Source organism: Trichoplusia ni, chromosome 5 (assembly GCF_003590095.1).
Source record: "Trichoplusia ni isolate ovarian cell line Hi5 chromosome 5, tn1, whole genome shotgun sequence".
NCBI lineage: Eukaryota > Metazoa > Arthropoda > Insecta > Lepidoptera > Noctuidae > Trichoplusia > Trichoplusia ni.
The window spans coordinates 693,158-759,622 of NC_039482.1; the positions used below are offsets into that span (position 1 = coordinate 693,158).

At 35.2% G+C, this 66,465-nt stretch overlaps 7 protein-coding genes across 10 annotated transcripts; all 7 read right to left on the reverse strand.

The window, feature by feature from the left end:
• Positions 1-6,964: 6,964 nt before the first annotated feature.
• LOC113493853 (tissue factor pathway inhibitor-like) lies at positions 6,965-10,851 on the reverse strand. The gene is made up of 5 exons (XM_026871885.1): positions 10,710-10,851; positions 9,855-9,942; positions 7,977-8,086; positions 7,337-7,430; positions 6,965-7,222 (listed from the first exon to the last, which is right to left on the reverse strand). Exons 1-5 carry the CDS (start codon positions 10,798-10,800, stop codon positions 7,066-7,068), a joined length of 540 nt encoding a protein of 179 aa, XP_026727686.1. The 5' UTR covers positions 10,801-10,851; the 3' UTR covers positions 6,965-7,065.
• Positions 10,852-11,018: 167 nt separating this feature from the next.
• LOC113493861 (ATP synthase subunit b, mitochondrial-like) lies at positions 11,019-11,879 on the reverse strand. The gene has a single exon (XM_026871892.1). It carries the CDS (start codon positions 11,877-11,879, stop codon positions 11,019-11,021), a length of 861 nt encoding a protein of 286 aa, XP_026727693.1.
• Positions 11,880-12,386: 507 nt separating this feature from the next.
• LOC113493893 (kunitz-type U19-barytoxin-Tl1a-like) lies at positions 12,387-15,524 on the reverse strand. Its single transcript, XM_026871924.1, has 5 exons — positions 14,894-15,524; positions 14,417-14,504; positions 14,052-14,161; positions 13,405-13,498; positions 12,387-12,746 (listed from the first exon to the last, which is right to left on the reverse strand). Exons 1-5 carry the CDS (start codon positions 15,057-15,059, stop codon positions 12,590-12,592), a joined length of 615 nt encoding a protein of 204 aa, XP_026727725.1. The 5' UTR covers positions 15,060-15,524; the 3' UTR covers positions 12,387-12,589.
• A 642-nt stretch (positions 15,525-16,166) lies between these two features.
• LOC113493945 (boophilin-H2-like) lies at positions 16,167-20,019 on the reverse strand. The gene is made up of 5 exons (XM_026871993.1): positions 19,589-20,019; positions 18,579-18,668; positions 17,565-17,674; positions 17,075-17,168; positions 16,167-16,343 (listed from the first exon to the last, which is right to left on the reverse strand). The coding sequence occupies exons 1-5, from the start codon at positions 19,675-19,677 to the stop codon at positions 16,187-16,189; spliced, it is 540 nt and encodes a 179-aa protein (XP_026727794.1). The 5' UTR covers positions 19,678-20,019; the 3' UTR covers positions 16,167-16,186.
• A 208-nt stretch (positions 20,020-20,227) lies between these two features.
• Positions 20,228-34,519, reverse strand: LOC113493944 (chitinase-like protein EN03). Of its 4 annotated transcripts, none has more exons than XM_026871990.1 (10): positions 34,343-34,519; positions 25,675-25,925; positions 24,765-24,897; positions 24,424-24,594; positions 23,704-23,872; positions 23,136-23,266; positions 22,255-22,380; positions 21,931-21,969; positions 20,869-20,968; positions 20,228-20,538 (listed from the first exon to the last, which is right to left on the reverse strand). In XM_026871990.1, exons 1-10 carry the CDS (start codon positions 34,449-34,451, stop codon positions 20,427-20,429), a joined length of 1,341 nt encoding a protein of 446 aa, XP_026727791.1. In that variant the 5' UTR covers positions 34,452-34,519; the 3' UTR covers positions 20,228-20,426. The 4 variants fall into 4 exon arrangements, with proteins under 4 accessions (XP_026727791.1, XP_026727790.1, XP_026727793.1 ...); XM_026871989.1 differs by having other exon boundaries at positions 25,675-25,946; XM_026871992.1 differs by lacking the exon at positions 21,931-21,969.
• A 12,214-nt stretch (positions 34,520-46,733) lies between these two features.
• On the reverse strand, positions 46,734-49,980 carry LOC113493946. Its single transcript, XM_026871994.1, has 2 exons — positions 49,620-49,980; positions 46,734-47,923 (listed from the first exon to the last, which is right to left on the reverse strand). The coding sequence occupies exons 1-2, from the start codon at positions 49,780-49,782 to the stop codon at positions 47,457-47,459; spliced, it is 630 nt and encodes a 209-aa protein (XP_026727795.1). The 5' UTR covers positions 49,783-49,980; the 3' UTR covers positions 46,734-47,456.
• A 6,075-nt stretch (positions 49,981-56,055) lies between these two features.
• LOC113494081 lies at positions 56,056-58,043 on the reverse strand. The gene is made up of 3 exons (XM_026872228.1): positions 57,626-58,043; positions 56,544-56,972; positions 56,056-56,462 (listed from the first exon to the last, which is right to left on the reverse strand). Exons 1-3 carry the CDS (start codon positions 57,801-57,803, stop codon positions 56,437-56,439), a joined length of 633 nt encoding a protein of 210 aa, XP_026728029.1. The 5' UTR covers positions 57,804-58,043; the 3' UTR covers positions 56,056-56,436.
• Positions 58,044-66,465: the final 8,422 nt, after the last annotated feature.

Genomic DNA, 66,465 nt, shown 5'->3' on the forward strand with positions numbered 1-66,465 from the left:
AAGTTTCATTCAAATCCATTCAGTAGTTTTTACGTGAAAGAGTAACAAACATCCATACATCCATACTTACAAACTTTCGCACTTATAATAGTAGTAGGATAATTTTAATTATTAATTCAAGTTGTTATCAATTTAAATCGAGAATGTGAGTCACTTTACGACGATAAGCTAGCTTACCCTTAAAATGATGAGTATGGGTAGTAACTTCCAGTGCTGGAGGCGGAACTATTCCAGCAGATATATTCGCTATAGTTCGCATCACCCATAAAACAATCAAACTAAAGAATGCGTTCCGATGAAAATGCGAGAACATCTTCGTTAGTATTTAAAAATAATATGCTTGCTAATCGCCTATGTGTAGTAGTCAATATATACGTATTTTCAATACATATTTATTTTATGAGTTATAAAAATTTATTATGTTCAATAAATCAAAATATTTCGCAAAGAACAATGGGTTTTTTTTATAGGATCTGCCACCACCAAGTATTTTGGACTCCTCTTAATGTAATTATAATACATATATACTTATTAGACTGTCCCACCTATGTTTAAATGAGGCAACCAATTAACCAACTGATCATATGAAATGAAATTATTTATTCTGCAAATAGGATATTATATCACTTTTACATGTCTTTTTGAGAACGATGGAGCCGACATTTCCTAGCTGACTACCCTAAGAAGAAATGTCGAAACAAACTCAGGGGTCGCAGTCTCTTACCCTTAAATGGATAATGTTGTTTTTTAACAACATACTAAACATCACAGATAAAATTGACGTTCTATTAATGTTTTGTTATTTTTGACAACTAGTTCTTATTTCTGAACGAATTTTGTACTTTTTTTAATGTTGGCACTATCCAATACTTTTATGCATCTTAAAAAAAGGTAATATCAAATGTCACTTTGAAGAAAAGTTTTCTAGTGGCGCGAAGCTAAGTTTTGTAGCTGTGTTCGGACTTTGATAAAATATAATGTAAGAATAAAACATATTTTTATTTGCTTGATTATATCTTCAATTGCATGTTTATGTTGTAAAACATTGAAAATAACTTGATGCTACTGTTGAATAAGGCGAAATATGGTATGTTGTAGACCCTCCTATTTTGGAAGCCGAAGAAGCAGCACCCCAGAGTAGATCACAAGGGATTTCTAAACGACCTCTGGTTTGGCGAAAACGGAATCTTGTTACTGCTGAAGACCATTTTTAGGGGAGAAACTCAGATACCGGAAGCTTTGATGTCTTGTAACACGCCGTATGATCTTTTTCATTTTATTTTACATCAGATCAAAAAAAGCAAATTGTAGAACAAAGTATCTTATACGCAGTCCAGAAACAAATCTCCAATCCTGAAGTTATAAATTAAAATATCCTAAATAAATTCCTAGGCATTCTGATTTACACTTCAGTTATAAAATTTCCAAACAAATTTGGTTATGATCACGTAAAAAATACTATGCCGCTAACGAAAGTTTGAAAAAATAAGATTTACTCTCCATTTTGCCGACGATACGCTATGCTTGCCCAAAGATCATCCAGACTATGACAGGCTATGTAAAATAAGACCTCTTGAGGAAACGCTCAACTGCCAGTTTGGGAAGGTTCCTTTAGACCAAAGGCTTTCCATAGACGAGCAGATGTGTGCAACCAAAATGAGCCATTACATAAAGCAATACATGCCCAATAAACCCCACAAGTGGGAGTTTAAATTATATCTCATCTGCAGTCTAGAAAGATATGCTCATAGATTTGCTGTTTACAGTGGAGGGGGCTCCAAAAACAACATCTTACCTGGTGAGCCAGATTTGGGAGAGTCTGGCAAACGCAATGTGAATCACATTATAATAATATACTTCGATAGCTGAGGAAGGAATTTTCTCACTGGGAACAGTAAGAGTAAACCGATTGAGAAACTGCAAATTGCCTGAAAAAACACTATAATGAAAAAGAACGTACCCAGAGGATTCTATGAGGAAAACGTGGCGACTGTGGATGATATTGACGTAAGTGCTGTTGTGTGGAAAGATAACAAGTTAACCTAATTAACCGTTAACCTTCTTTCCACTTACGTAGGAGCAGAACCAGCAACCACAGTCACACGCTTTGATAAATCGAAGAAAGAGAGAGTTGCTATTCCATGCCCCAAAGTAATCAAGGAGTACAATGCCCACATGGGAGGCGTGGACTTATTAGACTCATTTATAGGTCGTTATCACATCACAATGAAGAGCCGCAAGTGGACGATGCGCTTATTTTATCATTTCCTGGACCTCGCAGTTATAAATTCATGGGTTATGTTCAAGAAGGTAAATAATATGAAAGGAAATGATCAACTTCTCAATTTGGGTACATTAAGGCTAGAACTTGCTGAAACCCTCTGCAAATTGGGTCTACCTGCAAATGGCGCTAAACGTGGTCGACCTAGTGGGAGCACAATACAAAGAGAACTTGTAATGAAGAAATTCCGTGGACCAGCTCAAGCAATTCCTTTGAAAGACGTCAGATTAGATCAGACAAGTCATTGGGCAGTTTGGCTGGATAAGCAGCAGAGGTGCAAATTCCCGAAATGTTCAGGCTTTACATTTAAAATGTGCCAAAAATGTCGTGTATCTTTATGTGATACGAAATAAGCAATTGTTTTTATAAATATCATAATGAAGAATAAATAAATACATTTCAAAAACAATATCCACTCTTATTTTATCCATACTTGCAAAACATCAATGAATGCGCAATGTAGTTTATAAACAACACTCACATTATTGCCAAAAAAGTATAGTAAATTCATGTCTAGATTTTTTTACTCATTTTTCCTAGATAGTAATACACGTCTTTTACACAAATATATATTTTTAAAACGTGAATAAAAATATCATCCATTTAAGGGTAGTCCAGACAATTTTATAATTGAAGTTAAGTGTATAAACGAATGCAGAGTATTTCAATAAATTGATAATATACCTGCATAAGGTTTATACTTACAAAAAAAATGTATGGAAAAAGATTTAAAAAAAATAACGCAAGTGAGTTACATATTATTAAATTAAATAATAATTAATATTAGCAAAACTAAATTCATGCAAAAGCACAAAAAAAAATCACTTTTACACATTTAACGAGGAATACATGAAAGTTATGACGGAAGCCGTCGTTTGTCTAACGTCAACTTCTTACTATGTACACTTGTTTGTTTTTGATAGGAATATCATAATAATATAGTGAAACTCTCCATTATATGTTATCAAAGTGTTTCAAAAGTGGCTCCATATGAACTTGAATTGGCTGGACACGCTACCAAGTGTCTAAATAAGATAAACCTGCCTTAAGACCTACGTTATTTTACAAAACCAATTTTGAAAGGGTTTTTTTCCCAAAGTTACAAAATACGAATGTCCATCCGTCAGTCTGTCATCAGTCTCTAACTCAGGAACCGGGTTAGTTAGACATTTGTAATTATTTACACTTCTACTTAAATTACCTACTATGTATTTATTGTATTCATTGTTTCTTCGTTTAAAATAACAACGACTTCCACTCTACAGTTTAATCCCCATGTCGTGGTGGGTTGCGCAAACATTCGATACCCTTTGTGCTCATGCACCCAGAGTCAGGACAAGTATTCTTCGATCACACAAACACTTGTCTTTCGCGGAGATCGAACCTGCGATACGTCGTGCACAGTGTCTTTGGCGTGGTGAACTTTGCTATCTGCGCAGTACTTGACGAACCAGTTATGAAACATTGAACAAGTAACATACTAGCCTACCGTGTTGAAATTATCAAATACCTTTTAATTTTGTATGGTTGGTGTACAACCTGGTGTTATCTTGAGGCTAATTGTGCTAGTTTCTTAACGGTGTTATCCTGTCATACTCTCATGAATTGGAAAAGACATTGGTGCGTACCAAGATTTGAACCTACATACTACCTTCCTGTCCAACGGTCATACTACTAAGCTGTCATCGCTGTGTACATTCCATGGCAATGTTGTTTTTATCGAGGTAAAATCTTAGTTCTTTTTAATGATAGTTTGAAATTAAGCTTGTTACAAACCAGATGTAATAAAACCACATCCGAAATTATTGCAGTAGTGTACAAGGCACGCAATATAACAATTTCTATACAATCTTTTAATTACGTCGGTTTCCAGTCTAAACAGTTACAGCTAAGTACCAGTACTTTACAAGGAGCAACTGCCTATTTGACCTCCCTGACCCAGTTACCCTGGCAACATGATAGCCCGTAGTCAGACTGGTTGTCCGCCTTTCTTGCTTCTTAACCCTTAACAACTATCAAAGATGTTGTAAATCTCATGAAAATCATAAATGTGACATGAAAGCCAAGTTCAATATTATCATCTATGCCTTAGTAGTTGACTTCAACGTATGACATGTTTATGTGAAATATTTTTTGTGTTGTGAGGGGGTCAAAAGTGTCTCTAAATGGTGCAACATGGTGCTGCCCACCACCTGTTACATGAACTTGATTTTGATTGATTGATTATTTAATATTATTTAGATACTCAATTGATTTTGTATTTTAGACACGAGGTCCTCAACAAACAAAGGTGAAATAAATAAAAATGCAGTTAATAGGAATATTATAGACCCTCCAAAGCCCGAATTACATCATTACATCTGGCTGCACACATTTGTGCGGTTGGGAATCTGTTGTTGTTTCCTCCGCAACCACTGTAGGAGAAACCTTTGCACTGGAAGTCTGTTAGGTCAAAGTAATACCTGTGATAAAAAAAAATAACTGGTCATCAATATTGTTAAAAGTTAACTACTTGTATGTATTTCTATAGTACGACTAGCGACTCACAGCCGCGTCAGGCGCGTCAACTCATGATTAAGAGTTCCCTAAATCATGAGCTGACGCGGTGATTAAGGACTCCAAATGGTTCCAGAACTAGTTAAGCGATCCCGATAAATACCTATGAGTAAACCTTTGTGCCATATAAGTTGTTAGATTTAAAAGGCAATTAAATTATTCAAAGATTTAAAGTCAACTCACATCGGATGGTACGAATTACACATTCCAAATTCAGGTTGTAAAAGACAGAAAATGTTTTCTGTTAAGTTTCTTGGAAGTGGCTTGTGTATTTCACCTGTAATAGAATAGTGTTATGAGGATATTAAAATACAAATTTAAAAATACTGTTTGCGAAATAAAATTAAATAGTTTGCTAGTTCTTGGGGTTACTTTTCTTAACTTTAAATTCTTGAACTAACCTCAAATAGAAAAAATGTCTTTGTTTATAACAGTTTAAACAAACTGTTTTGAATTAAATTTCGATTTGTTATGATATCATTATATTTGTTGTAAGGACTTACAGACGCCAAAATCTCGCTTAAGTATAATAATATATTGTATTAGTATTCTTACTCTCGCACCGCTGAATGCAATCTCGTCTATCGTCAAACATATTGTAACTGTCTTTACAATTGCCATAAACAAAAGTGTCGCATGAGTTGAGCTGTACATCGAAGTACCATCTAAAATAAACCATGTGGTTATCATAACAGAATTGTCACATAATCTAAAATAATTACGTAAATTTGTAATTAATGAGAATTTTATTATTTCAACAAACTTTTTCTTGGTTCCTCCATAACGTGAACATACGTAACCGTTCGCTTGAAGCCTACAATAAACGTCCCAAGACAAACTTTTTAATTTCGCTGAAACAAAATGTAAACTTAATTTAATAATTTACATTAATCAATTCATGGTCACAACTTCACGAATATTCAATACTAGTAATAACTGACTAGGAAGGAAAGTCTCAAACGGATCACCAAAACTCGAAACGGATCACAAAATCCTAATTGAAACATATTAATTAGCCTCTACTTTAGAAACTGAGTATTTATTTATATTATATTAGCTTACTCAAAACACGTGGTGGTGTGGTCGCAACAGTACTTGAACTAGTGTGTATTCCATTTACTGTTTGTACCAAACATGAAATACATAACGTTAATAAAGCATTGTAATGATGATCCATATTATAATGTTTTCTGATTCCTTTAAAAACCTCCGATAGTTGGCAGACTAACCAGAAGGAGAAATAAGTATTTGCATATTTTTATCAATTACTTATTTTATGTGCAATAAAAATTTATGATGTCGTCGATGTCGACATAATACGAAATGAAAAGCAAATACATGAAGAAAAACTGCTCTAAAAATAAATAATAGTCGAAAGGTGTTATTCTTCTTTAAAATGGAACCCCAGTTACAGGGGCCTATAAACACCTCATGATGGAGGATAAAGGACTGAAGCAGTTGTGAAAACGGCGCACGAGTTCTGCACGGCAGCAAGGGTTTCGTGAAATGGAAGAAAAGTTAATGATAGCGTGACGAATGACAAGACAAAACCTCCAAATAAAACGTGAAAAGCACAGAAAGGAAGGAAAATCAGCCCTTTCGCAAAGGACCAAAAATTTTCATCAAATGTCGAGAAAAATTTTAGGGGCTCATAACGATTTCCTGAAACATTTTTCATTCTATCGCTAAATTGCCCGGTTTAGAAAATATGAAATTATTGATGATACTGATTTATTAATATGAGATTGTTTAATAAGATGTTTAAAGAAGGCTAGCAACAATAACCTGTCTCTGGACTGTGCTATACTCGCCCAGGTTACGCTGATGCTTAATTCAGCCCGTCGAGCTTGCTATTCTTAATACAATATGTTTAATACCAACCTATAAATGTCCTATTGCAACAGGCTTCTTCCCATGTCAAGAACGTTCAAAATTGATCACCACGCTTGCTTATTGTGGGTTGGCTATTTCAGATTCTAACATTTGTTTTTTTAGAATAGAACAACAATAAAGGCACGTGAGTGCATATATCGGCACCTGCCAGCCCTCTTGCGCAGATAACTAGTCCACCGTGCCTGAGAATCTATTACCGATACAAACCCTACGATGATGATGCCTTCCCTGAATTACATAAGTTGCCCCCTCTAGTCTATTTGTGGTATAAAGATTAAATGCGGGTATGGGTAAGAAAACAACGAGTTAAATAAATTTTAATTATATGAATCATGTTAAAACTCCGTCATGAAAAGATAATGTTTGGGGTGCTTTACAGCGCCACTGCAAACTGCTTTGCACAAACGTGCGCTCGAAAACTTGTTCCTATTCCCTCCACAGCCGCTGTACGAGAAACCTTTGCACCTGCGCTCAGATATGTCGAAGTAAAACCTGTCAATTAAGTAAATTATTAATAACGTTATTAGACAACTTCTAATAAAAAATATCCCTTCATTAAAAAATTGTGATAGAGTCTACTTCGTGTGAAAGTTTTTAAAAGCTTACATTGGATAATAAGAATTACAGTCTCCAAACTCAGGTTGATAACGACAGTATATATTTGCTGTGTAGTTTCTAAATATGCTTCTACTGTAACTCTCTGCAAATAAACATTAAAAGCACGTATAGACATTAGCGGTACAGATTACCGTGAGTGGGCCACAAAAACCAGGGCCCCAATCTGCTCTTTACAACAAAATTTACTTAAATTGCCACTTTTCGTATTATTCTAAGCATTTTTTCAACACAATAATTCAGCACGGGGAAATTCACTCACGGTCAAAACAATGAATTTCCTAACACTGTGTTGGCAAAATGCTTAAGAGATTAAGAAAAGTTTCAAATATAATCCAATTGCTATTCATTCATCAGCGATTGTAAATTGCTGAATCAGGGGCCATGACATCACAGCTTTGTTTTAGAATATGCTAAAATATTTCAATTGACAAGTCTCAGCATATTGTACATTACCAATGAGAAAGAATAGTAATTGTTTCGTTACTTCTACTTTTGCAGTAGGGCATTTACATGCTACTTCAATTTAATTTTTTTAGTCATATGTAATACCGAAATAGGTAGCATATTTACATGTCTAAATAATTATTCATTATTTTAAACCTAAACAAAAAACCGGAGTGTTACTTACCATGGCAAAAACTATTACACTCTGATAATGATATGAATCTGTTATAACTCGGTACGCAATCACTGTACTCAAAAGTCATGCACTCTTTCATTGTTATGTCAAAGTAGAACCTGTAAAAAGAGAGTAAATCTATATATTTTTCAAGGACCAGGGACTAATTATTTTTATATAATTTTGAACATAATAACATATGAATGAAAAAAAAGTAGTGGTGGAAGTGAAACTTCTTTGTCGGCGTTGGAGAAAGCTCTATCGTTATGCGTCACTTTTTTTTTAATCTTACTAACCTGATGAAAAGTTTGAATATGAGCAGAGTTCTTCTCGTTATATTGTTTGTTTTAAGGATAAGATTCTAATAAAGTTGGAAGACCTGATAAAACATGTAGGTAAAAATGTAGTCGTAAAAATAGTAATGTAGATATTTTAAACAATTTATATCCTCAAGGGCTAAATTTTGAAAATGGACATCTAGAGATATGAGTTGAGCATGGCATACGCGCGCACAAACACACGCTCACAAGTAGGTACGCAGGCATATTTTACACACAATCACACAATTTAACTATTATTCATTAATTATAATTTAAGTTTCACATTTTAGCCTAAATAGCACACTTAATTTATCACAGTACCCAATATCGGGATGAGTTGGTGACGAAATTATTTTCATTTATATTTTGGAAAAGCCTAACACAGTACGTACTTAACGTAGTTGTGTTTCCTTTTCAGATAACTATTAAGACAAAGTATACAAACAGAAAAATAAGTGTGTTTGTTTTAGGGATGTTTGTAATTCGCAAAAAATGGAAATCTACTTGTCCATATCACAGTTACTATATGGGTTATCAGCTACGTTCAGTTCATATTCATTCAATGGGGGTCAATGGGTGAACATTAATGCACTATGTATATGTTTAGTAGTTGCCTCGTGGCGGAAACGAAATATCGACACGAAATTGTAGTATATTTCAACTATACATGCTTTTTTTATTATATCAACGAATACGGGATACCTATCAGTTTCACAAAATACTACTAACCGAAGTCTATTTTTCATCAATTGTTTGGCATATTTTTGGGTTGTCGAAGTATTCAGGTTTCAGTGCAATTTTATCTGGCAAAATAAAATAAGGCAGAATGAAATTGCGCTGTATAGTTTTCTCCTATATTTTTATCAAACGTAATTATGTGTTATTGTTCACAAATATGATGCAGCTAAACATTGTTGTATTTTCAGTATTTTATCTATACTAACAGTATAAAGGGGAAAGATTTGTATGTATGTTTGTAACGAATAAACATAAAAACTACTGGACTGATTCCGAAAATTCTTTCAGGATTAATGCTGAATTATCCCAGATTAACATAGGCCGAAATCAGGTGGAGTATACAAAACCAATATGATACTAAATTAGTAAAAGTTTTCAGCCCTTGTTAGTCCCGCAAGTGCTCCAGCCAATGAAAGTTCGGGCCAAAAAGACAAAGCGGGAGGCTTTGTCGGTCGACTAAAATGTCGCCGACATACGACACCGAGAGATTCTTCTTCTAAACCTATTGCCACACGCTACAGCACCAAAAAGAGCGCGTAACCAACACATGCGATGGAACTTAAATTTATTTTGTATTGTACAATGGCAATTCATTCATATTACTATGGAATTTTATTCTTTCAAACATTTTGTTCGTTTTGCTTCGAAACGATTTATTGACAAAACCAAAAAACCGGTTGGTAAAGAAACGTGACGCCATATTGCCGTGTAATAACCTCTAGTAGCGCTTAAAGAAGTTTTACTTCAAACATGCATGTATATACCTATCTTTGGGTAAATTGAAGGGGGTCTGTATGTATAGCCTTAACGGTAATTGATTATCTAGTACCTTGCCTCGGCGGATTCGTTAAAGGAACAGTCGGCACTCTGCGGTTGAAATCTGCAGAGCACTGGCCACCCTAGCCGTAATAGATCGCCTAAAACAGAAAGTGAATGTGCCAAATAAATTAAGATACAGATAATGTTAAAAAAATCACTTGGGGCCGACTTACAATTGATAACGAGACCAAGTATTCGATGGATTGCAAGATAATTATTTTTAAAATTCAAATAATATTTAAATTTCAAGCAGTCTCTCTAACGAAGATTTGCTGCTTTGACAGCCGGCTTCAGTTTTATCTTCCTGTTAACAACGACAAAAAGGGGTGAAATGTTTACATTTTTTCCTTTTATAATATATATCATGTACATCATAGAGAAGTCTGAAACATTTCCTGTATAGTAATGATCTGACTGATGATATGAGACTGGAACTTGAGTGGACCCGAAACCAGCAAGCCATCTCGTTTATTTTAGTTCAAGTATTTTGTGTAGTCTATAGTACTTATCAAAGGAGTGTGCAGTTCTTAATATTATTATTTTAAAGAGTCCAGAGGTAACAATTTAGCGGCACGATAAATTGTGGGTCCCGTCTGTTATTTATACATCTTTGATAGTAGTTATGGGTAGTCAGAAGCTAGAAAGTCCGACAACCAATCTAACTTAGGGGTATGATGTTGCCCAGTAAGAGTTGAGAAGGTCAGATAGGCAGTAACTCCTTGTAAAACACTGGTACTTAGCTAAATCCGCTAAATAGCTGTAGAGTATTTAAACTACTTCAAATTACTCGTACTCATAGATCATAAAATTTTTCTACGAGGCACCTCTAATAAGCATTAAATACTAATTAGTAATAACATCTTACCTTTTTTTGCTCTTCTGTCATGAGGTAAAACGTTGTTCCATAAAACAGTGAGAACGAAATAAAAAAAAACTAAACGCAAACATAACAACATATTTCTGCCGACGGCATTAACAGCAAAACGTTAATGCACTCAATTTGTATGTTGATACAATGAAGATAGCGTGAAATTCCAATAATTACGCTTAGATCGTAAAACACATGAAGACTTAAACAATACAATCAGAATTGAATTTTGTATTTCAAAATTAACACAGAGACAATATTCCAAGAGTAAGCGTCTTATAAAATATAAATAAACTCATAAAAACACTATTTTACTTTAGCAGCTATGGCATTCAACTCCTGTATAGCGTTGGCAAGCGCCTGTTGTTTGAGTTGAGGTGTTATAGATTTGTGAACTTGAGCCATAATCCATTTAACCATCCACCTTTGATGAATCCGAGTTATCGTCTTGTGTCGCTTCACGTGGTATTCCATACGACCCCGTACCTGTTGGTAAACACTCATTACCCTCTCCCTATAAAATGCTTCAAGCTGCATAGCTATATTTTCTTTTTTAGCATCCATCAGCTCTTTTTGTCCCTCGGCTCTCCACTTGGCCATTGCAGCGTCAGAAGCAATTTTTTTAAATTCTGCTATTTCGTCATTCCTTGTTTTTTCATACTCATTAGCTATTGCATCCACTCCTTTATCCAATGATTGGCCGATCAACTTACCGAATCTGGTAGTAATAATATAAAGAACAGTGGCGATTGACAAACCTAAGTAATATTCGTGTTCCATAATGAAGATTTCTTTACTCACTAAGTAGTTTCCAAGTACTAGCATAAAAATGTAGGGACCAGAAACACCAGTCATTGGTTTAAAGAAAAGGAACCATTCCTCTGGTATGAGCCCCATGCGACATTTTCCAGGTTTCAGAGCTCGTTTTATTCCTGTGGTTGATTCGCCTTCAGCGCCTCCGGAGACGGAGCCACGTTTGAGGCCATCACAAACACCGCCACCCTTTATGCCTTTTATACCCTTCTGTCCCTTCTTCTTGAGGCCGCCGGCACCAGGACATACCTTAGGTTTATTGGCAGGGCATGTTTTGGAATGAGTTCCGAACATTAAAGATACTAGCAGTCTAGGTTGTATGACTCTTAATTGTACAATATGACGACTAAGCATGATGTGTTTTGTTACTATATTCAATAATAATATGTTATAAGAAATATTTGCCACAGAACGTGACGTTTCCTGTTTCTTATGACAGTTAAATTGTAGTTGATGATTAGTAAACCCTATAACAAAGAGTATTTATGCATTTTGAATTTGTGTCATTTTAGGAACGACCTATTTTTATTATACTTTTTACACGAAATAGTGAACTCTTATTTCTTGCTTAAACTTTTGTACCGATAAATATATAAATAAAATCTTGCTAGTCAAAATTGTCAAACTTTAAAAATGGACATAGAAGGGATTTTGTTTTATCTTGACGAGTACTTAATAGTAAGACAAAAAGCTTAAAAGACGTGTGTGGTTAATGTAAAGTGTAATTAAATATTTCCATAGAAACGTTTAATCTCAATTTTACTTTTATCGCCAATTATAACGTTCACTCAACCCTTAACCAACAGCATACCATGAAGACCCATCGTAGCCCTACAGAAACTAAATATAATAGACCTTTGTATTAAATAAATAGCTCCTACACATAAAATAGAATCGTCACACCTTCTCTAGGTTTTTCGCTGGGGAGAAAAACCAAGCAAACTAAAATCATATTTTTAAAATTAGTTTCCCGCTCTGATATTTTGTTGTAAAGCCAATTGTAAAGCAATATGGGCGGTGAGTAATAAAATACCGAGTTAAATAACAATCAAAAGTAATTTATCTTAAAAATCCTTCATGAAAAGATAATGCTTGGGGTAGGGAACGGCTTCAGAACAAACTGCTTTGCACGCGATTGGAGTCTGGAATCTGTTCCTATTCCCTCCACAGCCGCTGTACGAGAATCCTTTGCACCTGCGCTCAGATATGTCGAAGTAATACCTGTCAATGAAGTAAGTAATTAAAAAGAAAGCCATCATAATTGTAGCGTCGAAAAACATTTTTATAGTATTTAATTATTAGGACGAAATGGGGAACCCCTTTTCTTAGTCCCAGCAAGAGAACTTAGAAATCAAGTGGCTTGGATTTGGTTTATCGTATCTAAACGGTCGCGTCTGAAAGTGCTACTTAATAGACTTTTTTGAAAAGGCATTGCTTGCAGTCAGGCATGCAGTCTGCCCGTGACCATGATACCTTTAAAGGTGTCGAAACGTCAGGAACTAAAATCAAACATTAAACCGCGATAAAATCCGTAAAAGTAGTTTCATTTCAATGTCTAACATTCCCATAAACCTAAGAAACCACTTATTTGAAAAGGGTTTCTATGTTGAAAAATGAATTCGAAGTTGTTGATATTTGAAACCAAAAATATTAATCACTTCTGAAATCAGCGAAGAGATTTTGATCGTATTATAATTCAAAGTGATAGAGTCAAGTCTTCTCTAATAAACAGAAATTATGAAGATCAAATCTTCAGTTTAGCAATGACTAATTTGAATATACGAAGTGACGAACTAAATAAAGACTTTTTGGACCACCCGATGTTTACCAGATATCTCGCGATATTTTACAAACTTAAATATTTAACTTATACCCTTACATTGGATAATAGGAATTACAGTCTCCAAACTCAGGTTGAAAAAGGCAGTATATATTCGCGGTGTAGTTACTGTATATAGTTTTAAGCCCAGACCCTGAAAGTGAAAAGAAAATGAACATTATTTTAGATATTTAAATGAAGCTTGTGAGAATGATTCATACTTAAAAGAAATTAGTCGGGCAATCCCGGTAATACGCGTGAGTAAAGTATTCGTCGCACTGTTATGATTTCTGGGAGTAAACTCACTTTTAATGTTTAGATATGTGGTAAATATGTTTAACTACTTCATATCAACCATTGAAACTACACATGATGAAACAACACGGCCCCAAAGCCACTTTTTACAATTGCCCATGAATTTGCCATTATTCTTATGTAAATAGAGGAATTGGAGCCCAGGAACATAAATGCGAAAGCTAAGATCACCATTACCAATATTGTGTGATTGTTCTAAACTTGTAACAGTAATGGCAATAGGAACATTTTAAAACGTTGAATCTTAAATCACCAGTGAGCAAGTGTGGTGATTAGTTCTAGCTTCTTCTATCGTAACATGTTCATACGTTAATCCATCCTGCAGTCCAATATGTAAATGTCAATATTATCATTTCATAAACAAAACTCGATATTGTGCTACTCGTACTTACATCGGCAAATATTGTGACATTCCGCTAACGACGTAAATTTATTATAACTCGGTACACAATCAAAGTACTCGAAAGTCATGCAATCTCTCATTTTCACGTCGTAGTAGAACCTTAAAAGAGACAATAATTACTTATTTCATTTGTGACGTCAGAATAAACTCTGCTTTACATCAAAGATAGTTCTCTAAAAACTGACTTCGTTCTTGCGAGTTCATTTGCTCGACAACCATCTACTGAACGAAACCAGTGTGACAAGTCTCAAAAGATTGACTTTCGCAACTTAATAGTATGTATAAGTAAGTACAACGGAGAGTATTCACGATTATTTTAATCTTTCACGAAATATTACAATTACGATACGATACCTGAATACGGAGGTATCGTTAATCAAACAGTCGTAACTCTGAGGTTGAAACTTGCAGAGCACTGGCCACCCAAGCCGAAATAAACTGCCTAAAACAGAAAGTTATGCTTCAACAATACGAGATATAATCTTCCTTCAAATTGAAAGGAATACATACATTAAAAACAAAACATTTTTTGGAAGAATTTAGACTTCCGTGAACACGGGTATTTGTACGCTCTACTGTCAACATATCTACTCTGAAACTTGTTGTATATCTGGTCTTTTTTTCTGTTAAACGATAGAGCTCCCGAACGGATTGACCCGACTTCAATTTAGTTGTGATTGATCAGACACGAAAGGAAACTTTTTATTTACATCCACTTTTCAATGAGTTTTAATTTAATCTTGTTTTCATACTAAGATGATGTTTCTTAGTAGAAATATGTATCTTAGTATGGCTCATGTGATAAGAATATATACTAATAACACACATTACCTTTTTTTGCCAAATTGTTTTCTCTGGGCGAAGAGTCGCTCCATAAACTACAAAATGTGAAAAAGGTTAAGAAGAAACGCAAACATTTAATCATATTTACGCCAACGACATTAGAAACAAACTGGTACTGCAGACAATTATTTTTTTCTGTCGATGCAATTAACATAGCGTGAAATTTCAATAATTACATTAAGGTCGTAAATAATGAAGATTTCTAGGCCTAAATAGAAATTGAATTTCGTATTTCAAAATAACTGATGAGGTTACAAAGCTCCTTATATAAATTAAAAAATGACACAGTTTAGCCCCCAATATTGGTTATTCTTAGCTTTGACTAGTAAATATTAAAACACTGCAACATGGGTTGGTAAATGTAAGAATATGCCTTAGCCAACCGGTCATGTACGATTCGGACCCGTTACGCTAACGACAAGCAATGAAGCTCGTTGGTATACATTAAATTTATGATCCTGTCAAGTGCTGCTTAGCTTCGTTTTTGTGAAAATTTTAGCTATCAGCTTTTACGGTTATAAGATACGGCCTAGTGACAAATGGACAGATAAAACGAAATACAGAAGATAAATAGTTATTATTCGCATCATCAGAATTTAATAACCCTTAGCTTAGTATAGTCCTGCCTCACTTTAGAGTGTTCTCTACTGTACCTCTCTTACCTCTGTTTTTTCTCTATTAGCGTACGAAACATTAAAAAGGTTTATTTTAATGGCCTTTTACATTTTTTTGCCAGTGGTTTTGGTATTTTTGCCTTTGGTTGCCTTTGCCATTCATTTGGTTACCTGGTTAACCAGAATAAATAAACGTGCAACATATTTTTATCCATTAATTATTTTGTGGTTTAAAAAAATGTAATATGTGTGACATAAGCAAATAGATGATGTAAAGCTGTTCCAAAAATAAGCAATTGTTGTGTCTAAGAAATGTATTTATATTTGGAACAGTATTACACCCTACTCTCAGGGAGTCTACCATCACCCTAGAAGGACTGACAGGGTAATGGGAGCAGCGCACCAGTGCAGCATGACTTTAGGAAATTCACTTTACGAGAGGTGGTAGACTCCTTTAATTACCTAGATAATTACTGCAAAATACTCCTTACATAAAATATGCTTACATTAAAAGGTCCGGACCTCTCTGGCCTCGGTCTCTGATGATATATAGATTTACAGAAGCAATGGACAACGTTCGAGCACGCTCTGGTCGTTTGTGATAAAGCCAGTGTAAGGAAATGGGTGTAGGTTAATAAAACACCAAGTTTCGTTTTAAATAATAACGTTAAAAATCTGACATGAAAAGATAATGCTTGGGGTATGGAACAGCGGCGGTACAAACTGCTTTGCACACAATTGGACTCTGGAACTTGTTCCTATTCCCTCCACAGCCGCTGTACGAGAATCCTTTGCACCTGCGCTCAGACATGTCGAAGTAATACCTGTCAATAAAGTAAGGGCTTATATTTTGACATCGTTATTAAATTATGCAATGTATTAATTGGAATTGCCCGACTAGTTTCGGACCCAAACGCAGTCCTTAATCATGAGATGACGCGGCGACGCGGTAGGCAATCTCGATAAATACGCGTGAGTAAACTGTTGCATAATTTTACAATGAAACTTACGAGAACTTGCAAGAACATTGGTACGGGGGCACATTCTTGGGGCTTATCGTATTTGACTAAATCTAATAATATTTATCTGTTTTGCCCGTCAGACAGATTTCCAAAAAAAAAATATAATTAAAAATATTAAAAAGTAAGGAAGATAAAAAGCATTTGAGGATGTAAGTGGGGGCTAAAGATATCACTTGATTGTTAAAAGCGTACTAACAAGTGACATCACACGAAATTTTAGGTTACTGCATTTTTAGTTATTGTTAACGAAATGAAATAATAGACACGTATGCAATATTTCTGGGAAATAAACCTCACGGGCAAAACAGTATTTTTGTCAAATACACTATTGATTATTTTTATAAACTTTGTTAATATCCTTTCTATTATTCCTCATTTAGCAAAATTACATTCATGGTACAGCAGGGTTCTGGACCAACTCTCCTCTAGTTGAGAAATATCATCTTCAGATATTCCAGCCAGAAACTATAATAACTCAATACATACAAATTCGTAATATAGACTAATATCTAATTTAAATTTCAATAGCTTACATTGGATGATAATTCTGACAATCTCCAAACTCAGGCTGATAACGACAGTATATATTTGCTGTGTAGTTTTCACTCACATGTTGAGGGCCAGAAACTGAAAATAAAGAAGAACCTAGTTTAGTATGTACAACATTGGCCTGATTTCATTCCATTCAAACTTCGGTTATGAAGCTTAAATTGATAACAAGTTTATAACCTCAGTTGCCTCCAAAAGGGGCAGGAGCATGCAAAGGCAGAGCTCACCACCAGTCTCTGCGCAATTTTTGCAAAAATCTAATTGATAGTCGTATTTTAATGGCAACTTCAAGATTTCATAACATGGATTCTCATATCACCAGTGCAGACAAGTGTCGTGACCAATTCTGTCTGTCACGTTTCTTTTACTCGTAATGCACTTGTAGGTGGAATCATCGTGCAGTAAGATGTTTAAATGCCATCATAATAATTGAATAATTTATACCTAAACAAAACAAATCGTTATATTACTTACGCCGGCAATTAGTGTTACACTCTGTCAAAGTCATAAATTTATTATAACTCGGTACACAATCACTGTATTCAAAAGTCATGCAATCCCTCATGTCAGTGTCGAAGTAGAACCTGAAATAAAGAGTCATTTCTTTGTTACATTGAATGTGATTTTTTGTATTTTTATTTTAGCGTAGACTTTCTTAAATCAAAGCTGATAACAACCGACCATTATCACCACATTTCCTGAGGTCATTCAAAAGGTTACAGAGTCCCCTCTGACAGACCTTTACCTCAAAAACCCATATAGTGTTATAACTGTTACAAAGCATCAAGCAGGCGATTACAGCCTGCTTCATGCCTCTGGCTTAATAGACGGCTTAAAACTGATCCTTGTGGGAGCCGACATGATGGCTTACCATGGTTCAGAATTGACTATAATCGCGTTTGTTCCGACAGCAAGCAGATCCGAATGATTGATTCTACTGTAGATTGCTCCAGAAATCGGAGACACTGGACGGTACCGAGAAAGAGTGCCTGTTCACCCACTCAGCCACCATTGTCTGTTCGCCTTTATGTCATGAACCGGGATAGCAAGAGAGTTGTAATTGCCAGAGATGATGTATATCTGCTGTCTTAAAATGAAATCGGCCATCAATTAGATGACCAGTTTTTGGCGGGTCTTTAGCGGATTTTATAGGAATAACAAGCAGGCTTCGTTTCTTACTAGACGAGAACAAACCTCTACGAATTCAACTGTGAAATTAGTGTTATAGGTTACAACTACAACTACGATAGTATTAATTATAGAAACATTGTCGGTAAAACGCTAGGATGGTGATGATGGTAAGGTTTGGCATGGTTTATTTAAGAAAGTGTTGGTACAAAACTGTTGTTGTCTCAGTGTGTTCAGATAATGCAAGTGTGTGTCCGAACTTCTACCAATTTATGTTATATGACGGATAAACGGAAGTCGGAATCATATAATGTCTTGTAAATCAGAAAGAAGCTTTAAAGGTAATCGATTATTTAGTACCTTGCCTCGGAGGTATCGTTAAAGGAACAGTCGTAACTCTGCGGTTGAAATTTGCAGAGCACTGGCCACCCGAGCCGAAATAGAGTGCCTAAAACAGAAATTTACGCTTGTAAAGACTTCTCAGTAAATTCTTTAGATAATAAATGCTCGGTAAGAAAAAAAACAAGGCAACTTTACAAAATATAGGTAAGTATGATTAGATTACTTTCTTTAAGCTGTTTTTCTTTATTATATTGCATGTTTTATAGCCTATTCTTTTTAATTGTAGTTTTCAGCAAGTTTAAATAGTTAAGAACATAGTAGGTTTAGCAGCAGTACTATTAAAACTAACTGGACCCGTATGGGTACAGAAACCAGCAATCAATATCATATTATATGGTTGATCAAACTTTTTGTTTGTTTTCTAGTAGTTTGAGCCACGCACAACTCACTTGTCATATGCAGTGCTAACCTACCTAGCATTATTTAATATGGCAATGATTAATATGGCAATTTTCTTAATAATGTAATTGAAAATGTAAATAACAAGATACCGGTGTGCTCAGTGTATTGTGATATGACGCAAGCCTTTGACTACGTAGATCACAATATATTGCTTAAAAACTGGAGACTTACGGAATAAGGGGAATATACTAGAGCTGATGGAGTCATATTTAAGAAATAGAAAACAGTTTGTAGAAATAAGTAAATTAAATCCAAAAAATAAATTAGTTCAGACTTATATATCAAATTGTAGAAATATAGCATACGGTGTACCACAAGGGAACGCCGCCGTATATGGCAGAATATGACTGAGCTGTATATTGTGTATACCAACTTACCACATTGTTAACTAACTCATGTTCTTGCAAATAAATGTTAATTAGTAGATTATTTTGTCTCTAGCTGTAGGATTTTAATCAATAAATTCAAATTACTTCTTGATTTCTTGAAATTGAAAGTACTTCGTGCTAAGATTGTGTTTCTACAACTCTCCGCTGATAATAAGAAAATACTAATTACATCTTACCTTTTTTGCCCTTTTCTCATCAGGTAAAACGTTGTCCCATAAAGTAGCGAGAATGAAATAAATGAAAACCAAACGCATACACAAAAACATATTTATGCTAACGATATTGACAGCAAAATGACAGTTTCTATGTGGATACAATGCAGATAGCGTGAAATTTCAATAATTACGTTGAGATCGTAAAACAGGGCCAGTATCTGCGCTAGCACAATACAACATAAATTGAATTTTGTATTATAAAATCACCAACGAAGATTCTAGAAGATTCTAGTGAAGGTGTTCTAAATTAAAAATCATTATTTTATACTAGCTTATTACAATCACTCTTGTTTAGTTGAGGAGTTATAGATTTGTGATATTGTGCCATAACCCTTCAGGGCCACCGGAGACTTCAATAAATACTACCACCCTTTATTCCCTTCTATTATTTTTAAGTCCAGAAACTTTGATCGATATGTTTTAGAATGGGATGCGATAATTAGGGATACTAGTCTAGGTTGTGGGTATTCCTCCTAATTGTTTTATTATCCAAAAACCAAGTGTATGAACGTGACGTATTCCATTTTACTAACAGATTATTCTATTCATTTTATTATCAGTTTAATTGGCAATTTCTTCAAAGTTAAAATGAAAGACCATGTTTTTATGACATTTTTAATGTAAAATATTCTTACTTATTGTTCCTTATTACACTAATTATAACCAGGAATTAATTTGAAGAATATTTCCGAAAAGTTTATATAAAAGTCTTGATTACATTACATATTGGATGCTTTGAGTTTGCGATACATTCTCATACAGAATTGTTATACTAATGTCGCTTAAGCAATGCGAATAACTTAAAGACGGTATTTGGCAGCTCTGAGGATAGGGTACTTGTCGCCAGTGCAAAGCCCGCGGAAGTCATCCATTGAGAGGTCCACGATGGAAACTCCACCGAGGTTCTTGGCCCTGCAAATTGAATGTAAACATTTTAAATGTGGAAAAATGTAAGCAAAATTTTCAACCTCAAAAGAAAGGTACTTAAAAATACACGCATACATAAGTGTCATAATCTCATACGAACAAATTCCGTATGTGTTGTCAAAAAAACATTACATAAAATTCAGAATTGAAAATTACAAAATATTTTATTACTTGGTTTTAGAAATCTTTTTTTCGTGGATCACACAAATGTTTATCCTACGCGGGGATCGAAACCGCGACACGTCGCGCTAAATTGGCTTAGCGGTTTTCACCGTTGGAATATCAGAGCTACAAGTAACATAAGAAGATCCTTACTTGACATAGGTTGCTCTCTGTCCGGCAGTGTCTGGGTCTTCGTAAGACACCCACATACCACCCTCACCGCTGTCGTCGGGCAGACGGAAGGCGTAGGTACCTGCAAGATAATAACACACCATAAATAACATAAATAAATTAATGGAATTGACAAAATGTTAAGCTAATAATGATTCTCAAGAAGTATATAAAATATCCATGTGCGCTGACAAATATAAATGAGGAACGTCATTTAGCCAAGAGTTAACTGTGTCTAAAACAGTTATAGAAGTAAATGTTTTTTTTATTCAAAAGATCCCGGTGTGTCGATGACAAAGTATATTCATAAGAAATAAAACTGTGGTGGAGTTAGAACAAAGATTGTGCAATAAAGACAGACTCCCTTTGATCTCAATCTCATTTGGAAACAATCCAATGCAGTCAAAACAACAATTGATTAAGCTTAAATTCACATATTATTGAATTTGCCCTTTTTTAATGATCTACATTGCGACTCGTGCAATTTTCTCCTCTTTGCGAATTTTGGCTAAGAGAGGAATATTTATTGTCTACTTTGACTGCACTATGCTGATAATACCTTAAAATGACTAAAAGCTCACAATATCTAGCCATGAGCTTTGAAAGCAGTCGACTATTTGGAAACGTGGGAACGAGGTGACACTACATGCAAATTACATAGGACTAGGAAATGTCTACAGACTCTTTTTGACAAGAACTAAAATATTTTAGTAATAGAAGATCTACAGTAATCCATGCCCGAATAAAAAGTTATAATACTAAACACATATAAGTATAATAATAACTCATACCTTTACCTCTAAATTATTAAAAGTATAAATAAAAAAACATATTCGGATATAATAGAAAGTACAAACCATTACCATGCTGTGCTACAAATACAAAATATTATACAAAACTGTTTAGAAACGTCTACTAAAGTATTGAACACACTTATACTATAGTTATTTACAAGAAAAGTGGCACAAACATTGCTAATAGCCAACTATGAATATAACTGAGATGTTATAGAAAGCCAAAAGCCTGCAATTAATGTGTACCAACCATAAATAAGAGTTAATTCTTGATCCTTGATTAGGCCGTCTGAAAAGTTAAATTAGCTAGCTAATTCTTCTTAACAAAGCATAATTACAATTATGGGAAATATCAAGTAATTTTATATGGCTTTACCAAAACCATGTAATAACGTAAGCCTTAAAGGTTATTTTTATTATTACGGAAAGCACTTTAAGCATAAGCTAGCCAGAACAACTCAAAACAATATTTTATTTACACCTCAATCACTTTTGGTACATTTACTAATTATCATCTTCATTGCCAACATGTAAGCTTACAAATTAACGAAGGTACATTTTATGATGTAATTACCGAAACGTTTGCTGGGGTCAGTGACCTTCCTAAGATGAGGACGCATTCCCTTCTGGTGGTTGGGGTTGATCAGCTTGGCGCAAACCTCGGGGTAGCTCAAGATACCCTCGGTTTTAGTGTAAGGACCTGACGAAACAACATACTTCATAAATACCAGAAACTCCTTAAGTTCTTAAAACAAAATAGTCCTATAGTAAGACAAGTACAAGATTAAACAGAAAATCCTAATTACACGGTTAAAATTCCCGTGAAATCACTCAAAACATCGCACCAAAATTAAAATTAAATGTCATTGCAACTGAATACGATGAATAAAATAGACTACCAAGTGACGTGGTAAGATGGTATAAATATTCATTGTACCTCTGAATATTTAAAACACCACAATTGTTATGGTAATTTGACTAATTCTGCTTAGTATTATTTCCTAGAATACAATTTATAATTCTAGGATTACAAAAAACACTAGATATACAATTTTGAATACCAAACTGACGATTTGGTTACGTCAAAACCTCTTTGCTTAAGAAGCAGAAACAGTGAAAGGCATTAACTCACTACAAACATTCTTCAAACTTGAATGTTATTTAAAAAAATATTCATTTATACCTATCTCATTTGTAACGTGTTCACATGCAAGATCGACGCAAAGTAAACGATTACCAAAATGTTGCCTTTAGCTGTCGCACACTCTATTTGACAGTGTCAAGAGGAAATAGTAACAAACAGACATTCAAAATTGTTATCGGTCATACAATCCATGTCCATCCTTTTTCATGCTCACCAAGGTCCAAAATTACCCCGTGATTTTTTGAGATCTCAATACATACTAGAGTACAAAAATTATTGAGGTTACTATAATAGTTGAAAAGTTGAATTACCAGCTTCACCAGGTCCGTCAGCGTGTAGGGGAGGAACTCCAGCGATCTCGCTGTCGGAGTCCAGTTTCCATGTGCGAGCGAAGGTCGGGATGCCGAGGACAAGCTTTTGAGAAGGAGCACCAGCCTGGAGCCTAATTATAAAGAGAAGAAAACATTATAGTCTATTTCGTAGTCACGCTATCAAGTGTCATAAAATAATTATATTTTAGTGTTTTACATCTCCGATACCAAATTGCGCTTTTTTGGGGGAGGCCTACGTTCAGCTGTGGAAGGCAATAGGCTGAGATGATGATGATGATGATACAAAATGCCTTGAACACGTCAATTTTATGGAACATATTCAATTAACAATTATTATGAAATTTAGATTTTAATACGAATTTTGCTGCACTTGATCAAATAGGCTCAATAATTGTTTGTGTTTTTGTAAATGCATTTGTAGTTACCATATTTTTTTGAAACAAAAGCAAAAATATGGATTTATTTAAATAAATAACAAAAACATTGTTAACAGATTCCATAATTCTAAGTTACTTTAAAGATTGCAATACATTGAGCAGGCTCTAACCAGTAGTTGACAACAGCTTCGGCGTTGAGCAGAGGGTTGCGGTTCTGTGGGGGGTGGAGGGGGGTGGCGTAGTCAGCCTCCTTGGGGTTACGTTCAGGGGTTTCGAAGTCGTAGGCGCCCAAGTTCACAATGTCGACCAGGTTGATGATAGCGGGAACGTCGTAGTAGACTGTAAAGGAAAATAAATATCAACATACACAAAATCATCCTCAAGCACAAGTTAAAGATGTTGATCAATTCTATAAATGAACATATAAAAGTTAAGCAGCATACTGAACATTCTTAACAATAGTGATTCATTGAAACTGTATCTCAGTAAACAATGAAGAATAATACCGTGGGTGCAGATACCAGAGTTAACAGGATAATGGATGTAACGTACACTCATCGGTATTACAAGGTCATAGCCAAAGGCTAACCTAGCAAATAGAACATCTATTCGTACTCAACCTATTTCGTTCTATTAGAGCCAGATAATCGGACGTTCGTGGTCAAGGCTATTTTATATTTTATTTCGATAATATTATATGTTGAAAATATCAACACATTTCAATGATAGTATTGTGATGGGGATGTCAGTTTTGTTGAGAAATTAAATCAAACGTAGATTGAAAACCCTATCTGATTATTTGATAATTTTCAAAAATAATTCATGTATCAAATTAAAGTTCCTTGTCTCTTAAGATATTTTATATTTATTATAATCTTGATAATACTCACTGCTTGAGTTGACGTTGGGAAGGACGGTGATGGCAAGCTGCATGTTGGGCTTGACGGCCAAGGCGAGTTTCATTTCACGGACCAGAGCGGTGAAACCTTCGCGGTGTTCAGCCTCCTTATCATCGACGGGGGTCGTTGCGAAGGTCTTCTTGATACCGTGCCAGATGGATCCTAATTAAAAAAAGGAATTAATTAACTATCAGTCAATTTGAGATTCCATAAAATTTTAGCCTGTTTACCGCTCATTCTTTACGCATTGAGCAAAATATTTATGATGTGAAATAAAAAACAAATATCTTAGAATGAATATTAGATTGTTTACTGTTTGTCACATGACTTACCCCAGGTGGAGCGGATCTTCTTGGGTTTGTATTTGGCGAACTGCCAAGCGAGGTCAATGCCGTCAAAACCGTGCTGTTCAGCCAGTAGGACTCCAGAGTTCACAAACGCAGTACGGGCTTGTGGTGACTCCAACTAAAGATGGTTGAGAAAATAAATTTAATATATACGTATTGCGGTGGCATCAAATTCAAATTACGATAGCAAAACAACATCTAATTCGGGATCTAGCACGCTAATTTGCATAAACTAATAACTAATAGTCTCTTCCTTAATACAAAATTAAATCATCTAGGTTCATTAATAATGTATTCAATTACTGGTAATTTACAGAACATACTTCACGTAGTGGTTTCTTAGGTTTACGCGAATATTAGACATTGAAATGAAACTACTTTTACGGATTTTATCGCGGTTTAATTTTAGATTTTAGTTCCCGACGTTTCGAAACCTTTGCAGGTATCATGGTCACGGGCAGACTGAGATGGCGTTCGTCTTGACAGGAGATGTTGCTCGTTCTACCTTATACTTCGTTCTACTTTACTTCACGTACCTATACAAACATTCTCAATGAAAGATGGAACCTTTAACATTCATTATTGCTTTTATTTAAAGCAGCCTTTAGATTTAAGATCAGTGACTAAATACTATCAATAATAAAGACTAATACTAACTCAATTTAAAACTTTTAACGAGAACTCAAACACTGATGACACACTGAAAGGATCCGAAAATAATAACAATTTGGCTGATAATGTGACCATTAAAAATAACAAAGTTTTTGAATTTTAGATTCTTTTTTAGGAGGACAAAACAGTACCTAACTGTCTCCTTTATCCGATTTAGAAAACTTAGCAATTTTACGACACAAGTATTAAAAAAGTATCTTAGAAATGTTCATACTCAACTTACCAAAAGGTTGTACTTCTGTGCCTCTTCGGTATCAACGTCCCCACCGACGGACAGGAGGACCTTCAAGCCAGGGTACTTGGTCTTGAAGTTGGTGATGGCGCGGTAGTTGGCGTGGGAGCTGTCCACATCGAGGTTCACGTTGAGAGGCACCATCTTGTAGGTGTCGGGCTGGACGCCAGCATATCCGTACACCAGGTGGGTGCAGAAGGATAACGCAGGGTCCAAGTCCAAAGGCAGCATGCGCGCTTGAGCTGGATAAATGCATCCCTCAACTAAATTACAATGTCATGATGTGCATCAAGAAATATAAATTCTTTGACTCAAATTTTCAAATTGCAAGTTGTTATCATCTCCTTTATAATTATGGTCATAGGTTAGCAAGGTCTCGGCAAATGAGTCGATGATTGAAATTATTTAATTACCGACAGCTGTTGTTTTGCACAACATTATACATAATTCCTTTGATCAAGTCTTCCATCTAACATCTTGTATTGTGAGCGTTTATATAAATGTTATTTTGATGGAAGACAAACAAGTTTCTCTACGTCAACAAAGACTTCATTCCCTGTAATCATTCTAAATGTAAGGTCAACTGAGAACCAAACCATAATTTGGAACTTGTACCTATTAATATCAGATTGGCTGTGGGCGGTATTAAGTCGAGTTGTCTAACAACTATAATATTTTCAATGATAGCTATGAGGGTCACCAACACACTTCAAGGTTTTTGTCTTAGAAGCTTTTTCGCATCGATCAGAACATTCAGAAAACGTTTCTAATCTATAAAGTCGTCAATTAATCCATTATCATCGCTACGTGTCTCCTATTAAGGGTTGTTACGTTAGATCTTACAATGGAGCTCGTCTCGATTATTATCTCAATCCCCTTAATTGATATTAAGGAGTTAACTTTGTGCTGTAATTCAACAATTGAATAATCCTTTGGGCGTTGAATTTCGTAAATTGAATGATTTTACGTTCGACATGAATCGCTTTGTGGTCAATGTTATCAAGTCTATGTAATGTATTCTCAGAGATGATTCATGTTCTTAATTCAGTATCTTGGTTTCAACCTTCAAAAAGGTGAGGTCCTCAATTCGTCTGTACTTTTTTGTTACCTCAGAACTTCGGACTGGATGAACCGATTTTGTTGATTCTTCATCACTTCATCATCTTTCATTTCAAGTGAAAAAGCTGACATTTAGTCCTATAATTTTTTATCAAGTAGTAGTTTTTATTTTGATGATTGTTTTATATTTTTGTTGAAAAACATATATTATTTGCTTTAGAGTTTGTTGACAATTTCCTATCTGTCATGACCAAACGTCTGAGAGATGTTCATGGACTTGAGGTCATTACCAAATTTGAATTCATCTAAGGTCTTTATTAAGGACATACTCAGGTCACAATGAATTGCTCGTAGGCGTCACCTCGTACATATTCATATTCATTGTATACTTAAAGTACACTCCATCTCATTGTTTCCGTTACATTAACCACTTAACGTCTCGTAGGTACCTACTGTAATGACGTGATCAACACTGATTTATAGGGTTTACACATAACTAATAATGATAAAAGATTGGAAGAGGATCTTAGCGATGAAGAACGCTGTACGTTTTATGAAAGATAACTGGCCATAGATTCAGAAGATGGCGGACCAACTATATTCCGTTAGTTATAGACCCTGCTTATGAAGAGAGTCATTTAGATGCTGGTGGATGATTCTCAGAGAAAACTCAAATTAAGGATGTCATTATCCTCATAACACTTTTAATACTGCAAATTGTTTAATTAGATGTTAATCTATGAAAGCTCTTAAGGTACGACGGCTATTAATAGATTAAGTAAGAATAAATACAATTAAACACTAAAGTTAATTTAACCATTTAGTGATTATAAAGACCTCGAATCACCCTGGTACTATAAGATAAATGATACACTTGCGAATCACTAACCAAACCTAGCAAAACACGAATGACTCAAAATTACACATCTTTCAATTGGCGTTTAATACAGCCCTCCAAATTGATATTCACCTTACGTTCCGTAATTAAATTATTCCGTCAATAACCTGTTAAATTAATCTCGCGAGAGTCATAACGTGGCAGCCATTTCAATCGCCGTATTCAAAGTGAGGCAGCCCTATAAGTTTGCTGAGACTAAAGAATATTACATAAAACGATACTTTCCTTATTGACTCATATTTCGCTTTCAAGGAGGCAGACCTGGCTTGGACTCAATTACCGTCTCGTTAGGTATGTACAATCATCTATATGCGTACCTGTACACATGTGCGCGTGCATATGTATAAGTATGTACATGCAGTGCCGTATTATCCATAAGGCACTTTGGGCCAGTGCCTAGGGGCCCACAATGACCGAGGGCCCCCACTCCCGATGAAATAAAAAAATGAAACCACGGTAGACGCCCACATTATTGACACTATGCATCAAAAAAAGCTCGATAATTGTTTCACTGAATGAAAATAACTTGAACCAAGGGTTACACCTAGAATAAACGAGATCTTACAAATTTTAATATATGTTTGAAATTAAACGCAATCTTAAAATTAAATATATTTAAGAGTGTGAATAAATATTAGTCTGTAAGTCAATCGGAGTTAATGACCGTTACTGCCGGCAGTTTACAAATCAGGAGATGTAAATGATCAGGAGGATACTCAACTAGCTAAACTATTTCGCCTGACTACGTGTTGGCAAGATCACGAATTTATAATGAGCTCATACATTTGAGGACTTTGACATCAATCGTGCTTAAACCTGTTGATGTAAATCTTAATACCAGATATTAAAAAAAGCTTTTACAAAAGATGACAAGCGAATACGAAAATATTGGCCTGTGCTCCACGAGACGAAATTCTGTTGCATTTTAATTTTACTAATGGATTTTATACGCGTTAAATTTGAATAAAACAATTTCATTTTCAAGTGAATAAAATCGTAATCTCTTTTGTAGCAACACAGTTGCGAGTAAAATATTAAGCGAATCGACGACTTTTAAATCTCACTTTAATTGGTATAATGTATGATTTTTCTTATGTACACAGTGCATATAATACTTTAACTAGGTGCTTGTTCTTATTTGAATTTAATTACGAGAATTAAATGTATAAGTAATATTATTTTATTGTGCACTCATTAAATCTATTTTCAAACCTAATAAAAATAGTAATTATTGCTTGCTAAAACCTCAACCTGAGCGTTTATATTACCAAAACAAAAAGAGTGACACATTTACTTAAAAATGACAGTAAAAATGCAAATTATACAAAACTAAAATATCGAAAGGTTCATCATAAAAGGTGAAAAAAATAATTACCAGTAAAAAAAATACAAAGATTCAATGTTTTAGTTATTCATAATATTTGCATTTAGGGCGAGCTAACTACATTTCAGCTTTAAAATTAATTCTGGCTACCTACCACAATAGCAAATCCTTTTTTTTACATTTGTCATTTGAAGAATTCTCAAAATTCATTATATTGACAGTAAGTTTTCCACTCTTACTGAATTTCCAATTATTATGGTGGCAAAACGCTAAGGAGAATACGAATAGTATTATTTTATTTCCATTCATTCAACAACAATTGTAAATAGAGGAATTTCGATCCAAGCACCACGCTGACTCAACCTGACTCTGCCTGAAGTACGTCAATCACCGTGCATTATCTCTCACTACCTCAGATGTTTGTCTATTCGATTCCAAATAATTCTAGAACAACAATGTTTGTCGAAGTTGTTATCATGACCTTTGTTGACTCGAATCCGGGGTCACGTGTTGTCACGTGGTGAGTTGTTTTGTCTTTGCTGTTACCAGCTTAGTTATTACTTAAAATGTTTTTTTTTCTTCGTTGTATCCAAGTAGTTGTAGGATTATCACCGGCTTGATCATTTGGTGTGTATCGACTTTTACATGTAGCTAAATCTTTTTAAACCGGTCAAGAGTTAGTCGGACTTGTGACACTGAGGGTGCCGCGCAAATAGGCTTCAGAAAAATAAATGGATTGGGTGACAAATAAATTCAATTTAAGACATACAAACTTATTTCTCACCTATGTATAAGTAGCGATACAAAGACTTGAGTGAATCCAATTATTTTTTGTGTCACAGAATAACTTCATGGAAAGAGACCCAGTCCTTTTACAGGCGTACACGGGGACACCGGTCCAACATGTAGAGGCTGGGCAAATCCAAGATTATTAGTAGCCTTAATATAAGTTAAAAGATTTGAAATACTGGACAGTCAAACCTTCTTGCTCAAAATCAAACCGAGTGGAATAAAGAAGGTCAACAACCCATTACCATATAATAATCTGGACGACGCAAAGAAGACGTAAAAGTACAATAAACAAATGAATAACATTACTCTTAGTGTCGATACCTGCAGAGTAAACAAAGACGTCGCATACAAGACAAATCTAAACCGATATTCCATTGGATCAAGTTGGCAAAAAGGTACCTAATAATCTTGGTGTGTTTTCAATACAAACAAATTTCATAAACGAACTATTGATTTTTTTAATATTTCATTGGTATATTAGCACAAACAAATGCAATTCCTTACAGATCTCTCTTCAGCTGATCATAATTTGTAGGTATGAGAAGGGTAAACTTGAATGTGTAAATAGAAATTTCGACTTAAGAAAGTAGTCACTTATTTTCATGCACTGAAGTTGTATTAAAAATAATACGGGGCTCTATTTAACTATTCTGTAATAGTCCAAGACTCCAAGACCAGAATAATTAGCCGTAATCTAAGAAATCTAAATAATAAGGTATTTTCAATGGTCGCAATCGTAATAGACATCGCGTACCGATTCTAAACATTCTTTTTATATCTAATGCATTGTCAGCAGAATCAAATATTCACTTCTTTTCCAGGATTGTGAATCGTCAACAAACACATCACTTTATTATAATATAGCTAACCTTATTTCACAAGCCGAGTAAAAGAGAAATCAATGATAACGGTAATTTAAGTTAGTAAAATTAATCCAAAAATAAATACGAATGCGGGCTATTTAACAAAACGCTTAGATTACGAGTTTTATATTTGTACATTGTGCAATTTTTATTAGCATTTTAAATGTTGAAATGGCTAAGTCTTTTCTTAAAAAAGTATAACAAGTCATGGTTCCACTTGAGAGCCAAATATTGAATAGGTTTAACGGTCTAATGCCTTTACCCTTTTCTGTTAAGGACTATTACCCCGATCCCTATTCAATGTAAGAGGAAATTAAGAATAGAAATATTTCTACATCACTATTGAAATGCTAAAAGATCCTAATAACTTAAAAGCATATTTATGTCATTAAGTAAAAGGTAAATTTTACTTTAATATTCAAGTTAATCTTTATTTTTACAACTTATTGGAACGAGTTATTTTTTAATATTTGTGTGGAGGTTATGTTAGGTTATTTTTTAGACAAAGAATCAAGTTCCCATGTTTTGTAACCTATTTATTCTGTAACTCTTTTTGCGAAAGAGGATTCTCTTCACTTTACGATAATAAGCACTAGCCGTTGCTATGGCCTTAGCCTGTCTGGACTTTTCTTTAGTGCAGTTTGATATAAGTAGCCTATAATGTTATATTCAAATTGTCAGCTACCTCCACACCAAATTTTATCGAAATAGGTTCAGCTGTTTTAGTTTAAAGACGTGACACACATATTTTCGCATGTCTATAATAATAATATTATTGAGATTATTTTTATTCATAACAGTATCCAAAACGTAGTCAGACCAGAAAATCATGAATAGTCTGTATCGTTCGTCAACATGTTTGTTACACAACAATGGCGGCCGAGTGAATGCATGATTGATTGAACGATTCATACATCGTACTGCTTCGGAAATCAAAAACACCTCAGTAAATTGTCACTGATTTGTATGACGCACAAGTTTAAATACGATTTGACTTTTGGAATGATGTTTCTTTGATTTCAATGTCAATAAACAGACAGATATTTTAGATGCAAATTAGCAGCAGTGAAAAGAACAACTTTCTCCTATCGAGCAACTGTCTTGCCTGAGTTTCTTCGAGAAGAATTACTAGTTTAGGAAGATATTGTAAAAATTTGGTTACTCTAGGAAAACGTTTCCGTTTTTTCTCCAACTATAGGGTACTAAGAAGCATTGCATGGATTGTTAGTACCAGAGGACCAAAGAGATTTTCGTCAGGTCACAAAAACTTGTTAGTACCAGAGGACCAAAGAGATTTTCGTCAGGTCACAAAAACTTCAGACTCATTTTCGCATAACATATTGTGATAAATGTTAAAATAAAATGGAAGAAAACTGACGTCAACAAGCTAAATAATTCTCTATAGAGACCTATTTACAGTGTTAAGTATTCGTAATGACTAATATAGACACCGTTTGTGGTTAGACCGCAAACCAAGTATAAGTAGGTTTTGTAGGTATTAAGATATGATGTAAGTTCAAAACAATACGTAGAATGTTATCAACTAAGTTAGTCACTTTAATTACCGTAAATAATACGGTAATTAAAGTGACTAAGGCTTATTTGTCAAGCCTTAATGAGCTTAAAAGACAAACAAACGTGGATAATTTTAAGTATTTAAAAGCAAATAATATAATTGGCCATTAGTCATACATTAAATATTGGTAACCGAATATTCCTAGTGTAGTATTCTTAATTATATTATGTTCCTAAAGTAAGAAATAAATAATACGCTTAACAACACAAACAACAGTCGTTTTTCCTTTGTTAAGTATACTTATACTTTCTTAAATTATTTATATTTATTTCGTCTGCCAGTCTAAAAAGAAATATCAAATCTTTATTTGACATAGAGTTACTACCGACCTAACCTAATCAACCGGTCATCGTGATACCCCTTAGTAAAGACCATTAAATAGGGACAAGACATCCACAAAAGCGCAACAATTAGTCTTGTAGAACAGGATCAACGATAACAAAAAAAACGCCGACTAGTACTTAACCTCAGCCCAGGAACACGAAATGTCGTATCAAAATCAACCAAAAGTAGTGATATGATCAGCAACTGATTTAGGCCCAGTTACCGAGCACCCCGGATAATATAGTTAGACTGACTTTTTAACTTGGTAACAAATGTGAAAAATGTGCATGTATACATATATACATACATACATTTACACATACATACGTATACCCATACATGACGGTCAAGAAAAACAATTTAATATGCCATCCGATGTACAAAACCTCAATAGAGCATAAATGGTCACCCATACACGGGAAGATAGCGTCATTCGTTGCTTGACTTGCGATCGATCAAGAGATCAAACCGTGAGACTGAGACATAGCCAGATCTCCAGAAAAAGTAAATAAACATTTCATAACACGATGTATCAATATTCGTCACTTGAATTGTAATTTTTCCTCTAAACGAGATGAAGCGAGGTCAGGGTCTTGCTCAAGATCAACCTGCATCGATTTGGTATCACGTCATCTTCGAGTTTCGACTCACACACAACCATAATGTGACCAAAGGAAACCACTAATAAAACAACTATGTATTTTCCTGTTTCTTAGAATATTATAGACCTACATTGAATATATCACAGTTGTAGCATAAAATCTAGTTCATGGTTCATAAGAATGGGTACAGAATAATATTATTGTATGCCATAGTATAACAAATATAAAAGCCAATAAAAACACAAAACTAATGTTTTAGCTTATTGAATAAGGTAAAAAAGTACCTACTATCTATTCTTACATTGATTGGAACAAACATTTGGGTAGTATGCAAATATTGGTGCCAAGAAGGTCTTTGTGTAATCGCAGCTATAAAAGTGCTAAGTTATTCAACATTAAGTAATTTAAAGACGGTAGTTTCGGTGGTCTAACTACTAGAAAATTCTACCTCAAATCGAATGTCATTTGTCAACGATATATATTTTTTTGTTTGCCGCATTTAATGACGGCTGACATCAAGGTCTCATAATGCTGAGTGTAACGTTTGCAAAATAAAACATTCATGATTTATAATAATTTTCCTTCTACCTCCCTATCTGATAACTTCTTACCCACGGCAATAGTTTGACCTTAAAGGAGATAATTGCATCCGCCGTGTAAACAATGGCGCTAAAAAATGTTATAAATTAGTGAGTAGTAATTGAGTTTGCATACGATATGTTGAGGATATATCGGCTCTTATCAACGAAATGAGAGTGAAAGACTTTGTAAACATAATTATTACTCTTATCAATTTTATGTAATACACAATTATAATTTTAATGACACAGATAGCCTTTAACTTTCTTAATCTGCGTTACTTACGTGCCCAAGCATGAACAAATGCGAGCTAATTTAAAACTTTATTGTTACCTCTTAAAAAAATAATAGGCAAACAGAAAGCGTGCATAACTGTTTGAAGGGTGGAACTAACATAATTTGCTATGCATTATGAGCTAGAAATATATTTATCAGGTTCACAAATCGCGAAAGTATCTACTGTAATGATATTGAGAACAGTTAAAATATGACCATAATAATAATGAATGTATGAAATCATTCGAAATTTGAAGAAGTATCGAGAAAAAAACACGAAAGAATTTCTAATAATATATGCTTGCGGTACCCGCTTAAAAAAATAAATTCGCTGTAAAAAATCGCTGAGCAAAAAAATCGACTTACATTCTCTGACATAGCTCTTGCTGTCATAGTAGCAGACGACCTTGCTGGTTGATGGGGCAACAGCATGCGCCGCAGCCAGGAGACCGGCCAAAGCGATCAGAAACTTCATGATTAATAAATAAAACTATGCTAAATGACTGATCACCACGGAGTGTGTGTGGCGAATGAGAGTTGAACACCGGCCCGCTTACAAGATGCTATAAGCAGGGGTCAAAGATTAAAATGGCCTGATGGGCCGCATGAACGGGTTCCACCGAATCTTATCTGTTGTTTTCGTTTTAACCTCTCGTGGAAAGATAAACAACCTACCTATATTGTAGTGTCTTTATGTAAAGCTCTTCTTAGAATATATTTATTATTTGAGATTGTGTAAAATTGTTATTATTAATAACAATTATTGAACACAAGGAAAAATATTAGAAATATTGCTATACCGTTATAATAATAACTTGCATGATTATAATACGAGTATTACTACGTAGTATCCTCTATTTTATATTCTGCTCTATTACTTTTAAACCTTGTATCCTGATAAAAAAGGTTAACGACTACAAAAATACAACATATACAGCCTCTTTGAACATACAAAAAGTTTTTATTCAGTAAGCAGGTTTCATACAAGTAGGCATAATACTAATACTTATTCTATGACCTAAGTGATGTCATCGTACCTACATTAAAAAAATAAAACGAAGTAGTACTCGCTAAATGCAAGGCTCGATACACCTACGTAAAACTTGTTAATAAAATGTCCTAAAATAATATTTTTAGAGCCAGTCCAACTAGTATTATTTATTATTTGAGCAGGTTCTAAAATGGGTATATTGCCTCAAGGGGTAAAACAACAGGCTGTGCGAGTCGGACTGATTTTAAGAATTCTGTACATCTATTCCTGTTATCCATTTGGAGCATGCTATTTTTATACTATGTATCTATAAATATAATAAAAAAAAATACAAGATTTTAAGTATAGTTTGAGATTTCTTCTCGTATTTGTATTACTTATTCGCCATCTAAACGTTGAGGATCTTACGTGTAATATCTCCTTATTCCAGGTCAATGGCGAATTCAGATATTCTTTGGTTTGGTTGCCTTGAGATAAATTACATATGCGCCGTCTTGGCAGACAGACCGACAGACGGATAACAAAATGATCTTACAAGAGTTCCTTTCTTCACTTTTGAAAAACGTACCCCTAAAAAGGAAACTTTAGTCACCCGATCTTTGTCTAATGCATCCTATATGTTTACCAAAAAGGTAGTCATTTAAGTACTGGCTAAGAAGCAACTGCTATCAAAAATAATGCATATAGAGTAATCTAAATCTAATTTATTTAGACATTTGAGGTCTCTTAGAAAAACGACAATAACATTTATCCTGTAAGATCGTATACAACTATATAACGTCAAATATGTTCACATATATCCCTACACATAGAACATAGACAAATAGAAGGAAGTGCCGTATTGAGAGTAACGCAGATCGAGTCACGATGGCAAGGAATTTAACACAGCATGCCAAGGCATGTCACGGCTTTGCAGCTTAGGTGTTTGTCTCTCTGTCTGGAATCATAGCTCCCGAACGGATTGAGCGATTTTAATTTAGTTTGTTTCGTATCAAAGATAATTATCCTCGTTTTCGATCGTCGTTATCGTCGAGTTTTCGAGTTATTTCAAAACTGTTAAGCATTAAGCACATATTTTCGCTTCATTTTCATAGCGATTATACTATGGGAGAAATAAAATCCTTTTCCATATACATTTCAGCCTCAGTTCAAGCTGGTTCATATCGGCCAAACCAGTTATAAAATAAAGTCCTCTTATTAAAAGTCGGTGTCAAATTTATACTGGTAATATTTTTGAGATTGATCGTCATCACCGGAGTGTCACTTCTTTCTACTTTTCTGTTCCATGTTTACACATCATACGTAGTCACAGTATGTACGTATATATCGGTCGTAACACCTACGCGGACATTGTTTTTCAACACCGCTAGGCTAAGTGGACTAAATAAACATGACGCACGTTACACGTTAAGCATTACCTAACTAGACTGGTTTCAATTTAAAACACTAACACTATTGTTTTAGATTTTTTATACTTGAAGCTGAGGTAATGCGGAAATGAAGATTCAAAAGTCTTAAGGTTGATTCTAAGGTATGAACGGACTTTCCGAGTGTCATTTGTTAAGCGATTTCAAAAAAGGAGGTTTTCTGTTCGATTGTTTGTATGTATGTATGTATGTTTGTCCGCGATTATCTCGCGTTTGGCTGAAGCGATTTGGATGCGGTTTTAAGAAAAGTATTTGTTACGTTCAAGATGAGGTTTTAGTGATTTAAACGACTCAAAAAAATAGGTTCTGAGTTTGATATGTGTGAAGGTTTTATAGTTAGTCTTATGACGTTGTCACGTACAACTATAGTCAGTAAGTCGACTTTACAGACAATCCATTTATAACCGACTTAGAAAAAGGAGGTAAGATTTGTATGTATGTATGTTTCTCCGGAATTATCTCACGTTTGGATGAAGCAATTTGGATGTGGTTTTTTCAGAAAAGTATGATTTACTTTCAGGGGAAGGTTTTAGTGCTTTAACCGACTCAAAAAAGGGAGGTTCTAAGTTTGACCTTTAAGAATGTATGTAGGTAGGTATGTGTTTATGAAGGTTTTTAGTTGTTTTTAAGCGACTTCAAAAAGTCATTAGGTCGTCAGTTCGATTGTTTGTATGTATGTAAGTTGGTCCGCGATTATTAGACAAAGAGTTATCAATACCTGCAATACATGTTAATTTATGTTATTCGATTATACTTATTATTAACAGAGATATCAAAATTAAAATCGATAAAAAAACTATCACCAGTTCACTAAGAATAAACTAATAGGTCACTTAATGAAAACTTAAAGTAAATTAAGAACCTGTCACTGAAAAGCATACAATTAAAATGAAAAATAAAACAAAAATTCTTATAAAAAAAAAACAGAAAGACTTTAAATTATTTTATAGGAAAAAATGAACCGCCTTCAAAAAAACAAACTGAAAAGAATAAATAATTTATAATAAGTGTATTATAATATACACCTCTATTTCAAACTTATAAGAACGCTCCTTTATTAGATACTAGCTATTGCCCGCGACCTCGTCCGTGTGTGTGATGATATAAAAAGGATTTTTTACAATCAGATTCATTTTATAGTCCACGCATTTTTTGCTCTATTATATAGTTTACTATTTGATTCTCTGGCGCCTATACAAACCGTCACGTGCCCGCTATTCTCGTTACAGCGGGAATCGCTAAATTGCACTATATGTCTAGAGCGCTGCGTTCCATATTGCATTGCTGATTTCCAGCAAAGTTCATGAAAAGGTAAATTTGAACTATTGTTTCACCAGGCCGCGTAGCTCAGAGGACAGAGCGACCGAACCTTGATTCGGCGGTCGCAGGTTCGAATCCTGTCGTGGCCACCCAGAAGCATAAAACCTTTTGTTACTTTTAATATTTTTTATAGAAGAGTAGTCTTAAGTTCGATCCTAAGGAACGAATGGTCTTTCCAAGTGTGACGTGTGTTCAAGGTATAGATGTCATAGCTTCGGTCTTAAGATGATGACACTTAAAGATGTTCGTCTCGAGCCTGTTCTTCCTCCAGGCTTATTATTTTGCTGTGTTCCGATATTCATATTTATTAATTTTTTAGAACTCATTTTTATCGCAAAACAACCACCTGGAACAGCTAGTGCACTATAATATCATCCAGTACATTGGGCTGTTGTATCTGAAGCTCAAATTGGTCAGGTGTTTAACGTAAATGCTTTTTATTTTGCAAATACTTAATTTATGATGAGGCTACGATTTTCCTGCTGAAAATAGATGTCAAATATTGTGATCTTCAATAAATCGTCTTCTTTTAATCATATGATTGATACATACCTGGTGTCAAAGATCAAACATTATCCAATCAAAATTATTTTTTTAATCAAAACAATTAATTAATCTTTTAGAAAACTAAAAATCATATTATAAATACAGATTTTTATAATAACTATCGTGAGACTGATTCATTATTAAATGATCTAACGGTTTACTCACGCGTATTTATCGGGGTAGCCCGACTAGTTCCGAGGCGGCGGGATCGCGAGTCGAACTCGCGATCCCGCCGCGTCTGCTCATGATTAAGGACTCCGGTTGGGTCCGAAACTAGTCGGGCTACCCCGATAAATACGCGTGAGTAAACCGTTACATCATTTAATAATAAATACAGATGTTGTTTAATACAGGCGGTCTCCATTCAATTCAAAGGCAAAGAATAATCTGATATTGAGTTTCAAGGCCATTCTAGTTCATTGTAGGCAGTAACTTAGGGGAATTTTACATTGTTAAACTTGTTCCTGTACCCTATTATTAAACATTTATCAGTAACTCGCTGGTCCAAAGTAAACGCGCTGGATAATAATATGGGGAAAGAAAGCATTTTTTACACAAATACTAGTTTTTACTTCAGATAAAAACTGCTTTCATTATGATCATTCAAATTCTATAGTCGTATTTTATTTCACTGACTCATTCACTTAATTACCAAAAATGTTTCGTAAATTGTCTATATTTAACTGTTTATATAAATGCTAATTTTTATGTTAATTTATGCGTTAGGTAATGGGTATTTGTAACTAAACGAGGATAACATATATCATAATCGAAAATCAATAAATCTTGTATGGAATTATCAAATTAAATATTTTGGCTGCTGCTATTTTTTTATAGAAAGCATCTTTATTCTCCTTGAAAAAGACAGTACGACAACTGAGAAAGACCCTTCGCAACCGCCACACTAGAGTCAGTAGTGTTATGTTTGAAAAGTGGCTTAAAATAAACTTTGAATAAAGGCCTTTTTTAGGGTTCCTTACCCAAAGGATAAAGGTGGAACCAAATTATCAAGGCAACGTCCGTAGCTAACCAGGTTATATCTCACATTTAGACTGTGATAGGTAAATAGTTAAAAAATCTGTTGTGGCTAAAACTTTAGGTGGTGGATAAGCATAGTTGTCGCGGTAATGAATTGAATGGTTGGTGTCAAATAAATTTGTGGGCACCCAATTCCACCCTCTAATCGAACCCAAGCGATTTGTTATCATTTAACCTATCTGTACGGCACCTCGGACTCGCATTCGACCTTGAAACTTTTGGTTTAATGCGTCTGCATTATTACAGTTTACGGCTAAGTCGTTCAGTATTGGGTAATCAAGAGCGAGATTCCTATCCAGCATCCTTAACTCCCTAAACATTAGAACCTTCACAGCCATGTTTGTTGAATTTCAATCAGTTCTTAAGTAAATAATCCCTTTAATTTAGATGTGTACAAATACCTTTTTAAGCTGACCTCTGTAAAACAGTTTAATCAGTGACCAAAAATATGTAAACAATAACCCAAGCAGGGTCTATAAAGTAAACATGGGCACGGGAAGGAATTAATGGGGTTTATTATGCCACAAGGTTTATCAGGATAATATAAAAACTTCAGATAGAAGAAGAGAGCAAGCAGAAAGAAGCAAAAAAAATGTTTTTTTCCTCAAAATTGCGCTACTTGAATCCATTAATCTACATCAAATAAACTCGAATATGACAACCCGCAACCTCAACTGCAAAATAGGATTGTAAGATATAATTTCCACGGCGATGACAGATGATGCCAGGAAAAATTCTTAATTCAAATGAATTAATTCAATGAGTATTTGATTAAGCTTTAATGAACAAGTACCAACATACAATGTTAGAAAGATTTGCCGTGTGACATACACTTAATAGACAATGGGTAGGTTATTTTAATGATGATGTAAACTACAATTAACCTATTATTTCCATAGCTGTGAGAATATGAACTGTAAACAGAGAAATATCTGTAACAGGTGGAATCTTTAGTCATAACAAGTGACCACCAGCTTCTAAACTCTGTTCCTGTACTAAACAATATGATGTTCTTCAAAAGATTTGTTTTGTTTTCAACAACTTACTAATGGCTACATACATAAGTAAATGGAAATATGTTAAAAACTAAATTTAAGAATGGTAAATTTGAAACACCTTTTGCACAATTGAAGAATATTATTTACTAGCTGTGGCCCGCGACTTCGTCCCCGTGTGTAAGATATAAGTAATGATTTATACCTGCCCTGCTTTTTTCACATTTTCCATTGTATGTCATATCCTAAAGCCTTCCTCGATGAAAGGTCTATTCAACACAAAAAGAATTTTTCAATTTGGACCAGTAGTTCCTGAGATTAGCGCGTTCAAACAAAAAAACAAACAAACTCTTCAGCTTTATATATTAGTATAGATAAACAATTAACATGTATCTATGATAGTTTCAAGTCTGTTTTTCCTTTTAACTGTTGTTCTCAAAATTCAGATCTACTTCTGCAGATAGTTACGTAATCAATTACTCTTTATTATTTTATAGGATAATTGTGAAAGCAAGACACCAAGCTGCTGTGGAGAGCACTATCTCGCTTGCACATCAACATTAGCTTAGTTTGAGAGGTGATAGGACCTTGTCGTTCTAACATAAATATTAGTAATAGATATCAATACAAGGAGCAATTAAAAAGGCTTATTTAGACTATGAGAGAAAAATCATACAAGTTGTAATACATTGCTGGGTGATACTGCAATAGCAACAGAAGTGACTGACCATTGACGTCAATGTACCGCAACCCGCATGTCTAAAACGGCTTTTAATATAAACTCATCCTTCTTCGTCCATTGTAGATGTAAGAGGATCTTAATGAACCTTATTTATGAGGTGGTTTGTTCTAGATAAGACAGGCTGTGGACTAAGCTAGGCTAATTCCAGATTTAAAGTGTATTTAAAGTTTTTTTTTTGTATCATTGTAGATTTTTTCTATTTAATCCATAATAAGGTTGTATTAAAGAAAAAACATTTGTCCTTTCTCGGGCTTTAGACTATCTATCACATGTACCAAATTTCGTTTGTTTTGTTTTCGTTTTGGCGTTTAAAACAAGACAGACTGACAGAGATAATTTCGCATTTATAATATTAGTATTGATACATCCAAATTTTTTTGTGATTATGTTAGGAATAAATAAACCTAAGACTTTAAATTAAGAAACAAGGAAAAAAGCTAAGCTTTGAGTTGAATTTAAGCTTTGGATTTATGTGTCACATTTTACTTAATAACACCTTATCGGGTCTAGGCTAATTAATACACTAAATGTCAAAACAATTAAATTTAATTAATAGTTATTTGTTGAATCGTTAGTGGCAAATAAAAGATAAGTAAGGTTAAGGAATAACAGGGAAACCTGTACAAATAAATATACATGTAATAATATTTTCGCGTTAAGTTAAAAAATAATCAACAAGATCACATCAACCTAAAATTCGAAGTTCTGAATAACCTAACAACCATAAAAAATAGACCCGAAGGGAGTAAACATTTTATTTACTACTGAAAGTAAAAACTTTCACCCTCTACAAATTGGCAAAAATTGCTATCAAACTCGTAAAACACTAAGCGGAAATCGCTCTATGAGTTCGGGAGCTACGATGCCACAGACTGGCAGACACGTCAAACTTATATAATATAACACCCCTCTTTTTGCGAAGTTTGAGAAGGCTTAGAATTAACTTTGAAAGTAGACACGTAAGCTAAAAAATACTGAGTTACATTAATTACCTAGACATTTATTACAAACCGTGATTTTTTTGTGATTTAACCTTGATTTCAAACAAGGCCATGTAAACAGTTTATTCCTTTTAAGGTCACGTAACCTTGAAATGTTAATGTATCTCGACGATCATTCCACAATTTATGCTCGCTTGTGAACAGAATAACAAATTGATTTGTTTTCCGTAAGGTCGGGGAGACATTATTAATTAAGATACATCGACAGATGTATAATTTTTTTTGTTTTGTTTCTTCCCTGTGTTTTCCTTTTTCTTTCAAGTTTTTTGGTCCATATCATACCATACAGCCTTTGTTTTATCGTGGCGGGGATTTTTTTTTGATAAATATCAAAGTCAAAAAAATTGCGGGAATGTTAACACTTATGATTCCGTACAAATATGATAAAGAAAGAAAGTTTCAAAAGGAAAAAGTCACCGTAGAACACTAACTGAGCTATAAGGGTTCATGAGATGCAGCCTGGTGACAGACGGAGAGACAACCATTCTTATCCTTTGACCACGTAAACCTATAAAGCACACAATTCTAATACATATGCAACAGACACCTCTTATCGTTACTCAACTATCAAGTCAACTTTTTATAAGTCTTTGTCCACACACAAACGAATGAAATTACCTTACAATAGTCTAACAAGTTCATTGTAATCAAATCAAACATAGGTACAAAAATATGTGTATCACCGGTGACTAAACATGCACTAACGTCCGTACTAACAGCTTCATAGGACTGTTGCTATTATAAAAACGCGATAACGCTGTAGAAAACGTCGCGCCATCTTGCTCCCACAACGATTACAGTTAAAGTCGTCGGCCATATTTATCATTTGCCAAGGTACGACTCAAACGCATACCAAGACCAAGCAAAGGAGCGTGTGACTCAAAGTCTCAAACAATGATTACATCATCAACTTTTCGAACAAGCAAACACGTACAAGGAAAATATTTCGTTGATTATAGAATACGGGGAACTACTGAGCATTCATAAATTAAATAGAACATTTTGTGTTATTGTAGTGAAACATATTAAACGGGGCTAATTAAACTAATTAACTGATTAGAAGATTGGTCTAGTGGTCAGTGGCCCTGACTGCTGTACGTGTCGTACGTGTGTCGGTCGTGGGTTCGATTCCTGCCCAGGACAAGTTTGTGTGAAGAGCACGATGTTATTGATAACAGATTCTGTTCTGTAATTTGTATATATTTAGAAATATATAATGATGTTCATCAGATTTCCTTAGTTTGAGACCAAATGGCTTTTTGCCAAAGTTGAATATATTTTAGTATAATAATTATGTATATTACATTATATTATAAAAAAAAATACGTTAAACATTGGTCTGTCGTTTCATAATAATAGTTGGTCGTTAGATAAGAAGTTATGAAGTATGTTTTGAGGGAGTTTGTTGATTAAATGAGACATCATATTATTGTTGCTAATCAAATTAATTGACAAACAACATATTTTACATTGTTGCTAACTTACAACTTCACTGTATTTCTTTTATTTAAGCTTTAGTTTTTTTTTAATGGTTATCACAATTGTTCATTGTTTACTGTGATTCTACAAACTTTTTAGTTTCTAAAGGGGAAATTCTGTTTAAAGTTATTACGAGTCTCATATCTTTTATTACGTAAGGTTAACATAATATTAGAAACCTTAATTTCTAAAGGTTCAAAGCACAAACTTAGAATAAAGAACGGGGAGCAGAAAATAGAAGTCAATAAAAGAAATTCCTGCGGCTTCTGGTGTCGTATGCTTTGATTACGTAAGATCGCTTTTTAACAAATTAAACAACTGGCACTCTGCCGGTTCATAAAAAAATGAAGACATTAGAAATAGGAAGAAAGTCTTGCAGCCAACTAAACTATATTGTCTACTACGACGTAGAGATGACTGCACGAATAGCAGTAACGCGTCGCAGGTTTGATCCCCGCGTAGGACACGTTTGTGTGATTCACGAATGCTTGTCCTAACTCTATGATGTTTTATAAAACCCCGCGAGAGAATAATTAAATTCCTTAGGGAGCTTTCTCGTTTTCTTCTTGGTAAAAAAAAAGTATGAAATATGAAAATAAAAGATTCGTTTTATTTGGAAGTTTGTTTTGTTGGCAATAAACACTAGCTCTTACAGTCGAGAGCAATTATAAAGAACCCAAACAAAGTCTTCACCCCATTTCCATAGCTATTTTCAGTTAAAAACGCGAAACCTCTAAAACGCTTAAACTCGTAATTTCGTAACAAAATATAATTATTTATTTATACACTTTTCTTGCAAGTTTTTTAATTGTTCTTAAAATAACAGTTGAATAATAGTCCTGTAAGGCTACGCACAAAGTGAGGAAAAAGAAATTACGTAACAGTTTCCTTTTTTCATAATTATCGTCATAAGAACTGGTAAAACGTGTTAAAAACTAAATTTCTAGCTTTTTTCTAAGTTAGAGTGTATCCATTTGAGCTAGAAGGAATCAAACCAATAGCATTACTAGCGCCATCTAGTTTAAACCAGGTAAATCTTTAACGTACCTGAAAGGCTTGCGTAAACAACACGGGACTTGATACATATTTCCGTTGTGGAAATCATGTGTATTGTCAGTATTTAAGTGATACCTACGTTACCTTTAAACATCCCTTTGCCTCTTTGTTCAAAACCTTTAAGATCATGGCATTAGGATAAAATCAAAGAAAAACGAAAATAAAGGTGGTTAAAGTAAAACTCAATATATTATAGTCTAACTGGTTCAGAAACAAGGTTTATTTCATTTATATACAACGTATAATTTACATAAATAGTTCAATGCTCAATCTCAAGATTCAATTTAACTTAAATCATTAAGAAAAAATATGGCCGAAGTCCCAATTCCGCTATTTACAATGACCGAGGAATGAATGTCAATTGGTTTAAAATTCCGCCACAATAATTGTATTGGAAAAAAATACTTAGAAGAATAAGAATAATGTCAAATCTAATCCAAATGCCATTCAATAATCGGTCATTGTATTCAACTCCGTATCTCTTCAAATCGATCTCAAGACACGATTTAAATTTCACTGTGTACTATTTTCAATTTCTTCCGCTTTGATATGCATAGTATGTAAATCATAAATCTGATTATATACCTATTTTGCAATTAGACACAGTTGCTTGACCTTTGACTCCTTCAGCCTTTTGTTCTTATGTTTCTTTTATACCTCCAGAAATAGCAAACATTATACAGTTAATGAAAAGTCACGTTGCGTCATTCCTTGCCACAGTTTATACCCATTGTCAAAAAAGTTGTTTATATTTTCTCTTCGTGGAAAACTTACGAAACTGCTTTTCTTGGTGTTTCCTCAAAGGTTTAACAGCCTCTTAGGTAATTCATTAAAACAAACTGTGAACCCACCGATGACCTGTGGATTCAGTTACTAATAAAATTACACTTTACATTACTTTATAAAGTTTTCGAGATTTTTTTTGCCATTGGTTAGGCTTCATAGTACTACAAAGGAGGTAACATTATAAAGAAAAACTTTTACATAATAAATGTAACATAAAAACTTGCTTCAAGAATATTATTTACAGTCCATAGTTGAATGTTCATTTTCTAGCTTAATCTCTCCCTATTAGATTCGTTCGTCCGTTTGTCGAGAAGACCATAGAACAAACTCAGTCATTTGATAGGAGTATTGTAGAAAAGCTTTAAAATAATAAGTTACAAATCTGATGTTCCACCTGATTGACATTAAGCTATTAACCCTCGAATATCCTCCTTCTTCATAAGGTAGATAGTTCATCTCGCTTGGTTGTATCGATATCTTCAAGAGAATCGATTCCTGTCCATAATATTAGTTCCTTGCGTTACAAGTGACGACTTAGTACGATATTTATAAAGTAGATACAGTTTTTATTCTAAAGAACTCTGCACACCTTGCATTGCCAACCTGGTATTGCGTTTCCTTCATTTTGACAGTGTCTACTTCAAAGGGATTATTTAGGTAAACTATATTTTAAGATCCCTCAGTTAAACATGTTATTGGTAATTGTTGCGATTTCAATATGGGGATAAGTTTATACAGGTTGTAACTAACACTTTAAATAAATATTATGTCGGTTAATTGGTTAATTTAAGATTAGGTTAGGTTAAGTTAAGAGGCACTTAAGCCTCAATGGGCTATGTTCGGTGTTGCCTTTAATAAAATAATAATAAGATTTGAAGAAACTAAATAAAATAAAACTTATTTATTGATAAGTGTTAAAAATAGGGAAAAAGAAATAAAAAGACGAATGTGTTCACTACTGCTGGAATGTATATTTAGACGAAGAAACATCAAGAGCCCTTAAGGAGTCCTCCAAGAATTGTTTTTTTTTTTTATCAAAATTTTCTCACCCTTTTCCCATGTTTACATAAACCCTGTTTTAATCACGTCTGTAAATTATACGATTATGGTAAATTTCCAAACCGTATCTAATATTTCACAGGTCGCCTAATATTATAATCATATTATAATAGGATCTTAATACTAAGTATATCACTTTGATATAAAATTAATTTCTTATACATATTGTATACCTATATCAGAAATGATTCAAAAATATAAAGAATATAAATGAAGATGAAAGTTTAACTTCATCTTGCAAAATATAGTTATCAAAGCGCAAAACAATATGAATATAATATGTAAATTTATAAACAATAGAACTATGTTTTCAGTTAATAACAAAATAAACTCTTTTTCTAAAAGAAATTCGTATATAAATATATAATAAGTAGTTACGCGAAACCGATTTTTGTGCTTACGCAAATAATTGAGTAGGTAAGTTTTGAATTAGGTAGGTATCTATTATGCATGGAAATTAACACTTTCCTGGGCCTTTCTCTTCCTTTCCGATTCGAGCCATTTCGATAAAAAAAAATTGCCAATTGCTGACTATATTCAAGATTACGCTTTACACATAGACCACATAATTAGATTTTCACAGGATTGTAAACTACACATCAATTATACGTTTAAAATGCTAAAGTTGTGAAATAGAAGGTATCTACGTTTTGTTTCATACTTTAATGATATTAGATACTGAGTTTGTCAATACTGTTATACGCATACAAACTTCCCAGTATAATTTTGTTTTTAACATTAATTTTGACCTTCGTTATTTTTTAAACATTTAGAAAATATATGAATTGAGCGTTATATAATATGCAACGCTAATACTTCAGTTTTTTTTTGGTATCAACTATCGGTGGTTTCACCGAACACACATAGAGTAATAAGAATATAAGAATAGTATTAATATTAAAAGTGGACATGACTAATATAACGCTGTTGTCTAATACAACGAATGCGTTTTAGTTTTAGACTTCGTTGGACAGATACGGTAATATGGTGCGTCCAACTTGGCGATTACGCCGTCCACTGCGTCATGTGCATCAGACAGCTTACTCATCCTCGGAGTCGCTGCTGATGCACATGATGTCGTCATTGCCCTTCATGGGGCACCCTCCGGAGGTGGACGGAGTCTCCTCGTCGATCTTGCCCTGGTAGTTCAGACTCATGTCCTTCACCTGGTCGTACAGGCACGACACGTCATGCTCGGGCCACCCCATGCAGTACTCGTTACAATCGCGCCTATCCCGGTTGCGCAGCCAGAGATCAACCATTTCAAGTGAGGCTTGATTCTTGACATCGAAGATTTTGTCGAAGCGCTTGTGGACATGCGAAGCTATGTCTGCATCAGTGAAGTCATCCAGCAATGGGATCAAGAAGTTGAGATTGCCGTCCAGATATTTCCTGGTCTGAGGGTGGCTCTCCAGCGTGCAGCGGGGCACGCGATGATCACGCATCAGTTGGTGGACCTTGAGGTAGCTCCAGCGAATGATCGACCAACGCAGCTTGCAGAGGCTCTCTGAAAGTTAAGATAAACCATTGTTACTCGAGTTTTGTACATGAGACAAATACTAGACAAGAGTGATATTAAGCTTGTAATTAGATATCTATACAAAAGATAATGTAAATAATAGCCATAATTTGCTATAAGGTTGTCAACAAAGTTCTAAAATAGACTACTCATACGACATCCCTTTATTCAGAATAATTTAGGGGACGATGATATTAGACGATTGCCAACTGAGATAATAAGATAAAATAAAGGCACAACAAATTTGTTTTGCCTCACAGATTGATTGATATTAATAATACCTAAGCCTACCTCCAAGGATTACATGTCAAAGGAATATTAATCCTTATTAGTTTGGTAAGTTAAGGACCTTTGATACCCTGGTGGCTAATAAGTACGCTTTTACCTACTTCTTCGAATTGCTATGGGATCTCGAGACAGTCATGTAAAACTTTTGATTTAACCATACAGTGTTTGACTAAGACTTGACTTGCAAAATATTACCTTACAAGAGTCAGATAAGTAGGTATATTGTGAGAGTAGACATAATATATGAAAGGATGAAAGGAGAAATTAATGAGAAAGGTTTCTGTACATAGGTATAAACAGGGCACGTGGGCGTTTCTCGGTAATAAACAAAAATAGTCGACGAGAATCAATAGTTTCGTCTCTATTCTGTCCGAGACAACAAAGCAAGAAATAAATGTTGCTCTTAATTTATGATCAGGCACTTGACGATGAGATGAGGGCTGGAATGATACTTGTACAAAAAGGCATTCGCTTTCGCTTTCGAGTCAACCTGGGCGCCTAGTATTGAAAGTGTGTCATTGTATGCGTTCAATATTTTATTCAGTTGCATTGAGGTAACCGGGGGCTGGAAACTGCCCTCCCCCAACCTCTTCGCCCTCTGACCGCGCACCCATTTATCTCTACAGAAACATGCGCGGAACGATCTAGAATCGCATAGATCAAAACAATGTAAATAATGTATCAAGGATTAATCTGAACCAGTAGATACTGGTAATGTACCAGCCTGTCAAAGCCAGCCTCAAACTGCTTGAAGTTTATTGGAATCTTTATTTTGAAGGGGTATTATTTGGCGCGACGCAATATGGAAATTGCATCGAATTTGCATATGGCGGCAAGGCGCTTGTAAATATATCTGAATCTTTTGCCTGTTTCATGAGATTTAATGTTTTGCTCATTGTTTACAAAATTCATTGCAGGGATTGCATTAAACATTCAGCAGCCTTACTCGTTTGTAAAATTGACCTCATTCTGCACCTTTTTTATAGTTGGTTTGGTACTATTTTTAGGCATCTAATTGACATGTTATTTTTTTGTATTAGGCAGAGCCAGCCCATTAGCTAAGCTTTTGCAATCGCCAGGACAATAACTTAGTGACTAAAGCACTTAAAAATAACGGTTTTTTTCCTAAACAAACAAACTGCGCCGTTTGAATGCTAAACAAACATAGGTATATGATGCATGTCAGTAGATATTTTGATTCTGAGAAACTGATTTTCCATTCTACCGCCAAATAACTAGATAAGATTACTTAACACCAACGTTCCTCAAACCTGAAATCGCGCGCGCGCATAATCTTTACAAACAATAGCGATCGATACAGCCAATAACAAAACGATAGAACAGAATTGAAATGAACAATTGCTATTGGTATTAAAATAATAGAGGGGTAACTTACGCGGCAGAGCAGTCTCCAACGACACGAAGCTCCAAGCCTCATTCAGGTCAGCCTCGCAGGGCGGCTCGTACGTCCTCGTATATATTATCGGCAGCTGTTCCACCGACTTGATCAGCAATATTTGATTCGGCATCCAATATGCGTGTCTGTGCTTGGAACACATCCTGTATTTTCTATGAGACACCTTGCCTGCTAAGGAAGTCACCTTGATTGATTTTAAGTACGCGCAAAGAGAATGTGTCTCCTGTATAAGGGACTCGGGCTGTATGAAAATACAAAGCGGCGCGGTTAGCAAGGGGACGTGCGCGGCGCAGGTGTTACCCAGTCGCTCCCACCCACTGCGTATAATGGTAAAATTAAACGTTTGTTAATCAAAACAGGGTACTTAGTTAACTCATATTTCTGAGTACCTACATTTATTTGAGAAACTTCACAGGTTATTTATTTGTGTTGCCGCTGTCACAATAAATAAGAAAATGGTAAAAACTTAAAGATATTTATTTTTGCCAAATTTATTGAATTTTACGAAACCCTTAGTGTTTTTCGGTATGAATAATTACTTTTAGCTACGAATAGTTAAGAAAATTAATACACCATATACACGTCTAATATTATTGCGGTCTTATCATATAGTAGTACCTACGTATGAGAATGTCGGAGATTTAAAACAAAATAAACACAAAACTGTTGTGTTGAGAAATTGTTTATCGAAGCTGATCTATGTAGCATTGATTGTTATGGCTGTCAGTTCTCCTAGCCAAGTGCAATTCGAAATTCTTTAACACATTTTACATTTCACACCGTTCAAATAGTCTTACGATACTGCGATGAAGTTATACCATGAATAGAAATTCGACTTATCCTTAGAATATATTCGATTTTTTCTATTAATGGATACTATGTTTCATACGTAAAGCTAGTTCTTAACTTGCACAAATAACTAGCTGAAAGAAAAAAAACACATTATTAAAACAACGAAAAACTGTGCTTCCAGAAAAAATCTCCCCATTCACTCAATTCGGGGAAATCTGGGAGCTTAAACATTTACGCTGGCAACATTAACCACCCTTGTCAGTGAGTGAATATAAAGGAAATGTATGTCGATGTAGTTGTTAATTTCACGCCCATGTAGTGTATGTAAGTAACAACTACAGGAGCGGGAAGGGGTCTGTACTGACCCTCATCCCTGTCTGCGTGAATCTGCAACGTTTTATTACGCAGATGTTTTTCATTGTCATCTTAAAATCGCACTGACGTATTTAAATTAAAGCAACACACTGTAACAAGCACTTATTGGAATACTTCCTATTATTGAAGATACTGATCAATACCAATTTGCATAGATGTTTATTTCCACAATATTGAGTCTGTTATCAGGTTAAAGAGATCTCTTTCAGATGTATTCATATCTGGAATATTCAAGGGACGTATGTAAATGCATTTGCAACAAAGTCGGATACCTAACCTACACGTGTAAACACAATGTAAAGGAAATCAGACACGAGGACCTTTCTGTGACACTGTAATATCTTATTATTCATAACTTGTTTACAAAATGAACTGAAATGTTGACGACGGTTTCAGGATTATCCAACATCATCTGAAACTGTTACAAGTCCTATTTTGTTTATTTAAATATTATTGACAGTTTCAAGATGTAATGACATACTTATCCATGGAGTTATTACACAAAGCTTCTTAAAGCTATATCGTACTGCGCATTTGAATTTAATCTTAATCGAAAAAAGACCATCCTAATGTGTAGGTACCTACTCAATCAAATAAATTTAACTCTAGCGTATATACTGTGTCAATTGTAGATTTTCTCAAGGATATTAAAATGCAAAGAAGAAATTGAAGAAATAAAACATAAACAGTTATTTCAATTTCAAAATTTTAAGTCTGAAACTGACCTTGCAAGACAATTAACCTACGTACACAGTTAAAACAGATGTGTATATGAAACAGCAACATTCAAACAGACTCATTATTACAGCGCGGCCCGGGGGTCGCTTTATTGATTGATTTGCTATTCTGAGATGCAAAGCTAGGTTGCATAGGTAGCTGACAAGGCTGCAGAGATGAGAGAGATGGGGAGATAGGGTTCCACGTGTCTACCTTATTGGGAACTTCCTATGTCTGCTGTGATTTATACTCCCAGTTATACATCAATGCTAGCGGAAATTTACCAGACGTCTACGGCTCGGTCTCGCTACCTCCCTCGTCTTATTATGATTTGAAGAACGGTAATGTCCCAATATATTGGGTTCCGTATTTGATTCTGGAATGTCGTCTTCAGTTAAAATAGTAGTAGTTTTATATCATTAGGCTTTAGATAATATACGTATGGGGTGAGTTGTAATGACAAATTAACCTTTACTTGAAATGTTTCACTTTAAAGATGCTTTTTTAAAAACTACGAAGTTGAAGTTCAATTCCTTCTAATCAGAAGGTCATAGAAAATCTCATAATTCTATAATAGAGATTTAGATAAGGATTCAGCTTCTTCAAAAACGCTAGATCATGTATCGTGTTCGTTTTTTTGTAAAACACCAGCACCATTGTGTTTGTAAAAAATGTATTTAAATCACACTGCTAATTTTTTCTTTATTATTTTTATTTTTAGTAGACGACTTCCGCATTAAGGAATTTAATGTTTTTGTCGCGGGGAGTTTCGTTCAGAAACATTCAAGTCATATGCACAAAGACACCCAAACTCAGGACAAGCATTCGTGTATGCTTCACAAATGCTTGTGCTACGCGGGATCGAACCCGCAACACAACGCCTACATCAACCTTGTTATCCAAAAGTCCTTTCTCCTTATTTAGTGACAAAGGGCACTTGATCTCCAAAAACCATCGAGGTAGAATAACACAGATAAAAAAAATAAAAACCGACTTCAAGACTAAACTAACAATATATACAATTGAACTAAAAAGTATAAAATAATATTTTAATTACAAGCCAAAGAACACTAAAGGAAAATCAAAGAAATTATTGATACTTATGCATTTTATTTACATTTTAAAATCAGTAATTTTTGGAGTCAATCGGAGTCAACAATGCTTAGATATGCTATAGCAACAATTGCGGTTAATCTGCTGTTATTTATTGAAGAGTTCCCCCGATTTCTACAAGATCCCATCATCAGATATTGAAATGATAATGGGACCACACGGGAACCACAAGCTTTCAAATAAAAAAAGAATCATGAAAATCGGTTCACCCAATCGCAAGTTACGAGGTAACAAACATAAAAAAAAAAATACAGTCGAATTGAGGACCTCCTAGTTTTTTTGAAGTCGGCCAAAAATGGTCTAAGTTTTGTTCAGTTTCATTTGCGTGGCGTAAATACATGAAATTCTTGACGCATGAATCAACTGGTTAGATCGCCCCTTAATGAAATAGGTAAGTAGCTGGTGCACAAGACTTCCAACTTTTTAGTATGACGAAACTAATTACTATAAAGTTAAAGTTTTTTTAAAGATAAGGTTTTTAACTCGACCCATTGAAAATATATTTTTGGTCATGTCTGACTCTCTGAACATAGTCAGCTCATAGAAGTGCGACCATGATACTTGATACTACATGAGTACTTAATGATTAGTAAGTATAGAAATGAAGGGTGGGTGATACCGGGACCTGTCTATGTAAAATTGACGTTCAAAAAAAGCTACTATAGGCTAACTTGTATAAATGGATATTGATTTTGAAAAATGTTCAATTCTTTACAAAAATCAAATCTTACGGTTTGCTGAGAGCTAATATCCTATATACCCGCGGCTGGCTCCAAAAGCCAGCATTCTAGGATTAAAGCTCACCGATTGAATTATAAACTTAATACTACTTTCTAAAATCAAAACAGCTCACATAGGGCTTACGACTGCGAAAATTATATGGAATCGGGCTGGTCACATCTGCTGGATGCCGAATGAGTTTTGAAGAAGTTCAGAAGCGAGGACAAAGTTTATGAAAAGAAAAAAAAATCATTTTCTCCTACGTCGTAGTAAGAACATCCTCTTCAAGTTCATGTGAACTTTAAAGCAGCTACTTATATTGACAAATGTATATTTTTCCATTCGCAGGCTTTAAAATATCGTATCAATCGTCAATTAAATTGGTTCATTTATTTTATACCATTGGTACCGATAGTCAGGATTTAGCAGATATTATCTAAAATCGGCATGTAAAGAACAAGAATTGCATACTGAAACGTAGTTTATTTTTTACAGTCGAATACTTTTTCAAAACCTTTTCTACTTGCTCTGTAAAAGGTTGCTCTGTCTTTATTTATTTTAAAGTCATTAAATCCTTGTGTTGCGGAGATTTCATTAATCAAGACACCTAGACTTAGAGGGTCACACAAATGCTTGTCCTACTCGGGGATTGAACCCGCGACACGGCCAGTGGGTTTGACATAGTGTCACTTTGGCACTTTCATAGAAACGTGGATTATTAAATGTACTTTGAAAGTAAGAAGAAAAATATGGCTTTATAACGTGTCGAATAAGGCGTATACACTAAATTAATTAATCTTAAAGAAACTACACGACTTACAAATTTTCATGTCTCTTGAAATAATACATCCAGAATCATCACAATTACTGGTGGATCTCACAAACGCTTGTCCTGCGCGAGGATCGAACCCGAGATACGACGTACATGGCGTAGTGATTATACCACTCGGCTATCCATGCAGGAACAGGCTACTAAAGGCAAGAAGTTAGCTTTTAATTGAGCTTTTACTGGCTGGTAACGCATGTTCAGATTTGGTCTTTGTAATGGAATACACGACCTTCGGCGTCTTAGGTTTACGAAGTTGGGTCGTGTGTTCCTGATGAAAAAAGGCGATCTTTGGAACGGCCGGTGCTGTGGTGTCCCCACCTGACAAAGTTATACTTTTGCAGTTATGAAAGAGACGTCGCTCAAAATCGTGTAGTTCTTCTTGCTTCAACAACTGCAACAGTCTTACGCTGTCTGCAAAAAGCAGCCAATACATATGAATACGCCAATTTTTTTTATACAAGCATGTATAGGCAAATGTATATTTCTGCCGTCCGTCTCGATGCATGAGTTGCGGCTGCCATTTTGGGTTATACAAGCTCGTATAAGAATATCGGTTTTTGGTTATAAAACAATTGCACTGACATCAGAGGGCTGGGAATGCAAGAAGATCTTTGAAATAGGAATAAGCCTTGACCGGCCATTCTCAGACATTCAAATTATGTATAAGTAGAAAAAAATACTTATAAATTATTTCACATCTTCGTAAACGCTGGGCGGAAGGATCTCGACAGGTCTTCGACTGGCTATGCAAATTCGCTGGCTGTCACATTCCAGCAGGGTACCAAGAGGATTGGCAGCCTAGAGGTATAGAAGGCACCTAGTTGGTACTGCAAGAGCGCACAAATCCAGACCAAGGGGTATCGTGTTGCTCAGGTAACTGGGTTGAGGAGGTCAGATAGGCAGTCGCTCCTTGTGAAACGCTGTTACTTAGTTGAATTCGGTTAGACTGGAAGCCGACCCCAACGTAGTTGGGAAAAGGCTAGGCCGATGATGATCTTATCGAGTTGGCAATCAACTTCCTTCCTTCCATCAGTTCGAGTTCGAGTTTTCAATCGAATTGAAATAGTACTTTGTAATCCGACACCGTACAGTTGCACGGATTGGAACTTTTATTTCGCTAACTATATTTCAATTAATCTAATGTATAAAATTCTCGGGAACGTAATTGATCTCCTCCGAAACTGAGTGTGCATATTGCTACCCAATATGCACACTCAGCATCGACAACATATTTTATTGACAACATCATTTGTATGCAAAACATCGTTTGCTCTGTCAATGCTCAACCTCTGTTTTCTAACACCTATACCTACTAGTGTTTCGAAAATGAGAGGCACATGAACGTCAGAAACAAACAGAAATATTACTTCTGAGATTGGTTCGTTTCTGCTATTGAAATTATTCTTAAATCCGTCCTAAAATCGCATCATCAAACCAAAACAAGATCGAAAAGTGATGGTCTTCTTCTTCTAGTCTTATTTGCATCGTTATTTGTCCAATAAACAGACAGACAGACAGAGATACGTTCGCATTATTAGTGAATTGCATATTTTTTAGCTTTTAAAATGTGTAGTTTGTTGCAAGTGTATTTGTGTTAAAATAATCTAAAAGTATTTTCTTACTATACCTTTACAAACAATAGTCTAATAACAACTAATAGTCTTAGTATTCATCAATGTTTTGGAACGTGTTTTAGTGTGTTGTCAATTAGGAATGCTGTGTTTCAATAAGATGATTATGTGAAGTGATATTGTATATTAAACACAGTGCCTACGCGAGCGTTTTGCTTTGCATTTATAAAAGTACAGCTTGATTTGAAATTGTACAATTCGCCAGGTTTTACGAGATTTATTAAGCAAAAAACAACGGTTATGCGAGAGAAGTTATTTAATCATCAGATAAGTAAGTTCTACAATGAGTATACATACATTTACCAGAATAGTATTATTTTTGATTAAAACACAGCTAAAACTAACAAAAAGTACATAGACTTTTTGATATCATTAAATTTTAAAATTGAAATGTCGTTCATCATTCAGTCTAATTCTTTCCAAATGTTTGCTTCCGCTTCCTTCCAAATAGCGTTGTTATATCCAACTTTAGCGCCACCCCATTATTAAATGAAGTTATAAGCTCTTTGTTTGTTAATTTCGTCCCATCTCCGTCAAAACCTCCAATTTCACTCAATTGCTATTATATCCATCTCATAGCATCCCTTCACTCGCAGTCCAATCGTTTATGAGTAGTCGCTTACTGCCGGCTTTCGAGAGCACGAACTGCAGTATAGAATGAGTATTAGTAGTACAAAACTAGGTACTAATTATAAAAGTACAAATAAGTAAATTACGCGGTATTACCCGAAGCTCGCGACTCAGGGGTCTCGGGGATGTTAGATTTGTCAGCCAGCGACATCTCGCGCAGTGAGCGCTCCACAGCGTTCTCTACTATGTTCATCAAGTTCTGAACATGAATCTTGCCCAGCTCATCTTTGCTCTCTTCCTGCTGCGTACGATTCTTGAGCAAGGCCTGAACCATCTCCTTTGTGACCACTTCCTTGGAGGTCACTCCGAACATTCTGTTGAAACGCTTGTGAACGCACGGCGGGATCTGGTCATCCGTTATCTCGTAGATGTATCCATCCATGAACTCCAGGCATCCATCCAGATACTTGCTGGTCTTCGGGTGCTGCTTGATCACCTCCTCCGATACCTTCCTGTAGCGAATCATGTTGTTCAGCTTGGCATACCTCAGCTTGATAGTCCACCACTCCTGCTTGCAGACTTTCGCTGCAAAGATATAAAAAACTTGATTATATTAAACCATTTTAACTTTTTTTATCTGGAGCAATAGTAACAATCTAGTATAATTTATAGAAATGAGTGTCAATTCGATGTTTAGGTTCGCATGTGATTATTTACCAACATATTTTCTACCTAAAAATAGCTATTCTTTTGTTTATTGTGATGATGACACGTATTCAAAAGTACATACTCAATATATACCTAAGTGATTCGCTATCGTGTAATACAGTCGCGAGCATTGCTATATACAAATACACAACACAATTGCTATAGCAGAGATTGACAATGCGTGTCTCTAAGTATGCAGTAAATTGAGATATCAATACGCGATGCTATATTAACAATAACCTTAGCATGATATACGGAACCAGCATTGCAAAATAACTTTTAAATCAATTCGGCTTAGACAAAAATACTTTTATTAAAATATTATATCCCCAAACTAATACAAAATAGCACTTAAGTGATCCTATTAAAAATAAACAAACACAAGCCAACAGGGAATCGAACCCTCTAGCCAACAGACCACGAAAACAAAACAATAACAACAGAAGAAAGAAAACAAAACAAAAACAAAAAAAATATCGCTAGCGAGACAAAGTAAATAAAAATATTGATAGTAAACAAATGGAACTTACGCGGCACACGCACTTCGCGAGCAATCCTCTCCCAAGCGGTGGACACAGCGGCCCGGTACTGGTTCGGGGTCATCATGATGTCCCTGATGTAGATAATCGGGTGGCGTTTCACCCTCTTAATTATCTCCAGCTGGAACGGCAGCCAGAAGTTCTCCTCCGGCCCGAGTTTCTTCGACATTTTTATGCTTCTTTATTATTTGTATCAGGAAATCAGAAATACAGGAATGCACGCACGACACGTCTTGCTTCTGAGTGGCACCGAGAGGAATTATTAATCAATAATATGGAAAGCTTGGCCGGCGCGCGCAGCCGCCGCCCGAGAGACCCCACCGCATCTCTTCCCCTCTGTCTGGCCGTTGTTAGTGCCCCCTCTGATAATAAAGCTACATCCTATAGTGCATACAGGCGAAACTGAATTTGATAAACATCCTGTTACCTGCGCCTTTGCTTCTATAGAGAAAAAACTTGTCGCTTCATCTAAAACTTTTGCCGAAAACTTTTACAAAAAGTTTCATACAACTTTATCAAAGTGTCTGGAGATTAAGATATCCAAAGATTACTTTTAATTAAGTAAACTTTTGACATCAAACTTTCATTTCGGCAATACCCAAAATCTTCAAATTACTTTTTTGAGTATGAGTTTCAGCTAATATCTTAAGTCTGGTGAGACGAACAGATGAAACAAAAGACAAGACCTTTGACAACAGATTCATATTGGCACACAGTATGCGCCCTTGAGATGTTATTACCAATCATCGTTGCATGGAACAATTAGATATTTATAGAACGACTGGGCATTTGCATGGTTCCTGTTAATTAAATATGATTACATGGTTTGTTGGTCCAAACACAAGCAATTGGAGTTGCTGTATGTTTAAAATTTCAGAATGGTCTCAAGTTCGAAAGTCCGGAAAAGTTGGGGTATATTTTTTGCACGGTTTTATAGTAGAAAGCCATACCTACTTATCTGGGGTTGATTGTGGATCACAAATTTAACTGGGGGGCTCACATTGAACATATATGTACGAAACTTAAAGCAATCCTGGCTAAACTATGCATACTTAAGAATAAGTTACCATATTATACGTTAAGACTTATAAGTTTATATGGCTCTGCTAATTCTATAATCAACTATGGTATCTCAAGTTTTGGCAGAACATATAAAACATATCTGCAAAATATTTATGACTTACAGATAAAATTATTAAAATTTATTGTACTATTTAAAATTAAATACAAATTTAGAAATTATTACAGCAAGCTGTTCCAATATTGTAAAATCTTGAATGCATATGATAAAGTAGTCCATTGTTTCTGGTTACCATAATAAAATACACTCACTTACTAAATTTAAAAGACCAGCTCACCTCAAATATTTATCTTATATGCCATTATATGCCTGTCCGCCAAATGTTAATGATTATGGTAAGTAATAATGTATATTTTTCTTTTTATACTGATATAGTTTTAAAAATGTAAATATTAGTTTAGTTTAATTTAGCGTAAAATAGTACAATTATTTGTAATTATAAGTAGTACTTGCTGTTGCCCGCGACTCTGTCCGCGTGGTTAGAAGATATAAGTTATAATTTATACCTGCCTTCTATCTATCTTGTAGGATTCAGTCAGCGTTTGCAATGTAAGCGCAAAAAATGTGTTTTTTACGACCTCACATTAGAAACCTCAAAAATTGTAGCCTATGTTTCATTCAAATTCATTCAGTAGTTTTTACGTGACAGAGTAACAAACATCCATACATCCATACTTACAAACTTTCGCCTTTATAATAGTAGTAGGATATACGTTGAAAGGTTAGAAATGACAATATTTCGTGTGATATAAGCTAATGATTATGGTAAGAGAGTTTGGAAATACCTGCTACCTCATATTTTAAATTCAGTAAATAAAGAAATTGTAAAAATTAAACAAAACAAAATAAAATTAATATTGTGAAAAATACTCTAAAAACATATTTTCATAAGACTGTGACTCCATGAGGGCCTACAATATAGACGTAATAGATTTTTGCTACTTATGTAGTATTTAGAATTACTTTTTTTTTCATGGAAATAAACAGATTTAAATTTTAAATTTATTTTTATTTTTAATAGTAGATTACTGACAGAATAGATTAATAAAACTTATTAAAAACGCTTGTTTAATTTGTACGTACAATTCTTGAATCAATTTTAATGTTTAATTAATTCAATTTTAATTTTCTGATGACAGCTAGAAGATGCAGCTCGTCCTTCACCTTTTCGTCGTCTTTCGTAAATCTTGAAACTCCTTGCAAAGTACTGTAAAAACCGCCACCATTACTTCAAATACGTTTTTAGGCCGTGTAGTCTGTTTGTCGTAGAAATGACTTATGAGCACTTGTAGGTACTAATAATATATCATTTATGCACTAACAAAGTTAAGTTAAAAAGATAATGTAAATAAATATCAAACCGCTTTTGTTTCGATTGGTTACGACAGTAAACTAACTGTTCAAGAACTTAGTCATACTTATAAGATAAAAAAAACACAAGAAAATTGAATATGGCTTGAGTATTGGGGCTGGATTTCAACTGCTGTATCTTTCTGTAAGATAAACAACAGTATTGTCATTTAGATAATAAATTTAAATTTCAGACTGTTTGTAAATCTCGCTTTGTTCGTCCACTTTCTTTGCCGACGGTACCTGTGTAATAATGTATCTTTCATAGTGATTATTATGACCACATTTTAATAATTTAAAATAGACGATATCATCCAATCGTTTTGGGACTCTTTACTTAGAAAATACTTGCCTTTAACCTTCGTCAGGAGTCCCTCACCTAGTGCTTAAAATATATATTTGAAAAGTTTGTTTACTGGGTTCTGTACCCAAAGGATCTGCTATCTGTCATTCTGTCTGTTTGTCACCAGGTAATACTTATGAACACCCACCTCCTTGGGGGAGGAAGCGGGCAATGTCAGACACTTACTGACTAAATCTGAACCTCCGTCCTTTAGTCGGTGCGCGGCAATGCATAGCAATTTGTTTACTACGTTATTAAGTTAAAACGAGTAAACTGCAAAAATGTCTTTATTATTGCCTTGTATTACATTTTTGCCTTGTATTACATTTTTGATTTATTTGACGCGTGAAATGTCACCGCGTCGGTGAGTGAACTCGTACTCGCCGTCTGGTTCGGCGCTGTCGTGACTATGCCTCCGCGCCCCCGGACCCCGCACCCCCGCTGTGGTCTTGTGCGTTGTCAACATACTCCCCCCCCTTGGAAGCTGAGGTTCCAAGGAGCTCACGGGAATCTCCGGTGGGCAGAACGCAGACCTTTGTCAACGCTCTTTTGATGATGCCCTTTGACGTAGCAATGTCAACAACTCTGCAGATTCCGTCAGGTCCATTGTATATTTTGGTTATGCGCCCCAGGAGCCATTTCATCGGCGGTAATTGATCATCCTTGACTACGACCATGTCTCCAATTCTTACATTGCTCCCACAGGATCGATGCCATTTAACTCGCTGCTGAAGTTCAGACAAGAATTCTTTTGACCATCGAGACCAGAAGTTTTGTCTCATTCGCTCCAGTTGCTGGTATCGGTTTATGGAGATCTTGGTTGTTGTTGGAGACGGTAATGACGATAAAGGACGCCCGATAAGGAAGTGCCCGGGTGTTAACGGCGTAAAATCTGAAGGGTCCGATGACAAAGGTGTCAACGGACGCGAGTTCAAAATTGCCTCAATTTGCGCAAAAAGAGTACAGAGCTCTTCGAAAGTTAGGCTTGTATTTCCCGCTATACGTTTTAAATGAAATTTAGCCGTCTTTACGCCAGCCTCCCAGATGCCACCAAAGTTGGGTGCATAGACCGGACTAAATTTAAAATCTATGCCCTCACGGACACCGAAATCAGTGACGGAGCCGTTGGCGGACCGCAGCATTCTGCCTAACTCGTTATTCGCTCCTACGAAATTTTTGCCATTATCGCAATGTATTGTTTGTGGCTTACCGCGTCTAGAGATAAATCGACGTAAACATAGAATGAATGCGTTAGTACTCAATTCGCTTACAACCTCTAAATGCACTGCTTTAGTGGCAAAACAAACGAAAATACACAAGTAACATTTACTTGTTTTCGCACCACGACCCTTGCGACTTGAAATTAGAAAGGGACCGGCGAAGTCGGTGCCACACGTCTCAAATGGAGGAGCCGGATTGACACGCGAGATAGGTAAGTTACCCATTATTGGTTGTACATTTTTACCCTTTAACCTGGTACACGGAACACAATTATGTATAGTTTGTGTTGCTAGAACTCTACCTCCGATGGGCCAAAATTCTTCGCGAATTAATGACAATAATTGTGTTTGTCCACAGTGTAAAAGACGTAGGTGTTCATGCTTAAATAAAAGCTTCGTAAACGCATGTTTGGAATCAATAATAATCGGATGTTTCTTACTATAGGATACAAGTGCCCTTTGAATGCGACCTCCTACACGTAAGACCTTATTGTCGTCTAGAAACGGATTTAAAGACGAAATTCTCGATTTACGATTAATACATCCCATTTTCTCTAAAGATTGGATTTCGTTTTAAACGATTCTCGTTGTGACATCTTGCCCAACATAGATAATGACGTCCTTAATTCACTAACTGTTAAATTGCCTTTAATTCTATTTGTTTTGGATTTACAATTTTCTTTAAACCGTAATATGTACGCCAAAACTCTTTGCATTTTATAAAGGTTAGAACAAGTAAGAAACAAATTGAAACTAGAATTATCTTCGCTTTGTACAGTCAGACTAACTTTTGTTTCAGGTAGTATCGTATGTAACACCTTATGTACTGGCCATTCTTCCTCAGGTTGTGTCAAAAAAGGCGCACCATTCCACCACAATTTATTTCCTATTAGGTGTTGCGGTTGAACTCCTCGAGACGCAAGGTCAGCTGGATTGTCCTTCGTAGGTACATGCCGCCACTCATATTTTGAGGTAAGTTCACGAATCTCCCCTATGCGGTTACACACGAAAGTTTTTAGTGTCTTTGGCTCTGAATAATCCATCCTAAAACTATAGTCGAGTCAGTCCACAGCATACAACGAGAAATATCGAAACCTTTAAGACGTAACGACTGCATAACCTTAGTAAGTAGGCGAGCTCCCAATAAAGCGCCCATTAGCTCCAGCCGAGGTATTGTTAGCTCTGGCTTCAACGGGGCTACCTTTGCCTTGGCACAGAAAAGATGCACCGTAACGTTTCCTATCTTATTGACAGACCTAAGATATAAACATGCACCGTAAGCTGCTTGCGAAGCATCTGAAAAACAATGTATTTCTATATTGATTGGAGCCTCACCAACAACGTGCCTAGGAACCTCTAAAGTTGATAAAAAATGCAGATTTGATAGAAACTCCTGCCATTCGTTAGAAATATTATTTGGAATAGGATCATCCCAGCCGTTTTTTAGCAACCACAATTTCTGAATCAACATTTTAGGAATGATTATAGTGGCCGACAAAAGTCCAAGAGGATCAAATAATTTTGACGAAGTCGACAGAATATTCCGTTTGGTCACCTTTGGAACACTCTCAATGTGGAACAAAACCGTAGAGTATCAGTTGAGGAGACCATTTTAACCCTAAGACCCGTAGATTCTTTACAAAATCCTGGCTTGATTAATTATTGGAATATCATCGAAAATATCCGGTAACATTAGTACGAAATTTGCCGCAACGGCAAGCAAGCTTCCGAAAGTTTACAGATCACTTCTTTCAAGTTCTGCTGTAACTCCTTCCGAGAATTTGAACCCGTATTCAAGTCATCTACATAAAAATCGTGTTGAATAATATTCGCGACATCCGGGTTATTACATTCTTCTGCCAACTTTAGCAAACATCGCGTACTTAGGAATGGAGCCAGGCTGTTCCATAAGTTATTGTATTCAGTTGCAGAACCTTTAGTGGCTGATCTACATTGTCCCTCCAAACTATTAACTGCAAGTGTCGCTGTGATTCATCCACTTCAATTTGCCGGTACATTTTCTCAATGTCACCAGTAACGACAAACGCATTTTGCCGGAAGCGCAACAGAATTGAAAATAAATCATCCTGCACCACCGGCCCTACGAGCTGAATGTCATTAAAAGACTTGCCACTGGTAGTTTTTACACGACGCATCGAAAACTACGCGCAAACGTGTTGTCTCACTATGTTCACGTATCACAGCATGATGCGGCAGATAATAACCAAAGACAGGACGATGATGGGTGATAAATGACCCAACCGTCATATTCATGAATGAATTCTATACTCTTCCTTAAGAAGTGTTGATTATTAAGTTTTTTCTCTATAGTAAAGAAACGACGTTTAGCTATATTATAAGAATCACCCAAAGACCCTTCAGGTGACTCACTCAAAGGAATTTTACTGAGAAACGCTTCTTTAGTACGTTTTGTATTTTCAAGAAATGACCTTCACAGAAATGTTCTACCTTTGAGAAATATTTTTAACTGGAGTAGTTCCTCCAATGTCCCAAAATCTAGACAACGAAGCTTCAATATTTTGTGAAAAATGACAAGCTTTAATATGTGGTCCAGAACTCCTACCAGTCGGGCCGGAAATCAACCAGCCTAACTTAGATTCCTGAAGAGTAGGCTTATTTCGCCCCGAGTCTTATCTGACGACCATGCACGATCTCCCAGAACACATCTACCCCCAGTAAGACATGAATATCGGAGGGACTGAAGAAACTCGGGTCAGCCAGCTCAATATCAGCAGGTAAATTTAGCTTCGAAGTGTTTATTTCAACACCAGGCAATTTACCTGTAATTTGTGGTATAACAAGACATGACACTGTCAACTGAAACGAATTAATTCGAGAATTAATTCTAAAGTTACATTTCTGTGCAGTTGCATTTACATTTTTGTTAATACCCAATATATTTATAGGAGTAATCTCAGAGACAGGCAAACTCAATTTCTTATTAGAGTTTCTGATACAAAAGATGATTGACTCCCGCTATCTAGAAGCGCCTTAACGGTATAAGACTTCTTCGATTCTGGTTCTAAGATTTCTAATTGAGCAGTACACAGTAACACTTGGCAAGGCATTACGGCAGACAGGGACACATTTTTATGTCACTGTCACCTTGAGAGCTACCTGGTAAATTACTGAACTCATTATTTTTATCTGACAGTGCATGTAATAGTGTATTATGCTTTGAATTACAGTGCTGACAACCCTTCTTAAAGCAGCGAGTGAACGATGGCCTGGCCGGAGACAGTTCGAGCACAGTTTAAATCTGGCTACTTCACTCGATCTCGTTTCCAGGCTCATATTTTTAAACTTGTCACACTCATGCAAGAAGTGATCTTTATTACATATAACACATGACTTACTACCTTTCTTTTCATTTGACGCAACAAAAGATTTAGTGACTTATGTTCTTTGCCGTGAGAAGTTTTTCAAACTTAGAAGTATCAACCTTATTGAATTCTACAGTTTCCAAACATCCGCACGATTACGTAGAAATGTATAAAAATCATTAAGAGTAGGCGACTCATACAGAGAATTCCTGTGCTCTTCCCATTTGCGACATGTGGCGCCATCTAGTTTACTTGTCATCATAAAAATAATCAACGTATCCCACGCATCAGTTGGTTCATTTAAAGTACTAAGAGCTCGTAAATTTCGAGTGAAATAATCAATCATATAACGCAATGCTTTGTGAGATTCCTTTGCAAGAGATTGAAACGAAAATAACGCTTTTAAATGATTATTAATCAAAAGTCTAGTATTATTATACCTGTGCAAAGAAGCTCCCAAGCTACCTTATAGTTTGAGCCCGAAAAGGAAATTGATTTAATAACGACAGTGGCGCCCCCTTCCAACGACGAACGTAAATAATGGAACTTATTTATGTCGGAATACACTCATTCTCATTTATTAATGAATTAAACGTATCGCGGTATTCCAACCACTTTAATGCATCTCCATCGAAATGAGGCAAATCTATGGTTGGCATTTTACATTATTGAATAATTTGGACGACTTGGTAGAATTATTATCTTCAAAGTTATTTTCATTCTCCTTATGCGCCTTCGAATAACGTTGAATATAGTCCTGCGCTTGAGCAATTAATGAACAAAATTTGTCTTCTATTACTTCTCTCTCGCTGACCTGTTGTTCAGGATCGGAAGATAATGATTCTATATTGCCCTGAACCTCGTCAAATTGCGATAATAACGATTGAAGTCTAGTTAACTTCAACTGAAGTTCGTCAACTTGAATTTTACTAACGACCTTAAGGTCAATAACTTGAACATTATTCAAGTATTTTGAAAAGTAGTAATTCTCGCTTTAATCGTACCGCGAATATGAATTAAAGCCTTTAAATCGTCTGCCATAGTTATAAGTTAAATACCCTAACGTAACTTCTAGCGAATAACGCGTTATGCAGAACACAGCAATATGAAAAAAGCCAAACCGTGCACACCGCTATAGCTATGTAAAGCGGGTCAACGACCGCAAACTGCCCGCCAGCTGATCCCGGCGCCGCGATGACGTAGCGAAGCTCAGCGTACTTGTGCACCGGGCAGGCTGATCCGTCTCGTGGCTCGTAGATTCTGGTGGCTGTCGCAGTGCCGGCAGCTGAAATAGTCGGCATATGCCTTTAAACTAACTGCTTAGCGCATTCGTGCGTATATCCTTATTATTCAAAGCAACCGTCTGCAATTCGAATAGCTAACGCTGTCCCTAGCTGTATATAGATGCATAAACAAACCCAAGCTAGCGAGCAATATGACTACGAATGCAGGTTATGTATGATAAATGACTCAACTAATTCCTAAGAATTATC

Bases quoted from the DNA above. Each gene is read 5' to 3' on its own strand.
- LOC113493853 (XM_026871885.1), bottom strand. From the start codon at position 10,800: ATGTTGTTATGTTTGCGTTTAGTTTTTTTTTATTTCGTTCTCACTGTT. The intron at 9,943-10,709 runs GTAAGATGTTAT...TTTCTGTTTTAG, and splicing joins TGACAGAAGAGCAAAAAAAG to GCGATCTATTACGGCTAGGG. The intron at 7,431-7,976 runs GTAAGTAACACT...GTTTATTTGCAG, and splicing joins GTGTAATAGTTTTTGCCATG to AGAGTTACAGTAGAAGCATA.
- LOC113493861 (XM_026871892.1), bottom strand. From the start codon at position 11,879: ATGCTTAGTCGTCATATTGTACAATTAAGAGTCATACAACCTAGACTG.
- LOC113493893 (XM_026871924.1), bottom strand. From the start codon at position 15,059: ATGTTAATTGCATCGACAGAAAAAAATAATTGTCTGCAGTACCAGTTT. The intron at 14,162-14,416 runs GTATCGTATCGT...GTCTCTTTTAAG, and splicing joins AACGATACCTCCGTATTCAG to GTTCTACTACGACGTGAAAA. The intron at 12,747-13,404 runs GTAAGGGTATAA...CTTCATTGACAG, and splicing joins TGTAATTCCTATTATCCAAT to GTATTACTTCGACATATCTG.
- LOC113493945 (XM_026871993.1), bottom strand. From the start codon at position 19,677: ATGTTTTTGTGTATGCGTTTGGTTTTCATTTATTTCATTCTCGCTACT. The intron at 17,169-17,564 runs GTAAGTAATATA...CTTTATTTTCAG, and splicing joins GTGTAACACTAATTGCCGGC to TTTCTGGCCCTCAACATGTG. The intron at 16,344-17,074 runs GTAAGCTATTGA...CTTTATTGACAG, and splicing joins TGTCAGAATTATCATCCAAT to GTATTACTTCGACATGTCTG.
- LOC113493944 (XM_026871989.1), bottom strand. From the start codon at position 34,451: ATGAAGTTTCTGATCGCTTTGGCCGGTCTCCTGGCTGCGGCGCATGCT. The intron at 24,595-24,764 runs GTAAGTCATGTG...TTTTTTAATTAG, and splicing joins GAAGATCCGCTCCACCTGGG to GATCCATCTGGCACGGTATC. The intron at 20,969-21,930 runs GTTGGTACACAT...ATTATCTTGCAG, and splicing joins AGAATTAACTCTTATTTATG to GTACCTACGCCTTCCGTCTG.
- LOC113493946 (XM_026871994.1), bottom strand. From the start codon at position 49,782: ATGTGTTCCAAGCACAGACACGCATATTGGATGCCGAATCAAATATTG. The intron at 47,924-49,619 runs GTAAGTTACCCC...CTTAACTTTCAG, and splicing joins GTTGGAGACTGCTCTGCCGC to AGAGCCTCTGCAAGCTGCGT.
- LOC113494081 (XM_026872228.1), bottom strand. From the start codon at position 57,803: ATGTCGAAGAAACTCGGGCCGGAGGAGAACTTCTGGCTGCCGTTCCAG. The intron at 56,973-57,625 runs GTAAGTTCCATT...ATATCTTTGCAG, and splicing joins TCGCGAAGTGCGTGTGCCGC to CGAAAGTCTGCAAGCAGGAG. The intron at 56,463-56,543 runs GTAATACCGCGT...TCTATACTGCAG, and splicing joins CCCTGAGTCGCGAGCTTCGG to TTCGTGCTCTCGAAAGCCGG.